Raw genomic sequence first — 72,089 nt, forward strand, 5'->3', positions numbered from 1 at the left:
CCCTTCATGATGCACTTTCATACTTCTCAGTGTTATAATTATAACTGTACTCTTACACTTATTTTAGGGTTATATTATATTCAGCTGGTCTTATTTTCATTTTTGTCAGATCTATCTTATATATATTTTTTTCATCCCCAATACCCATGTGCAATATAGGCATTTAGCGTACTTCACGCCTATGTAGGCTTTTACTAAAATTGCACAAGATGCCCACTATTGTGCCCATCTCCAATATGGCCGCAGTAAACTAGAAGTGAGCGGCGCATGCGCGAGGTTTCACTTTGCGCTCGCGCGATATTTTGCGCGGGCGCAGGTCGTCGACTCACTGCGGATCTCCCAGGCGTGATGACGTGGTGGACGCACCACGTCATCTGCACGCAGGGACATGCGCGGTGAGATCCAACATGGCGGCGGCCCAATGAAACTCGTGGACCGCACCCGCAGGTACTAAACCATTTGTTTGTTTAATGTCTATTGGTCCATGGAGCATATAAATATAATGTTTGTCTGCTATACCATGCATTCCCTGAGGAAACGTAAAGCGAAACGACGTTGGGGTGGCGGTCTCCATCGGTAAGGGTTCTCCCAGTTCACACTGACCCTGTGCTGCATTTTACCCACCAGTGCTTTGGGATTTCAGCATATGGGTGTTCTGCTTTGGCTGATAGTCAGCCTGATGCACCTTGTCCCTGGCTTGCTCTCCACTGATATTGGCTTGGTGATGCAGCACCGTGTCTAGTATGTGAGTACATATCTTTTTTGTCTGTGCGTGACCCTAGAATAGTGTTGTAGTGGTACCCTCTATTGTTCTGTCCATATCCAGGTGTGTTAGTGCTATTTACCTTTCAGCTAGTATATTTATACAGCATTTTGGCCTACTATTCATACCTGCCAGGACAGGTTTACTGTGGTTGTCCCTCACTGTTTTCTTGTCCTATACGCCGAGTTGAGATGCCTGTTTGTCCACCTGTACCTGTTCCTATTTTAAAAGGTTTTAAGATTTTTTGTGTCTTTTTGTAACACCTTAATAAAGTTTATACACTTTTGCATTTATATTATTGTCTTAGTGCTTCTTGATAGGTTATTCAGTAATACAGGTAAAGAGTACAGAACATGTAATACCTCCCTGTACTGTAGGGGGCACTACCAGACACCAGTCAGTGCATACACTTCAGTAATACAGGTAAAGAGTACAGAACATGTAATACCTCCCTGTACTGTAGGGGGCGCTACCAGACACCAGTCAGTGCATACACTTCAGTAATACAGGTAAAGAGTACAGAACATGTAATACCTCCCTGTACTGTAGGGGGTGCTACCAGACACCAGTCACTGCATTCACTTCAGTAATACAGGTAAAGAGTACAGAACATGTAATACCTCCCTGTACTGTAGGGGGCGCTACCAGACACCAGTCAGTGCATATACTTCAGTAATACAGGTAAAGAGTACAGAACATGTAATACCTCCCTGTACTGTAGGGGGCGCTACCAGACACCAGTCACTGCATTCACTTCAGTAATACAGGTAAAGAGTACAGAACATTTAATACCTCCCTGTACTGTAGGGGGCGCTACCAGACACCAGTCAGTGCATACACTTCAGTAATACAGGTATAGAGTACAGAACATGCAATACCTCCCTGTACTGTAGGGGGCACTACCAGACACCAGTCAGTGCATACACTTCAGTAATACAGGTATAGAGTACAGAACATGTAATACCTCCCTGTACTGTAGGGGCGCTACCAGACCCCAGTCAGTGCATACACTTCAGTAATACAGGTAGAGTAGTACAGAACATGTAATACCTCCCTGTACTGTAGGGGGCGCTACCAGACACCAGTCAGTGCATACACTTCAGTAATACAGGTAAAGAGTAGTACAGAACATGTAATACCTCCCTGTACTGTAGGGGGCGCTACCAGACACCGGTCAGTGCATGCATTTCAGCAATACAGGGGTTTTACCAGTGAAATATCCATTCTGTTTGGTCGGTTCTTCCAACCATTGACACGTTTCGCAGATTCCATAGCATTGTATGTTGAGTCTGGTTTCAAGTTACAATGGTCCAGAAAAGACCATTGTATGTCGAAACTATTGTATGTTGAGGGATCACCAATGTTTTGGAGATGTATAAGCTAAAAAAGGCACAGGAAATTTGGTCAGAATTGATGGCAATATGAATGCAGTAATGTATCAACAAATACTGGCGGACAATTTGCACTCGTCATCCAGGAAGCGAAGTATCGGACGTACGTAGATTCCACCATGACAATGATCCAAAACACAAGGCCAAGTCCACTTGTCATTGGCTACAGCAAAATAAAGTGATGGTTCTGGAGTGGTTATCTCGTGACGTCACGACTCCACCCCGTGTGATGTCAAGCCCCGCCCCCTCAATGCAAGTCTATGGGAGGGGGCGTGACAGCCGTCACGCCCCCTCCCATAGACTTGCATTGAGGGGGCGGGGTGTGACGTCACACAGGGGCGGAGTCGTGACGTCACGATCTTCCGTCCCTGTGGTCGGGAGCCAGAGCCTCCAGCGCTTCCGGATCCAGTTACAGGTGGGTGCTGTATGCTATATTGCGGTGGTTCCCAGCAGCGGGATCCCTGTAATCCGACATCTTATCCCCTATTCTTTGGATAGGGGATAAGATCTCTAGGGGCGGCGTACCCCTTTAAGAACTGGGGTATGTAAACTTTTGGTCATTTGGGTAGTTTGTGTAGTGATTATGATTTAAAAAGAGTAAACACAGTTGTTTGACAATAAATGGCTTCAGCCGACCACTGACCGTGAGTGAAAGAAACGTTTTAGTGTTATCATTCATATTCTCTGAACAATGGTTAAGAAATCATAAATTCTGCAAGGGTATGTAAACTTATGAGCCCAACTGTATGATCATGGGGGGGGGGCGCACATATTTGTAAATACTGTTATAAGCAGAAAAATCTCTGGTGAACATTCCCTAGAGTCAGTGCCCGGAGTGACCCCGAAAGAAGGAAACTATAAAGGGGGGATCATCTCCTCTCCTCTGTGTTCTCTTCTGGGGTCAGGTGACCATCAAAAACTGCAGCAAAACTTCATGTGTGTTTCCAACCTAATAATATTTTATACATTTCCCATAATCCATTTTTATCCCAACAGAAAATCCCAGTAAGAATTCTGAGGGAAACTTCATGTTATCCCTGAATGATAAAGGAGAAGATGAAGATATGATGGAGCGCTCCTCAGGAGAAGACCTCCTTACCCCTAATGTCCATCCAGATCTATCCTGTAATAATCTACCTGATCATGAGGAACCTTCACCTGACCAACCACACATTGTTACCACAAGGACAGAGCAGGATCATGGGAAAGGTTTATATTGTGAGGAATGTGGAAGAGAATTTTCAAAAAGATCATCTCTTCTTAAACACCAAAAAAGTCACACAAGAAAGCTGTATGTGTGTTCTGAATGTGGGAAATGCTATAAAAGGCAATCAGCTTTTATTTTACATGAGAGAATCCATACAGGGGAGAAGCCATATTCATGTTCAGAATGTGGGAAATGTTTTAAACGAAAATCATGTCTTTCAGAACATGAGAGAACTCACAAAGGAGTGAATTCATGTTCACAATGTGGGAAATGTTTTATGCAAAAATCGCAACTTTCTAGACACGAGAAAAGTCACAGAGGAGAGAAGCCATATTCATGTTCAGAATGTGGGAAATGTTTTATGAGTAAGTCAGAGCTTGTTATACATGAAAGAATTTACACAGGAGAGAAGCCATATTCATGTTCAGAATGTGGGAAATGTTTTGTGAGTAAGTCACCTCTTGTTATACATGAGAGAATTCACACAGGAGAGAAGCCATATTTATGTTCAGAATGTGGGAAATGTTTTAAAAGTAAGACAGAGCTTGTTGTACATAAAAGAATTCACACAGGAGAGAAGCCATATTCATGTTCTGAATGTGGGAAATGTTTTAAAAGTAAGACAGAGCTTATTAAACATGAGAAAATCCACACCATAGAGAAGCCATATTCATGTTCTGAATGTGGGAAAGATTATAAAACTAAAGGAAGTCTTATTAAACATGAGAGATTTCACACAGGAGAGAAGCTATTTTCCTGTTCAGAATGTGGTAAATGTTGTATAAGTAAGTCAACTCTTGATATACATGAGAGAATTCACACTGGAGAGAAGCCATATTCATGTTCAGAATGTGGGAAATGTTTTATGAGTAAGTCAGCTCTTGTTAAACATGAGATATTTCACAAAGGAAAGAATCCATTTTCATGTTTAGAATGTGGGAAATGTTTTAGGAGTAAGTCAGTTCTTGGTATACATGAGAGAATTCACACAGGAGAGAAGCCATATTCATGTTCAGAATGTGGGAAATGTTTTAAAAGTAAGTCAGAGCTTTTTGTGCATAAGAGAATTCACACTGGAGTGAAGCCATATTCATGTTCAGAATGTGGGAAATGTTATTTAAGCAAATCAAACCTTGTTATACATGAGAGAATTCACACAGGAGAGAGGCCATATTCATGTTCTGAATGTGGGAAATTTTTTAAAAGTAGCACAGAGCTTGTTACACATGAGAGAATTCACACTGGAGAGAAGCCATATTCATGTTCAGAATGTGGAAAATGTTTTAAAACTAAATCACAACTTTCTGTACATGAGAGAAGTCACACTGGAGACTGATAGATGAAATAATAAATGATAAAAATATAATATGGGGAATGGAAATCTGAGATCTCAGGTGACAGTAAAATGTGATGTTTCTAAGTTCTGTTGTGAGAATTAACCCTCGAATAAACTTCATAATGAAACCTAAGCAGAAGCTAAAGCCAACCTCATCTCTTGGTCATCAGCACCTGGGGTCATGTGACCTTTGTAGGTAAATAACGGTAATGAGAAGTAATATGTAATGCTATTGTGTATCATTTAGTAGTGACTTGTAGCTCTACACTACAGTATGATTGGATGATTTCTATGGATGATAATGATTGGTGATTACTATGTATTACCTCGGCCTCATTTCCATTAGAAATATTACTGATTGTATCTCATGTGTCACTTCTGTCCTATCAGGATCAGGACACTTCTGTGTTGTCACCAATAACCCTTAGGCTCGGGTCACACACAGGATTCTGGTCATATTTATCATTGTTTTTCCCTCAGACTGAGCTGCCTGTGCTCCATACAGAAGGTGCTGTCATGGCAGGCCGCCCTACTTGTCAGTGTTTAATGTTAAAAAGTTTTTCTGCTGGTCTTATTTTTTAACTTTTTGTATGTTGCAGGTCCTTTTCTGCCTATTTACCCTCAGACAGAGTTGGCCCTCTTTAATCACCAATTGTTTAAAGGGTTACTCTTCTCCACAGCATCCGGAACATTGAGTTCCTGAACGCTGTGTGCGGGCTTCCGTGTTCGCGCCCGACCCCTCGTGACGTCACGCCCCGTCATGTGACGTCACGTCTCGCCCCCTCAATGCAAGTCTATGGGAGGGGGCGTGATGGCCGTCACGCCCCTCCCATAGACTTGCATTGAGGGTGCGGGACGTGACGTCACATGACGGGATGTGATGTCACGAGGGGGCAGGCGTGAGCACGGAAGCCCGCACACAGCGTTCAGGAACTCAATGTTCCGGACGTTGTGGAGAAGAGTAACCCTTTAACCTGGCGTGCCCCAAGTTGGAATAACAGAGAGCTGTGGCGTCTGGTAAAACACATGCACCAGACTTCCGGTTCCGGACGACAGCCAGGAAGGGCACTCGCCTCATTCCAGGGATCCCGGAGCGTGCAGGGAGCACAGGGGGACTGAGATCGCCGTAAGGATGGCAGCGGCAGACACAAATTCAGGCGGTCCTGCACTGCCTTCCTGAAGGGGCCGCCATCTTCTTCAAGCCTACAGAGCACAGCTGAGGCTGCTTTTGGATTACCCGCCTGCCCGCTCTCACTTGTAAAAGGAGGAGACAGCGACAAGGGACAGTGGCAACAGCCCTATATCAGGCAGCCTCGGGAGTAATAAGGGGCTGCCTTTTGCCATATTCCGCTCCAGCCATGCCACATAGAGGAATTGGCATCTTCTATACAAGAAGGGTCATGTAATACCCCAGCGCTCATCTCCCCCACGGCCTCAGTAGAGAGGCTTCCTCTTAATACCCCCTCTGCCAATAACCACAGCCCATCTCTGCCAGTGACCACTGTCTGCATCTTGACCTACTTATGGACTGCTACCTCACTAAAGGATCCCAACATGGGGGCTCCCCTCAGTGCCTGCACCTCTCTAAGATCCACTTTCTGTCTCAGTTACTTCTAAGGGCACACAGCCCCAACCTGTGGCTATGGATGTTGCAAGTAGCCAGCCGCTGTTTACCCCTGAGGAAGGTGCCCCTGGAGCCCTTCATCTCCCTCCCTTGGTGGGTGCATCGGAGGTCTCTTCTTCCCCCATGGATCTTCAGACCCTGGCTGCAACCTTAGTCAAGCTAATTTCCCTTACTATACAGTCAAACCTTGAAAGCACCATATGCTCGACGCTAACTCAACTGCAAACAGATTTAGGTGCTCAATCGGGTCACCTGGATGAATTGGAACAGCGCATTATCGCTCTGGAAGATGAAAATAGCGGTCTCGATACTAGACTACGCCAAACTGAAACAGATCTCTGCTATGTTAGGGAGAAAATGGAAGACCTAGAGAACAGATCATGCCGCAACAATTTATGTATAGTGGGGTTCTGTGAATCTCTCCTTCCCTCTGACCTACAGGACTATTGTGAAAGTGATTTGTCCAAGTCACTAGGGCTTGCGCTTAAATTCAGAGTGTAGAGAGCTCATCGAGTGGGCCGGGATCAGTTAGCCCCCTCTCAGTCTTGGCAGGCTGAAGATTCCCGCCCTCGGCAAGTCATATTCAAATTGCTGGACTATAATGATAAAGTGGGGCTTCTGAGGGCCTACAGGAAGCGCTCATCCCCACTTACTTTCCATGATAAGAAGGTATTGCTGTTTGAGGCCTTCTTCACAGATGTCTCCAAGCGTCAAAAGGCCTATGGTAAAATCTGCTCTGAACTGTTCAAAGCCAAACTATGTTTTCAACTCTAGTATCTGGCCACCTTGAAGGTATTCTGATGAGATGGCTCCTTCTCTTACCAAACCCCGGCCATGGTGGAGGCCGCCCTACCAGAGCTCTTGAGGGAACCTGCCCGCCTCTCCCGCTGTTCCTCTCATCACTCTTCATCTCCCAAAAACCGGGGTGACCCATCTTGTCACTCCTCTAGACGCAGAAACAGCCGCACAAGATCTCTGAGAGACACCAGGAAGCGTTGCGAATCAGCAAGGAGGCGTAGCAGAAGCAGCCGTCCTCCTCTCCAGACTGCGTATCATTTATGTACTTGTCTCATACTGCCTTTATAGCATGGGGGATAAGCCGCTCTCAGGGGTTCTAGACTTATGGAGGCCCTTATGGCCGCTTTCTTTTTTATTGTCCTTGGGAATCGCTTTATATTGTGCAGTAAGGGGTTCCAGCTGTTAGTTGTTCTATGTTAAATAAATATGATGACTCTTGTTCTTATACACTGGTGGTTATATTCCATTGTGCCTCTTTTGTCCCTCAATAAGGTTGATCCAGTTTTAATCTACTTGCTCGGGGTAGAGGTAGGTGCTTTTCCCCCACCACGTTTCCTTGGGGTTTCCATAAGGCTCCTCCTCCTGTCTCTACTTATTCAGTTCTTTCTCTTGTTTGTCTCCCCCTGGAGGCCCCTCTCTCTTTATTCCTAGCCTAGTTGAGTTGGCTGTATAAGGGGTCCGGGTCGGGAGTTCTGGCTGCCACATGCCTGAAAAATGTAAAGTCCTATTACCCATCACACGACCGTCCTTACTCTATCCTAGGGATCGGGCTGTCTGGGGATTTTTATGTTCCCGTTATTGTTCTCCTTCTGGTTGACTTTGTTTCTTTGTTTTGGTTCTCCTTCTCCCCCTTGTGATTCTCTCACAGTGCAATGTCCACTTGTGCTTTTGTCTCCTAGGAATGGTCAGTTCCATCCACTCTCTCCTTCTCCTACATGTTCTCCGCATGTCCTCCCAACTACCCTCTCTCCTGCGATTCCTACATGTCCATTGTCTGGTTTGGTTTTTCGCCCTATCGCCTAATGCCCAGGGGGATATTTGTTTGCAATGTGTGTGACATGGAATGTTTAGGGACTGCGCTTCCCAAAAGGGCTTGAAGATTCTGTGTTATCTGAAGCGCCTTCGTCCTGATATAGCCCTTTTACCGGAAACTCATTTAATGGAGCAGGATTTTCAGAGGATGCAGGTATACAAGGTGTTGGGCAGTCCAGCGGTGGAAGGCAAATCTAGAGTGGTAACATTGATTAATAAGTTGTTTGCGAACCACATCCTCTCGCATAACAGGGATGATGAAGGGCACCTCTCTCATATCCAATTGGTACATCAGGGTATTGCATATCATATTTATAATGTTTACCCTCCTAATGGTGATAACTCTTCCTTTCAATCTCTAGCAGATAAGGTTACTGGTTCTAGTGGACCACTGACCATCCTGGGAGGGGACTTAAATACGGTGGTCTACCCACAACTGGACCATAGGCGTTCAGTCCCCACATCCACCGCCCCACGTCAGAGGGGCAGAGTTCTCCCCCCTTACTTAAAGCAAACGGGACTGATAGATTCTTGGCGAAATTTTCATCCGGACGGGTGTGAGTACACGCACTTGTCACACGTACACAGCTCCTGGTCTCGCATTGACCATTTCCTGGTTAGTCCCTTACTGTGCTCCCGTGAACATACGGGACCTGGTCATTTCGGATTAATGAACCAATTGTTAAGAATAGAATTTCTAATACAATTATTCATTGGTGAATTTTTGAGTGCATGTACTCACTGCCAATGTTTTTCTATTTAGGTGTGTATTGAAAGCGCAACTGTCATGGAAATTATACCCCCCAGACTAATAACATGATAGTATAGATGATGATACGTGTAATGCAGCTGTACTTTTGGCTGCTGTTTATCCCTCTTTATCAGCAGGAAAATAGTTTTATCGTGCGGTCAGCAACAGACTGATAGGCGTGGCTGAGGATCATAAAGCCCCACCTCCACCACGCCTACCCCCTGTAAGTGAGTGCTGGACCACTGTATGATTGACACACAGGTCCCCACCCCCCGATGTCCATGATATGAAATACAGTGCCCCTACTCCTCTTCTTTCTTCTCATGGTGCCGGAGACGCGCTGCTTCTGCTTTAAATATAGGCAGAGAGCTCGCTCCCTGCCTCTAGCACTGCGCAGGCGCACTGAGCTGGCGGCAGACAACGGGAGCGAGCTCTCTGCCTGTAGTGAGAGCAGAAGCAGCACGTCTCTGGCACCATGAGAAGAAAGAAGAGGAGTACGGGCACTGTATTTCATATAACATAAAGGTGCACATTATATGTATAGGCTCAGTGGAGTCATGCCGGCCCGCACATCATGGACATCGGGGGGTGGGGACCTGTGTGTCAATCACACAGTGGTCCAGCGCTCACTTACAGGGGGTAGGCATGGCGGAGGTGGGGCATTACAATCCCCAGCCACGCCTATCTGTCTGTTGCTGACCGCACGATAAAACTATTTTGCTGCTGATAAAGAGTGATAAACAGCAGCCAAAAGTACAGCTGCATTACACGTATCATCATCTATACTATCATGTTATTAGTCTGGGGGGTATAATTTCCATGACAGTTGCGCTTTAAATAGAGAATTACGGGAGATAGAATTAACCTTAGTACTGGTGTTCTTCACAATTTGCAGAGGATAACCCCCTATCTAAAAACCTTTTTTTTTTCCATTTCATCAGCTTGTTTCTGGTATATCTCTTAATCCTGAGCATCTGGCTAAATGGAATGGTGTCTTTTGTTTGGGGAGGATGGGATGAATTGTAGTGTTGGACAGCATTTCTAGCAATAGCCTTTCTGAAACCTGATGTTTAAAGATTCCCCTCTACTACCTAAATTTAAACGTCCAGGAATTCAAGACTCTGATCTCCAAATTCAGAAGTGAATCTAATATTGACATCACTTATATCATTCAAATAAGTAATTAATTCCTGGAACAGACAAAAAAAATGTCATCCATATATCTCAAAAATTATTTGATGTGACTCACAAAGGGGTTAAATGGAGAAAACACAAAATTCCTCTAAAAAATCCCTAAAAAAAACATTTGCATAAGAGCATGAAATGGGCGTGCCCATAGCTGTACCATTTTGTTGAGATTTGTTGCCCGAATCTAAAACTGTTATAAGTGAGAATGAACTTGATGGACTCTATGATATCTATGAAATCCTGGGATTTGTTAGTGCACTCCAGAAACGTCATCATTGCCTGTACAACCGCATCATAAGGGATGCGGGTGTACAGGCTCTCGACGTCTATGGAGGCCAGCCTGTATTCTAGGTGCCAGTGGAAATCTTCCAGGGCAGTAATAAAATCCCCGGTGTCCCTTAGAAATGTTGGAATGATCTTTAACAAAGGGGACACCAACCACTCAACATTTTTTTGAAAGAAATTCGGTGGGGGCTCTGATGCATGCTACGATGGGTCTCCCTGGTGGGGGGATGCTGTTTCTTGTGTATTTTTGGCAGCATGTACCATCTCGGCTTACGAGGGTTTTTTGGTAATAATTTTTTGGCTGATAGTTTTTTTTCAGTGAATTTTCTGAGTAGGATTTTCAATCCATCTAAGACCTTCCTAAATATAAATTTTTACACTGTGAGCAGTGCAGGTCTTAGAATAAAGTCCTAGAGGTGGTGGCCGGATGATGGGACCCAATAAAAGGACAAGAAGAAGAATGCCGGCAATGGGAGAAGAAGAGAAGAATGAAAGGAAAAGAGAGAAAAGTGGAAAAGGCAACAGGAAGAGGAAGAAACCTCACGAATCCAACACCACCAACTACCCCCTACAGGAAGGAAGAAGGAAGGGTCTGGATGAGGTTATGTAGAGAGGGCAAAATCTCAAGCCAGGGACCCCACAGGAGATGGTGTTTCTTAATGACGTCCCTACTAAGACCCAAGAAAGAGACCACTGAGCATGCCGGAGGGGAATCCGTGCTGATTATAATAGGGGTCAGGGGAATAAAGGTCTGAACAGGTCAGGTAGGTAGTACCCACGTGGGCTATGGATGCCATGATTGGCGGCAGTGTAGATAGGAAATGTCTCTTATGTGGTCTGCCATCTCTCCCACAATCTGTGTTAACCTTTTGAAGCCATAGAAAGATTAAATGGAAATTGGGAATGTTGATCATGTCCCTGAAGCCTTACGGCCACTCTCAGGCCCCTCTGGTCTTCCTGTCTGTAGACACATTGTAGTACACACCTTATATGTCCAATACTGACATGAAACATCCGAGGTACAGAAGGTTTACTGTGGAGTTTATAGTTTCCAGTTAAAATTTTATGTTTTTGTTTAGTTCCTTTAAATCTATGATCATCCTGAAGTCTAAATTTGAGATAAAAACAAAAAGTTACCAACAAAATGTTATTTCCTGTAGTCTGTAGGCAGCACAATAACAAATGGGTTAAAGCCCCCTGGATACATCACACAGAGTCAGGATAATAGAATTAATCAATAAAGCCTCTGTCACGATGCCGGCTGGCAGGTAGTGGATCCTCTGTGCCAGAGAGGGATTGGCGAGGACCGCGCTAGTGGACCGGTTCTAAGTCACTACTGGTTTTCACCAGAGCCCGCCGCAAAGCGGGATGGTCTTGCTGCGGCGGTAGTGACCAGGTCGTATCCACTAGCAACGGCTCACCTCTCTGACTGCTGATGATAGGCGAGGTACAAGGGAGTAGACAGAAGCAAGGTCGGACGTAGCAGAAGGTCGGGGGCAGGCGGCAAGGTTCGTAGTCAGGGTGGATAGCAGAAGTTCTGGTACACAGGCTTTAGACACACAAAACGCTTTCACTAGGCACAAGGGCAACAAGATCCGGCAAGGGAGTGCATGGGAGGAGGTCAGATATAGTCAGGGACCAGGTGGAAGCCAATTAAGCTAATTGGGCCAGGCACCAATCATTGGTGCACTGGCCCTTTAAGTCTCAGGGAGCTGGCGCGCGCGCGCCCTAGAGAGCGGAGCCGCGCGCGCCAGCACATGACAGCAGGGGACGGGAACGGGTAAGTGACCTGGGATGCGATTCGCGAGCGGGCGCGTCCCGCTGTGCGAATCGCATCCCCAACGGCCGTGACAGTGCAGCGCTCCCGGTCAGCGGGACTGACCGGGGAGCTGCAGGGAGAAAGACGCCGTGAGCGCTCCGGGGAGGAGCGGGGACCCGGAGCGCTAGGCGTAACAGTACCCCCCCCCTTAGGTCTCCCCTTTTTTTTGTCCGGTGACTGCCTCCCCTGGGATGAGGACACCGGGAAGGAATGGATGGTTTCCTCAATGGCAGGCAGTACAGCAGGAGTGGGAATGGGGAGGGAGGGCAGAGGGCGAGGCCTGGCACGGGGCAGTGTGACACCAGGACGAGGGCCAAGAGGAGGCACCGAGGCTTGCCTGAGTGGACTGGGAGGGGGGGAGAGGCATTTTCTGTGGCAGGCAGAGTCCCTAACGACCTTAGGGGGACCGGATACAGGAGGAACCACAGGGTCACGGCAGGGAGTACTGGGAACCGGTTTAAGGCAGTCCTTGGAACAAGAGGGACCCCAACTCTTGATCTCCCCAGTGGACCAGTCCAGGGTTGGGGAATGGTGTAGAAGCCAGGGTAGTCCAAGGAGAATTTCGGAAGTGCAATTGGGAAGGACCAAAAATTCAATTTTCTCGTGATGAGGTCCGATGCACATTAGGAGGGGCTCCGTGCGGTAACGCACGGTGCAATCCAACCTGGCTCCGTTGACCGCGGAAATGTGGAGTGGCTTGACAAGACGGGTCACCGGAATGCGGAATTTATTCACCAAGGACTCCCGAATAAAATTCCCAGAGGCACCAGAGTCCAGGCAGGCCACGGCTGAGAGGGAAGAGCTGGCTGAAGTAGAAATCCGTACAGGCACCGTGAGACGTGGAGAAGCCGACTTAGCATCAAGAGACGCCACACCCACGAGAGCTGGGTGCGAGCGTGCGTTTCCCAGACGTGGAGGACGGATAGGGCAATCCACCAAAAAATGTTCGGTACTGGCACAGTACAGACAAAGATTCTCTTCCTTACGGCGATTCCTCTCTTCCAGGGTCAGGCGAGACCGATCCACTTGCATGGCTTCCTCGGCGGGAGGCCTAGGCGCAGATTGCAGTGGAGACTGTGGGAGAGGTGTCCAGAGATCTAAGTCTTTTTCCTGGCGGAGCTCTTGATGTCTCTCAGAAAAACGCATGTCAATGCGAGTGGCTAGATGAATGAGTTCATGCAGGTTAGCAGGAGTTTCTCGTGCGGCCAGAACATCTTTAATGTTGCTGGATAGGCCTTTTTTAAAGGTCGCGCAGAGGGCCTCATTATTCCAGGATAGTTCAGAAGCAAGGGTACGGAATTGTATGGCGTACTCGCCAACGGAAGAATTACCCTGGACCAGGTTCAGCAGGGCAGTCTCAGCAGAAGAGGCTCGGGCAGGTTCCTCAAAGACACTTCGAATTTCCGAGAAGAAGGAGTGTACAGAGGCAGTGACGGGGTCATTGCGGTCCCAGAGCGGTGTGGCCCATGACAGGGCTTTTCCAGACAGAAGGCTGACTACGAAAGCCACCTTAGACCTTTCAGTAGGAAACTGGTCCGACATCATCTCCATGTGCAGGGAACATTGCGAAAGAAAGCCACGGCAAAACTTAGAGTCCCCATTAAATTTGTCCGGCAAGGACAGGCGGAGGCTAGGAGTGGCCACTCGCTGCGGAAGGGGTGCAGGAGCTGGCGGAGGAGATGATTGCTGCTGAAGTTGCGACTGAAGTTGGTGCACAATGGTGGACATTTCCGACAGCTGGTGGGTTAGATGGGCGATCTGTCGGGATTGCTGGGCGACCACCGTGGTGATATCAGAGATATAAGGCAGAGGGACCTCAGCGGGATCCATGGCCGGATCTACTGTCACGATGCCGGCTGGCAGGTAGTGGATCCTCTGTGCCAGAGAGGGATTGGCGAGGACCGCGCTAGTGGACCGGTTCTAAGTCACTACTGGTTTTCACCAGAGCCCGCCGCAAAGCGGGATGGTCTTGCTGCGGCGGTAGTGACCAGGTCGTATCCACTAGCAACGGCTCACCTCTCTGACTGCTGATGATAGGCGAGGTACAAGGGAGTAGACAGAAGCAAGGTCGGACGTAGCAGAAGGTCGGGGGCAGGCGGCAAGGTTCGTAGTCAGGGTGGATAGCAGAAGTTCTGGTACACAGGCTTTAGACACACAAAACGCTTTCACTAGGCACAAGGGCAACAAGATCCGGCAAGGGAGTGCATGGGAGGAGGTCAGATATAGTCAGGGACCAGGTGGAAGCCAATTAAGCTAATTGGGCCAGGCACCAATCATTGGTGCACTGGCCCTTTAAGTCTCAGGGAGCTGGCGCGCGCGCGCCCTAGAGAGCGGAGCCGCGCGCGCCAGCACATGACAGCAGGGGACGGGAACGGGTAAGTGACCTGGGATGCGATTCGCGAGCGGGCGCGTCCCGCTGTGCGAATCGCATCCCCAACGGCCGTGACAGTGCAGCGCTCCCGGTCAGCGGGACTGACCGGGGAGCTGCAGGGAGAAAGACGCCGTGAGCGCTCCGGGGAGGAGCGGGGACCCGGAGCGCTAGGCGTAACAGCCTCTAAGTTTTCCCCTATAAAGCCAATCACCAAACAAGAAGACAGTGGATTTTTTATGTAGCAATAGAAGCTATCACAGGTGGGGAGCTTGTGCTGCCTACGAACTACAGGAAATGAAAATGTAAATTTTTGTTTTCCTGTTCACTCTACGGTAATATAATAATAAATGGCACCTGAAAAGCAGTACCTTAAGATGGTGGGACAGATAACGCCAATGAGAAGACTTTGAGCCTCTGTTGTTAGTGTCTAGCCTGAAATGTGACAGTAAATTACTTTACAGAATTCATCCAATGGAACATTCTCTGGCTTAGCCTAGAAGATGGTGCTGGAACAAACCTTTAAAGGGGTACTCCCATGGAAAACTTTTGTTTTTAAATCAACTGGTGCCAGAAAGTTAAACAAATTTCTAAATTACTTCTATTAAAAATTCTTAATCCTTCCAGTACTTTTTAGGGGCTGTATACTACAGGGGAAATGCTGTTCTTTTTGGATTTCTATTATGCCACGACCATTGCGCTCTGCGGACCTCTGCTGTCCATTTTCTGAACCGTCCAGAGCAGGAGAAAATCCCCCTAGCAAACATATGCTGCTCTGGACAGTTCCTAAAATGGACAGCAGAGGTCATCAGAGAGCACTGTGGTCGGGACATAATAAAAATCCAAAAAGAAAAGCATTTCCTCTGTAGTTTACAGCCCCCCCCCCCAAAAAAAAAGAACACCCATTTTGGAAACTACACCCCTCAAGGAATGTAACAAGGGGTGCAGTGAGCATTTACACTGACGTTTGACTGATTTTTGGAACAGTGGGCTGGGAATATGAAATATTAGATTTCTTATTTTCTTGGACCACTGTTCCAAACATCTGTCAGACACCTGTGGGGTGTAAATACTCACTGCACCTCCCTTTTGTCTAGGACAGCACTGATCACCTTTATTTTCAAGGCCTCTGGGTCACCAGAGACTTAAATGGGCCAGAAAAGCTGTGATTCACCAATCAGAATTGAGGGTCTCTCAGGACCCCCATGGCCGATATGCCGGGGTGGCTGCTATTAGATAACAGCATCCTTGCCACCTCATTGACTCCCTCCTGCATTGATGAGTATTTTATTTTTACCAATGTAGGTTCTGTCCCATCTGGGGCCATTTTGTGGGAGGCTCGTGAGGCTGTAGTTCGCGGGCACTGCATTTCTCTGATACTCTGGCTCAGACTAGGGAGCTTACAGCAGAAATAGGGAGGCTAGAGGCTCTGTTAGTGGCTGCCCCTTCTCTCTCGGTGCTGCGGAGGCTGGTGACGGCTAGGGCCCGTTTAGGGGACTTGGACCTTCGAAAAGTGGAGTGCAATAAAGTGCACACTATGTTGGTGAAAACGCTCCGTGAGTGGGCCATTGTCCAGTCGCCCTCAGCATTGAGAGGCACGATGGGTTGTCTCCGCTATCACCCCAATGATGTTTCTAAGATTTTTCATGACTATTACTCCAAATTGTACTCCCTTCCCTCTGGATCCGGCTGAGCCTACCCATGCATTGCAGTCTTTCCTTTTCTGTCCGCTACCCTCTTTGACGGCTGCGGAGCGGGAATCTTTAAATGCTCCAATCACTTTTAAAGGAAAACTCACATATTTTCTCCCACACTATCCACAGGTATTGGTGGATAGTGTGGGAGACGCTGATTAAAACGAGCCCTACCTTGGTCTGATCCGCGCCGCCGTTCGCCCGCAATTGTAGTTTTAATCTCTGTGTATATCCTGCTGTAACTGGCAAAGGCGGGGCTTCTGCGGGCTAACGAACACTGACGTCAGCGCCGCTCATGAATATTCGGCACTGACGTCTGTGTCCGTTAGTCCACAGAAGCCCCGCCTTTGCCAGTTACAGCAGGATATACACAGAGATTAAAACTACAATTGCGGGCGAACGGCGGCGCGGAACAGACCAAGGTAGGGCTCGTTTTAATCAGCGTCTCCCGCACTATCCACCAATACCTGTGGATAGTGCGGGAGAAAATATGTGACAGTTTTCCTTTAAGGAATTGGAGGACATACTTAATGGGGTACTCTGCCCCTAGACATCTTATCCCCTATCCAAAGGATCGGGGAAAAGATGTCTGATAGCGGGGGTCGGGGCGTGACGTCACACGGGGGTCGAGGCGTGACGTCACGATCTTCCGTCCCCGTGGTCGTGAGGCATTAAGCTGAGAACCTCCAGCGCTTCCGGAAGCAGTTTCAGGTATGCTGCATGCTATATTGTGGGGGTCCCCAGCGGCAGGACCCCCGCTATCAGACATCTTATCCCCTATCTTTTGGATAGGGGATAAGATGTCTATGTGCGGAGTACCCCTTTAAGTTGCTGCCATCGGGGTTCTCGCCTGGACCTTAGGGTTTTACCTATTTATATTATAAAACTTTTGCCCTCCCCCTCCCCAATTGATTGCTAAATTGATCCCCTTGTTTAATATCTTCATGGATGGGTCTGGCATCCCGCAAACTTTCCTTCATTCCTATATTACTCTTAACCTGGATATGATCCTCATGTTGCGCTAGCTATAGGCCTATTGCTCTCCTCAACTCTGATTTGAGGCCGGAAGAAGTGCATTTTTACACGAAACTTACCGGTTTGTAGCCTTTGAGCCTCCCGTCTCCCTCCTATGGTCTCTTCAAGATGTGGTCTTAGAACGCGGTGAGTTTGCTGGACTTCTCTATTATTGCTGTATTTAGGGACTGTTCCTTTTCCAAGCACCACCGTGTTACCATTATATTTCATATAGACTGTGGCTTACCGGACTCACCATGCTTTTCATGGTTGCACATTAAGGTATATCGTTGTCAGGTGCCTCCACATCTCTTTTCTTGTTTATTCCTCTGATTTAAAAGTGTTCACCAGACTTCTATACGTCTAAAGGAGAGAGTATAGGAAGGCCTGTAGAGACTCAAGGGTTAATGGTGTCCGCTAGACGGATATAACAAAGTGAGACCGACCAAATAGAGATATGCCGGGCAGTGGTGCTAGGATAAAGACAAAGATAGACTAGAATACAGTGTGTATCAAAGAAAATAAAGTATATCTGCACTCACCACCGGGATCGGCTATCGGCGCTCCTACATAGAGTTATCCACGGGACCGAGACTGCAGAGACGTTGTTAGCGCTCAGAGGCTATAACCGGTTATTTCGCGCATTCGCGCTTCATCCGGCCTTGAGGCCGGATGAAGCGCGAATGCGCGAAATAACCGGTATAGCCTCTGAGCGCTAACAACGTCTCTGCAGTCTCGGTCCCGTGGATAACTCTACGTAGGAGCGCCGATAGCCGATCCCGGTGGTGAGTGTGGTTCACCAGACTTCTGGCGACACGGCTTTGTTCTTATTTCACTTCCGTTGTGCATAAGGACCCGGTGGGTTTTATCCCCCATCGTCAGGGTGGAGACAACACAAGAAGAGTAGTGGACTTATAGACATTGTCAATCGGAACAGGCCCTTTTCCTTAGTTTAGATGCTGAAAAGGCTTTTGATAGACTGGGATGGCCCTTTTTCTTTGCCACTCTCTCAAAATTTGTGATTTCAGGACGTTTCCTCTCTGCCCTGTCTGGTTTATACTCTAGTCCCACTGTTCCGTTAAACTGCCCTGTTACGTCCCCTACTTTCCCTCTCCGCAATGGGACCCATCAGGGGTGTCTGCTTTCCCCCTTGGTTTTTGCCCTCTGTATTGAGCCTCTGGCCACTATGATTTGAGAGAATGCAGTTGTGGTGTCGGTTGAGGGTAATGTGCAGTTAACCTTTTCGTGACGCCAGGGCACCGTTAGCCTATACACGGACCGAGGTTGAGACAGCTTCTCCTGTGCCAGGCATGGGGCAATAAATACTCCAACGCAAGGTTCCGGATAACTTGCTTTACTAAGGCAGGATAGATGGTAAATCCTTTACAGCTCAGATTGGTGCAAAAGGAGGTGCAGGGTAAACCTTGGAAGCCTACTGCCTTGCTGGGACTTGTAGTTGCTTGTGCTGTGCTGTATGGTGACTGACTTTCTGAATGGCAACCCACGCTGACTTTGGTGCTGCAGACTGACTCAATGACTGACTGACTTGGATCCCCAGGACTTAGTGCTTACCGCTAGGCTTTGATGTTCACTTGAACGCAGGGGATATTCTTTAGACGATGCGGGGGTTGCAGGATTAGACTTGTAGATTGAGGCCTCCGCAGAACACCTCACACTCTCTTCAGACTTCCTCCAGGCTGTACCTCAGGCAGGTGTAGCTAGCTGTGTGATCAGGAAAGAACTGCAACTAAACTGGCTAACTCCTCCCCCCCCCCTACACTACACATGGGGCAATTTGGAGGATTCCCATTGGGGCAGACAGGTCACATGCTTTACTCATGCACACAGGTTTTAAGGTAACAGTAACATAGAACATTCCAGAACATTAACCATAGCATAACATTACATTATAAGGAGTCCTGAGTAGTGTGGGACCAAGATGGAGACACAACGTAGTACTTTTGAGAATACTGATAGTATCACAGATAACGGACTTCCACTTAAAGTGTTATTTAAAGAGGTATTCCGGCGCTAAGACATCTTATCTCCTATCCAAAGGTTGGAGTGGGATATGGTGGGACTAACGGTTACCACCATCTGTATGCACGCTGCTTGTGCCACTGGAGTTGGGACTGTTGTTGCCCATTGGGTCGGCCCAACCTCTGCAACAGCAGGAGTAGGCAGGGGCACATCTGTTTTAGACTCTGTTGCTCCTCGACTCGCTGCATACTTGGGAGCGTTGAGCGCCATATTGGGTAGTAGAGGCTCCCTTTTCAATTCTCCCTTCGCCTTAGGAGATAACAGGCGAAATGGGTAAGAGTCCCAATCCCAATTCTTGAGACGAGTCACAGCTGCCCATTCCCCTCTGGCACAGGAGTGTACTCCACAACCTCCCCGCTCTCTAGGGAGTGAACATGAGGTGGAAGATAGTCCCACTTGACCTCCCTGCGTTTGACTAGTACAGTGCCACTGTGGTAGCAGTCCATCAAGGTGCCATATTCCCTGTTTTTATCAAATTTTACGATGGCTCGTCGCCTGACCATGGGTGGCTCTCTGGGTCTGGGGTGGTCTAGCATCAAGATGTAAAGATGCTCGAGGTGTTTAGTGTGCCTCTGTTGCACTTGTCGCACTTCATAGGGTAACTCTTTATTGTGGAGCTCCTGACTCCTTTGTTCCCTCAGCTCCTGTACGATGGCTGCCATTCGGGACTCTCATTCAGCCCTCTCTGGCAAGGCTACAGGGATTGGGGGGTTCTCCTTTCTGGGTAGGGGCAGGGTGACTTGGGACATGGTACGGGCCTTGGGACCTGGGGCGCTAACTCAGGGCTGGAGGGCATGGACAGGGTAGAGAAATCGGCTTCCATCGGGGTACTCATGCTTGACTCCTCGGTGGCGATCTTGGCCCAGGATCCCCAGGTCCGGTGGTGTGGAGACAACCGCATTGGTGATTCCCCTCTGGATGATGGTGGAGTCCCTCGGGCATTCCGCTGACTGGAGTCACTGGCCAGCTACCATCTCTCTCGGAGAGTGGAACATGTAGACACCGCTCCTCCACAGGCAGCTACTGGAGATGATCCACCAACTCTTTCAACACTTTCGACATCACTAGCGCTACACGCCATTCTGGAACTCTCGGACACTCGTGATTCAGCCATCTTGCTGCTCGCACTTGCTTCCAGTGATCTGAAGAGGTCAGTCTGGGCTTATTTTGCGCTCTTTTCATGGACTCCATTAACTCTTGCAGGAGCGGCACCAACTGTATGACGCAGCATAGCTTCTGCATGTACTTTACACATGGCGAACTCAGACTTGGTACTTTCACAGTGCGTCTTAGGCTGGTTTCACTCAGCCGTTTGCCCCCGTTCCGTTTAAAAAAATAAAATAAAAACGCATTAAAAAAACGGATATAAATGGCTGATCAAACAGGTATCCGTTTTGAACCGTTTTTAATAAAAAAAAAAAAAATTTAAGGATGAAAAATCAGCCACCTACAGACTCCTGCAGCCAGGACTACTACTACTCCCATCATGGAACAGACTTGTTTCCATGGTGGGAGTAGTAGTTCCTAGCTGCAGGAGTCTGCCGGTGGCTGGGGGGACTACATTAGTGCTTGTACTACTACCCCCATCATGCAACATACTCTGTTCCATGATAGGGGTAGTAGTACAGGGGCTGTGGGACTGATCGCACCAGGTCTCACTTCTGAGACCCGATCCGATCAGAAGTTCTTAAGCAGGGGATCGGGCGGGATGGTCCGCAACTCTGCGATGTACGATGTATTTTACTTTCATTTTTAAATTCCCCGCAGGGAGCTCTGAATGGCCGGTACTGAGGCTAATCATGGCTCCCGGGAACGTTTTTAAAATGGACAATGTATATTAAAAGCGCTGTGGGGGGCAAGATATATAGCACTATATTTATCTAGCCCCCCAGCGCATTTATAAAGATATAACCCCCGCCAGCGCAAAAATATATACCCCCACAGTATGTATATGTGACCCTCCGCCGGCGCATTTATAATGTAACCCCTGCAGGCGCATTTATAATTATATACCCCCGCTGGCGCAATTATCAATATATACCCCCCGCCGGCACAATAATCAATATATACCCCCTGCCGGCGCATTTGTCATAATGCAGCGCTATCTGTGAAAAGCATTTTACGCGCAGAGCATTGCACCAGCCGCCACCGGCGCGATGCTGCTGATAGAATACTATTCATACATAGTGCTGCAGGGGCATAATATATAGAAGTGCTGTGGGGGGCAGATAATACTATATATGTGGCACCCCACAGCACTTCTATATATTATGCCCCTGAATAGTATTCTATCAGCAGCATCGCGCCGGTGGCGGCTGGTGCGATGCTCTGCGCGTAAAATGCTTTATACAGATAGCGCTGCATTATGACAAATGCGCCAGCGGGGGGTTACATAAATGCACCGGCGGGGGGGTCTATATTGATAATTGCGCTGGCGTGGGGTATATAATTATAAATGCGCCTCCGGGGGTTACATTATAAATGCGTCGGGGGGGGGGGTCACGTATATATACTGCAGGGGTATATATTTTTGCGCTGGCGGGGGTTATATCTTTATAAATGCGTTGGGGGCTAGATATATAGGTGTACACGGCCTGACGAAGCGCCAGTGGGCGTGATACAGTCTGTGGCCGGCGTCTGAGACTTCCCCCGTACCATCTACCGCCTCCCCGCTATGGAAGACCGCGACTGAAGTGGGCTTTTCCTGCCTTTGGATACAGGTCACGGACGTGAGTGCTCCGTTTCTTTTTTCTTTTTGCTACATTAAACAGGCGGATCTTATTATTCCAAAAAACTGTGGAAATGAGGATTTAAATGATACCACGAAAAAAAAGAGGAGAGAAAGATGATGAAATCAATCATAATAATAATAAAAATCTAAATAAATTTAAGTCCAACTTTATAAGTAACTATAATTGTGGAGCAACTGAGGTTAGAAATATCCTGAAACGCAATTGGTCCATTATTTGTAGCGATCCCGTCGTAAAAGATATTGTACCTGTGACCCCTGGAGTGACATTCAGGCGGTCTAGAAATGTACAAACTTTAGTAGCCCCCGACAGGTAAAAAAATGGTATTGATATGATCCAAATATTTCCTGACTTAAAGGGGTTATCCAGGAAAAAACTTTATATATATATATATATATATATATATATATATATATATATATATATATATATATATATGTATCAACTGGCTCCAGAAAGTTAAACAGATTTGTAAATTACTTCTATTAAAAAATCTTAATCCTTTCAGTACTTATGAGCTTCTGAAGTTAAGGTTGTTCTTTTCTGTCTAAGTGCTCTCTGATGATACGTGTCTCGGGAACTGCCCAGTTTAGAAGCAAATCCTCATAGCAATCCTCTTCTAAACTGGGCGGTTCCCGAGACACGTGTAATCAGAGAGCACAGAAAAGAACAACCTTAACTTCAGAAGCTCATAAGTACTGAAAGGATTAAGATTTTTTAATAGAAGTAATTTACAAATCTGTTTAACTTTCTGGAGCCAGTTGATATATATATAAAAAAGTTTTTTCCTGGAATACCCCTTTAATGAAGCAATAGAAAATGTTCGGTTATCACTTGTAGGATTATATATCTATATGAATTTTTTATTAATTTTTTATATTATATATTATTAATTATTTGGATTTCTTACTGTATACATTATATATTTTGTTGGTATAAGTTCTTATATATTTTTATACACGTTTTGTAATATTTTTAATTTTAGTTTTTGCATCTTGGTAATTATATCAATTGTCGGTTGTAGATGTCAACTACACATTGCGATTTGCCACGGGGTTCGCATTACTGCGACCGCTTGTTACAACTTGCAATGTGGGTTAGAATAGGCCCACAAGGGGTTAATATCCTTGGTCCTTTGTGCTATTAAATAAGGGGTTAATTCTTACCTTTTATAAGCATGTTGTTGTACCTTCCTTGTCATGCGTGAAGAAGCTGCGCATGCGCATCGAAACACGTTGCCTCTCGGTCATTAAAGTCCTTTTGTATCCTCCACGCCTTGTCTTGGTCGGTCAGCGCCGTGTGAGACGGATTCTTTCCCTGAAGCGATTTCTCCCAACAGCGTAGTGTCCAGAACATGGAGGCGCTACCAGGAGCCTTGCAAAATTACCTCCAGCAGGCCACAAATGTGCACGTGTCCACTCAAACGTTCAACAGACTCCATGAGGGGGGTATGAGGGCCCGGCGTCCACAGGTGGGGGTTGTGCTTACAGCCCAACACCAAGCAGGACGTTTGTCATTTGCCAGAGAACACCAAGATTGGCAAATTGGCCATTGGTGCCCTGTGCTCTTCACAGATGAAAGCAGGTTCACACTGAGCACATGTGACAGACGTGACAGAATCTGGAGATGCTGTGGAGAACGTTCTGCTGCCTGCAACATCCTCCAGCATGACCGGTTTGGTGGTGGGTCAGTAATGGAGTGGGGTGGCATTTTTTCAGGGGGCTGCACACCCTTCCATGTGCTTGCCAGAGGTAGCCTGACTGCCATTAGGTACCGAGATGAGATCCTCAGATCCCTTGTGAGACCATATGCTGGTGCGGTTGGGTTCCTCCTAATACAAGACAATGCTAGACCTCATGTTTCTGGAGTGTGTCAGCAGTTCCTACAAGAGGAAGGCATTGATGCTATGGACTGGCCGCCCGTTCCCCTGAATCCCATTGAGCACATCTGGTACGTCTCGCTCCATCCACCAACATTGCCACGTTGCACCACAGACTGTCTGCGCATGCTGGGATTTGTAGTTTTGCAACATCTGGAGGGCCACACTTTTGTGACCACTGGTCTGCTGCCTGCCCCTAGCTTTTTATGGGTAGCAGTTTATTTATTTATTTTGCACTTTTTTGGGGGGCGTATGTGGTCCGTGCCACCAGTGACTGTTCTGATCTGTGTGGCCGCACCGTACCCCGTGTGCCGACAGCGCTGATTGCTGATCATTTATTTATTACTGATCAGCACTTTTTTGCGGTACAGGGATTTTTTTTTGTTTTTCTTTTTTTGGGGGGGGGACTTTGCAGTCCGGCCACACAGCGCAGAACAGTCTCTGGTGGCACGGACCACAAACACCTACAAAAAAAAAAAAAAACCTGCACCCCATAAAAGTGCTGATCAGTAACAATTCACTGATCAGCAATCAGCACAGTCTGCACACAGGGTACGGTCTGGCCACACAGGGCAGAACAGTCGCTGTTGGCACGGACCGCAAAAACTCCACAAAAAGTGGGGGAAAAAAGCCGACAGTAAACATCAAAATCACTACACTATACTACACATTGAAATAAAGTGAAAACACTACGGTTTGAACACGTACCCCCCCCCCCCCCCCATAAAATATAAATACCCCAAAGGTGTTTCGGTCTCAGAGGCATACGCCATCCACTTGACTCCGACACCGAGACCACCAATGTGAAAGAGGAGAAAGACCCCACATTTTTTCCTACTTCCCCTCGTCATCATCCAGTGATGATGAGCCCCCAGAAGGCGGCGCCGCAGGGCAATGCCAGTAAATGTCCCCCATACTAGTGACCCTGTCCCCTATCCAATTCCCCATCTCCCCACATAGGTGATGCTGCCTGGACCCCAGTCCGGACGGTTTCGAGCCACTGATTTCGGAGTTTGTTGACCGCCCAGGAATCCAAATTGACCCCACAGTCCTCACTGAAATAGACTTTACGCTTTTTTTAGTGAGGACTTTGTCAATTTGATGGCGGCTCAAGCAAACCTTTGCGGCCCAGCACCCCGATGCTTTCTTATGCACACGGCAGAATTTCTGCTACAGATATTTCTGCAGCGGAAATCCCAATCCTGGAGTCCGCAGTAAGCATAGACATGTCTATTCTTTCTGCGGAGTCCACACAGAAATGCATTGCCGTCTATGAGACAGTGCACTTCCCAGCACTTATAGTGTCGGCATGTTCTTCCAGTGCTCCGCTGTCGATGGAAAGTTTGCATGTGAACATTCCACCGGATGAACCTAGCCTCAGCTGCCCTTATGCAAATCAATAATTCAGGCCTCAAAGGCGCATGGCGCTCTCTCACTCCAGAGCCCTGTAGAATTTCAAGGCAACAGTTTAGGGCCACATATGGGGTATTTCTGTACTCGGGAGAAATTGTGTTACAAATTTTGGGCTTTTTCCCTTTTACCACCTCTGAAAAGGAAAAGATTGGGGCTACACCAGCATGTTTGTTTGAAAAAAAAATTTTTACACTAACATGCTGGGTTTTTCCTTAATTTTTCATTTTAGCACAAGGTCTGACAGATTTTTGGAACAGTGGTCCGTGAAAATTTAAAATGTAATTTTTCATTTGTACAGCCAACTGTTCCAAAGATCTGTCAAACGCCAGTGGGGTGTAAATGCTCACTGAACCCCTTATTGCATTCCTTGAGGGGTGTCATTTCCAAAATGGGGTCACATGTGGGGGGGTCCACTGTTCTGGCAGCACGAGGGGCTTTGTAAAAACATATGACCCCCAACTTGAATTCCAACCAAATTCTCTCTCCAAAAGCTCAATGGCGCTCCTTCTCTTCTGAGCATTGTAGTTTGCCCGCAGAGCACTTGACGTCGACACATGGGGTATTTCCATACTCAGAAGAAATGGAGTTAAACATTTTTGGGGGCTTTTTATCCTATTACCCCTTGTGAAAATGAACAATTTGGGGTAACACCAGCATTTTAGTGAAAAAAATCCAACTTTTCATTTTCATGTCCAACTTTAATGAAAATTTGTCATCACCTGTGGGGTGTTAAGGCTCACTATACCCCTTGTTACATTCCTTGAGGAGTGTATTTTTCCAAATAGTATGCCATGTGGGATGTTTTTTTGATGTTCTGCCACCATGGGGGCTTCCTAAATGCAACATGCCCCCTAAAAACCATTTCAGCAAAATTCTCTCTCCAAAAGCCAAATTTTGCTGGGGTTACAACTTCTTCACCTATTACACCTTGTGAAAATGAAAAATTTGGGGTAACACAAGCATTTTAGTAAAAAAAAAATCAAATTTTTCATTTTCATGTCCAACTTCAATGAAAATTCATCAAATACCTGTGGGGCGTTAGGGCTCACTGTATGCCTTGTTACGTTTTCTTTGTGTGATATATATATATATATTTTTCTTTTCTGACACCATTTGCTGTCCTGGCTTCCTAAATGCAACATTCCCCCCCCCCCCCCCCCCCCCACAAAAAAATAACCATTTAATCAAGATTCTCTCTCAAATCCCAAAGTTGCTCCTGCAGGGGACTCTGCCTAACAGGGCAGGACAGTATGGGGCCACATCTTGTATGTACTGGGACACCACTAATGCTCACAAGCAGAAACGGCTGCAATGGGCAGAAAAAATTATGAAGAATTTTCCAACAGTCCTATTCAATGATAAGTGCCTTGCAACCCTGGATGGTCCAGATGGATAGAGTAGTGTATGGTTGGTGGACGGCCAGTCTGTTCCAACAAGGCTGTGACGTCAGCAAGGTGGTGGTGGAGTCATGTTTTGGGCCGGAATCATGGGAAGAGAGATGGTCGGCCCCTTTAGGGTCCCCGAAGGTGTAAAGATGATCTCTGCAAAGTATGTGGAGTTTCTGACTGACCACTTTCTTCCCAGGTACAGAAGGAAGAACTATAATGGGGATAAAAGGAGAGAAAGTCATGGTGTGGCCTCCATCCTCCCCTGACCTCAATCCTATTGGGAACCTTTGGAGCATCCTCAAGCAAAAGATCTATGAGGGTGGGAGGCAGTTTACATCCAAACAGCAGCTCTGGGAGGCTATTCTGACATCTTGCAAACAAATTCAAGCAGAAACTGTCCAAAAACTCACAAGTTCAATGGATACAAGACTTGTGAAGCTGCTATCAAATAAGGGGTCCTGTTAAAATGTTTAAAAAGTTAAAATGTTGTTAAAAAGTTTGATTGAAATAGCTTTTGATTTCAATAAATATGCTGCAAACACAACTAATGACAATTTTAGGTTCTATACAACCTATAAAATGTTTTGAAACTTACTGTGCGTAATAATTTGGAACAGGGTGTAAATCGATTTCCCGGATTAACCTTGCCTTCGCCTGGGTGGATCTTCTGCCAGCGGTAAAAGATATTCTGTATACTAGTAGAGGGATCTCAGACCATTCTGCCATTCTCCTTACCCTTAATTTAGGTCCATGTTCCTCATCCGGACTCTGAGACATTGGGATGGCGCTTGGCGATTACTGGGCCTATAACGCTAGTCATCCAGATACCCTCGTGCAGTGGGATGCCTATAAGGCTGTGATTAGGGGGCATTTATTGTGGGAGTAGCGGGGCAGAGGTTGGTACATGGAGAGGACCTTGCAGTCAGAGATCAGTGTTCTAGAGGTGGTGGTTGTCCGTGACCCTGCCCCCACTCAATCTTGGGCTAAGACACAGAGGATCTTGTTGTTTTTGCAGTAGGCAAAGGTCTGGAAGAAATAGGTTGAACAGGAAGCAGCTCTATTTGAATTTAGGAACAAGAATGGGAAATTGTTAGCATACTTTGCGAAGGCGAGTCGCCCGGTGGCCTTGATTCCCTGCATACAGGGTGAGGGTGGGTCTCTGATCCTGTGGCCATTAATAAGGTGTTTAGGGATTTCTGTAGCAACCTCTACTCCTCTAAGTCTCCCTCAGTCCCTGACGAGCTTCTGCCCTTCCTTGAGAGTCTGCTGCTTACTCCCCTGACCCTGTCCTCCGCCTTAGATGCTTCTTTCTTGGCCAGGAAGTTGCCCAGGCCATTCTAGATTTGTTACCGGGGAAGACCCCTGGCTTGGATGGGATGGTGGAAGACTGGAACAGGATGAATAGTTGTAGTTGTTAACTATTCTGTTGAAACTGTATTGTATATCTGCCAAAGCAGGCGCTTTCTCAATGGGGAAGCCCTGATCGTAGTCCTTCTCAAGCCTGGTAAGGATCCAACTCTACCGGACCCCATCTTACTGCTCAATGTAGATTTTAAAATTATGGCCAAAATTTCGGCTAAACGACTTAATGGGGTCATTACTTCCATCGTTCATCCTGACCAGACTGGGTTCATGTCGGGCAGGGCTATGGATATTAATGTCCGGCGGCTCCAGCTCAATATCACTGGAGCTGGAGGTGATGCTTCTCCGGGCTTTGTCACTACCCTTGATGTTTAGAAGACTTTTGATTCTGTGGAGTGGCTGTATCTTTGGAATTTACTGTGTTTCCTCCATTTCGGTCCCGGATTCCGCTCCTGGGCCCGCCTCCTGTATAATCGGCTTAGGGCTCAGATTTGCATGAATCCTAATGTATCAGATGCGTTCACCCTGGGTAGGGGGACGCGTCAGAGATGCCCATTGTCTGCTCTCCTGCTCGCCCTTGCAGTTGAACCCTTGGCTGCAGCTGTTCGGGCCTCTTCATTTATTCGTGGTATATGCAGGGGTTCCTTGGTGGAGGTTTCTATGTACACTGATGATACCCTGGTCTATCTGGCAGATGTTGAGGGTTCTCTGAGTTCGCTCTTTGTCTCATTTTCAGGCAAAAGGGTCAAGTGGGCCAAGTCATCCTTGATACCCCTCTCTGACAGTCAACCCTTCCCCCCTCCCTCCCAGTTAGCTTGCTAGTGGTAAACAGGTTCCGCTACTTGGGGGTGAAGGTTTCCGCCACCTTGGCCCCTTTAATTTGGTGCCCCTTCTGACCAGTACTGAAGTCTTGCTTCGGTCCTGGTCTTCCTTCCCTTTGTCCTTGGTGGGCAGGATGAACATATTTAAAATGATCTCTCTACCCAACTTTCTCTACCTGTTTCACCTTTCCCCGACTGTCCCTCCTGAATAAATGGCATTCTGAGAACCTTTTACTAGCAGGTAAACCTCCTAAACTCGGCCAGGCTCTTTTTTAGGCACCAAAGCAGCAGGGTGGGTTGGTGGCTCCAAATATACATAACTATTTCCTTCTCAGCTGGTGTATACAGCCTGGTGGATGGACCTGGATCTGTTCCTACGGCTCTGGCTGAGGCACTTATGGGCTTGTACGATACCCTTACTAGCACGTTATACAGGTACTCACCCTCCTCTTCCTTCTCGTGTTCTGTTAAAACTGTGGCTGTGGTTTGGTCTATGGTGTCAGGGCCCATTTGCACTTGTTTATATGAAATGGGAGCAGGATGTGCCTACTTTGTCTAATGATCAGTGGACGGAGGTAGAACGGACTTACTGTGCTACGGTAGTCAGTGCTAGGGACCTGTTGGTTCAGTCTGGCTTTATTCTACTTTATTATACCCTGTGAAGGTAAACGTATCGGTGTCTCTCCATTGGACGTCTGCTCTCGGTGTCTGTCGTTTCTCCATCCGGTATGGAGCTATCCGTGCGTTGCCCCATATTGGAGAGAGGTGATGCAGTTCCTGGCGGACCACTTAGATTTCCCATTTCTATTGACTCCTGAGGTCTGTTTGTTGGGTGTCATTAATGGGGTGGAGTGGGGCTCCCATAGGCGTATTCTGATTGGCTTCCTCCTGTTTTGTGCTGGTAAGGTGATTGTTAGGGCTTTGAAGGATAATAATGCCCCTCCTATATAACACTGGATTAATCTGCTCAATAAGTATGTCCCGCTGTATCAGACCTTATACCCTAGTCAGAAGTGCCCTCAGACATGTGACAAGGTTCGGATGCCCTGGTTGGTCATAGAGGCTCTGACAGATTCTCCTGGGCAGGTGCCTTAGCTTGTCTAGTCTTGTTATTCTTCAGTGGTGCTGGATGGGGGTAGTTTTGTGGGTGAATGGTGTGTATCTGTTTGTCTGTCTGGATGTTGTTGGGCCGGTTTTATCCTGGGGGTTGTACAGTTGCCTCTTTGGTGATCCGCTGCCCCTCTTTCTGCCCTGTTATATGTAACTCATGTTACTGCTGTTACTGCAAATTTTCCCTCCGCTGATGAGGCCAATTGTGGCAGGCATTTCATCTTTAAACAAAAGAATTTGTTCTTGGGTTGACACAATGCTGTACTCTTGGATACCCTCGATTCCAGGGTATCTCAAGATACTAAACATGTTGTTAAAGGGGTACTCTGGCGCTAAGACATCTTATCCCCAATCCAAAGGATAGGGGATAAGATGCCTGATCGCAGGGGTCCCGCCGCTGGGGACCCCCTGTGATCTTTCACTCAGCACCCCGTTACCATCAGCCCCTGAGCATGTTTACTGTCAAGCCCCCTCCCATAGGCTTGCATTGAGGGGGCGGAGCCGTGACGTCACAATACTTTGGTCCTGTGATCGTCAGTCGTCAGACCCAGAGTGAACATGCTCCGGGGACTGATTGTAACAGGGTGCTGCGTGAAAGATCAAGGGGGTCCCCAGCGGCGGGACCCCCGCGATTAGGCATCTTATCCCCTATCCTAGGGGATAAGATGTCTTAGCGCCGGAGTACCCCTTTAATATTGTGGACAAGGTACAATGGCAGGAAACCTATTGTTGGATTACAGCAGATATTTCCTATCTTTACTCTGCCCAATATTGGTTGTTGAATTTCTTTTGAGCCATAACTTTTCTATGTTTACGTTTTTTTTTTTTAATACAGGTAACCAGAGCTTCTATAGGGGCGAAATTCTCCCCCTCTCTCGCCAAAATATTTATGTGTTGGTGGGAGAGGGGGGCACTTTTCTCCCCCCATAATCCCTTTAGTTGTACTTTGGTCTGGTATGGTTGCTACATAGATGACCTAATTTTTATATGGGTTGGATGTGGCGACCATACCAGACTTCACAGAGTACCTTAAAGGGGTACTCCAGCACTTAGACATCTTATCCCCTATCCAAAGGATAGGGGATAAGATGCCTGATCGTGGGGTCCCGCAACTGGGGACCCCCGTGATCTTGCACGCAGCACCCCGTTACAATCAGTTCCCGGAGCATGCTCGCTCTGGGTCTGATTACTGGCGATCACAGGGCCGGAGCATTGTGACATCGCGGCTCCGCCCCCATGTGACATCACACTCCGCCCCCTCAATGCAAGCCTATGGGAGGGGATGTGACAGCATTGTCACTTCTCAGCCCCCATGTAACGTCACGCTCCGCCCCCTCAATGCAAGCCTATGGGAGGGGGCGTGACAGCTGTCAGCTGATGACTGGCAATCATGGGGCCGGAGCATTGTGATGTCACAGCTCCGCCCCAATGTGACATCACGCTCTGCCCCCTAAATGCAAGCCTATGGGAGGGGGCATGACAGATGTCACGCCCCCTCCCATAGGTTGCATTGAGGGGGCGGAGCATGACGTCACACGAGGGCTGAACTGTGACGTCACAATGCTCCGGCCCCATGATCACCAGTAATCAGACCCGGAGCTAACATACTCCGGGGTCTCATTGTAATGGGGTGCTGCGTGCAAGATCACAGGGGTCCCCAGCGGCGGGACCCCCGCGATCAGGCATCTTATCCGCTATCCTTTGGATAGGGGATAAGATGTCTTAGCACCGGAGTACCCCTTTAATACCAATTTGTGCAACCTTTCTTTTATGGTGACACGTACGGGGAATGAGGTAGATTTTCTGGTCCTACATATGAGGGGATACATACCTCTACTAACAGGAAAAGCACTGCAGTAAATTCAATTTTACATGCAACATAATGTCACCCCCCCACATGTGGTCCCGAGCCTCCCAGTGGGAGAGATGGTCCGCATCCATAGGAATTATTCAGGAAAAAAGATAACTTTTCACGAGAGGCGGAGCAAACTGCAACTTGGGTTACATAATAGGGGCTATGCACTGTGGGATGTAGATCGGGGCAGGAGAAAAGCCTCTAATAAGATACGATCTGAACTTATCCAGATGGAGAATAGTGCCAGGAAGGATAGAGAGAAGTCTACTATGCCCATCACATTTGTCGCCACGTATAGTGAGGAATTTAAGGAGATCTGTGCAATCGTACACAAGTATACGCCTCTTATCACATCAGACCCAACGTATACGGAAGCACTAAAAAATGGTTATAGGTGCAGTTCAAGAAGGACCCCCACCATCGGTCAGAAATTGTCCCCCAGATTGTTTGTAGAGGGACTAAAAACTAAACCCACTTGGTTGAGATATCAAGGGTCATATCGCTGCGGACATAGCACATGCATATGCTGTGGGGTGATGAAATCATCAATCTATATAGAGTCATTTTAGGTGTATTTTCTTGCGCAAAATCTTGCGCAAGGATATTTCCTGCGCTCTTTTTGTGCGTCTTTTTTGGTGGGTCTTTTTCTAAAGATGTCACCCTTCAGGTGTACCGTAGAGCTGTTTTTCCTGTAGACATGAATTTATTAACTGCGTTTTGTTTTTTTGGGCGCAAAAAAGGACGCAAGTGTCATTTTCTTGCGCAAATATACACCAGCTTCGAGCACACGTACAAGTCTGCCTTATATTTTTTTCAAGAGCTGAGATGGGCTGGATTCTATTACTGCACATGATTCACAGAGACCCGTGCAAAAGTTTAGTAAATTTTGCGCAGGTAAATGACAAATACTCGCAGCAGAAAGGGATAAAAAAAAGCTCTACTATACACTGATGTTGATGAATCCCCCCCCCCCCCCATGTCAATTGTAACACGTCATATGTCATCTATGTTTTAGCCTGTAGGGATTGTCATCTTCAATATGTGGGTTGTACCACAAATCCTCTTAAAGGGGTACTCCGGTACTAAGACATGTTATCCCCTATCCAAAGGATAGGGGATAAGATGCCTGATCATGGGGGTCCCACCGCTGGGGACCCCCGTGATCTTGCACACAGCACCCCGTTACCATCAGTCCCCAGAGCATGGTCGCTCCGGGTCTGATGACTGGCGATCACGGGGCCGGAGCGTTGTGACGTCACGGCTCCACCCCGTGTAACATCACGCTCCGCCTCCTCAATGCAAGCCTATGGGAGGGGGCGAGCTGTCATGCCCCCTCCCATAGGCTTGAATTGAGGGGGTGGAGCGTGATGTCACAATACTCCGGCCCTGTGATCGGCAGTCATCAGCTGACAGCTGTCACGCCCCCTCCCATAGCTTGCATTGAGGGGGCGGAGCGTGACGTAACGTGGGGCAGGGCAGTGACGTCACAACGCTCCGGCCCCATGATCGCCAGTCATCAGACCTGGAGTGAACATGCTCCGGGGACTGATTGTAACGGGGTGCTGCATGCAAGATCACGGGGGGCCCCAGCGACAGGACCCCCATGATCAGGCATCTTATCCTCTATCCTTTGGATAGGGGATAAGATGTCTTAGCACCGGAGTACCCCTTTAAGGTCCGTATACATGAACACCTATCAGATATGGCTCATTTTCATTCAAGAAATGTCTCCATGATCTCCAAACATTGTGCGGAGCGCCATGGAGGACATTTCTTCCCTTATGTTACAGGGTTTGGAACGCGTCACTTTTCCCTTGAGGGGGGGGGGGGAGACGGACATGAAACAAAAATTGTTGGATTGAAGAATGTTCTGGATCCTGAAATTAGGAAGCCGGGTCCCTAATGGCTTGAATAATCATACATTATTGATGTCCATATTACATCGGTGTTATGGAGTGGGATTGTTATCCGTGAATAGAATTTTTAGTAAATACTTGTTCACACATCTCCGTAGTTTTTACTTCATATCTGATCGTTTGATTCCTATATGCCTGTATCTTAACCCCTTCCATGACGTGTGCATACGTCCTGCGCGGCCTCCCGAGATAGAACGCGGGGCCACACACTGACCCAGCGTCATATCGCGTTGGTCCCGGTGGCCATCAACGGCCAGAACCCGTGGCTAATACTGGACATCACCGATCGAGGTGATCCCCGGTATTAACCCTTCAGACACGGCAATCAAAGTTGATCGCCGCGTCTAAAGTGAAAGTAAACATTGCCGGTTAACTCAGTGGAGCTGTTCAGGACCGCCGTGATGAAATCGCGGAGACCCGAACAGCTTGTAGGACAGCAGGAGGGTCCCTACCTGCCTCCTTGCTGTCCGATCGCCGAATGACTGCTCCGTGCCTGAGATCCAGGCAGGAGCAGTCAAGCGGCAATGACACTGATCAGTGCCCGGCTATTGCCTGGCAGTGATCAGTGTAGATCAATGTGTGCAGTAGTATAGTCCCCTATGGGAGCTATAACACTGCAAAAGAAAAGTGTGAAAATAAAGTGTTAAAGGGGTATTCCAGGAATTTTTTTTTATTTGACTATACTACAGGGGCTGTAAAGTTAGTGTAGTCCATAATATAGTGTCTGTACCTGTGTGTGACGGTTTTCTCACAATTCTTCTGTGATTTTCACCCCAATATTTATTTTTTAACAGCATACAAAATGACTGTTGTCTCAGATTTTTCCCAGCTTGCAATGCGGCCGAGACCTGACATCACTAGTCAGCTGATGACAGGGAGCCTGTCTGATTCAATGGGTGGAGCGATCGCTTGGTGGAAGAGAGATCAATCTGCAACTAATGAAACAACTGTAGGCACCCTGATTGAAAATCACAGGTCTTTTGAATGGATGCAGCTAATTTATGTTTCAATGGGTGGGGGTAGGGCTGATGTGTGGGAGGGAGGAAAATGGAATTATGGGATTTTTAGGCAAAAGGAAACTCTAACAGGAAATACCAGTTGACAAACAGCTAGCCACAGTGTTATGGTAATCTCACAACATAGCCATTTAGCCACAATACAAGCGCAGATCCTTCCTAAGCATGTCCATTACTGTCTGCCAGGTACCTACTAAAATCACCTTATGGTGGAGAACCCCTTTAATAAAGATCATTTAACCCCTTCCATAATAAAAGTCAGAATCACCCCTCTTTTCCGATACAAAAAAAAAATTAAAACTGGTGTGGTGCTGTGCGGTGTCCGTTGCTGCCGTGGCGCCGTGTCTGCAGGGAGGTGCGACCCAGAGACTGGTTTGAGTGGCATTGGGGCCGCTCTGCCAGTGGGTTGTTCCCCCTGTGGGCACTGGTGCTGCGGCGGTGGTGGTCGCCACCCAGTGCTACGCCATTTTATGCTAGGGACGTTAGGGACCCACTCTGGATAGGTGGCCTTGTCGTGGCGAGTGGGCTTCTACCTTTTGATCAAAATGTATAATAACAACCTGTTAGTTTTTGAATTTATGCTGAGAAGCAAATAGATCAAAATGCAATATGTTGATGTGCGACCATGTCTGTTTTCTACTTGAATTAAAAAAATAAATAAATAAAACAGTGTAAATAAAAATAAAAATATGTGGTATCGTCGTGTGCGGAAATGTCCGAACTTTAAAAATATATCATCAATTAAACCGCACGATCAATGGCGTAAGCGCAAAACAATTCCAAAATCCAAAATAGCGTATTTTTGGTCACTTTTTATACTATAAAAAAGTTTATAAAAAGTGATCAAAAAGTCCAATCAAAACAAATATGATACCGATAAAAACATCAGATCACAGCGCAAAAAATGAGCCCTCATACTGGGCCATATGCGGAAAAATAAAAGTTATAGGGGTCAGAAGATGACATTTTTAAACGTATATATTTTCCTGCATGAAGTTATGATTTTTTTCCAGAAGTGCGACAAAATCACCTATATAAGTCGGGGATCATTATAATCGTATGGACCTACAGAATAAAGAGAAGGGGTCATTTTTCCAGAAAAATTTACTGCGTAGAAACGGAAGCCCCCAAAAGTTACAAAATGGCATTTCATCTTCAATTTTGTCGCACAATGATTTTTTTTCTGTTTCGCTGTGGATTTTAGGGTACAATGACTAATGTCAATACAAAGTAGAATTGGTGGCGCAAAAACTAAGCCATTATATGGATTTTTAGGTGCAAAATTGAAAGAGTTATGATTTTTAGAAGGCAAGGAGGAAAAAACGAAAATGCAAAAATGGAAAAACCCTGCGTCATTAAGAGGTTAACGGGTGTATTATACTAGGTTATTGTTCACACTTATATTAGTCCTTGCGATATTTACATGTTGTTTTTTCTTTCCACATTATGACATACAGTGACCCCCCCGACCTACGATGGCCCCGACATACGATCATTTCCACATACGGTCACTCTCAGAGACCATCACATGGTGAAGGCAGCATCAACATCCGATGCTTTTGTATGTCGGGGCCATCGCATAAACGGCTATCCTCCAGCACAGACTGCTTCAGCTGCCACCGGATAGCAGTTTACGGTGCCCCGTGTGCTCCGCTGACGATCACTTACCTGTCCTCGGGGCTCCGGCGCGTCCTCTTCGGGATCCCCTGCATCGTCGGCGCTCTCCATCGTCGTCATCACGTCGTCCCGTCATCCAATAGGAGCGGCGTGCGTAGCGACGTGATGGCGGCGACGGAGAGCGAGGATGCCGGGGAAGCAGAGGCCTTGCCGGAGCGTCGGGGACACCTCGGGGACAGCGATGGACGGCGACATCCAGGGCAGCGGTGACGAGCGGTGACGGTCCGGAGCGGCGGGGACAGGTGAGTACAACTTCCTCTACCAGTGGTCTTCAACCTGCGGACCTCAAGATGTTGCAAAACTACAACTCCCAGCATGCCCGGACAGCCGTTGGCTGTCCGGGCATGCTGGGTGTTGTAGTTTTGCATCATCTGGAGGTCCGCAGGTTGTAGACCACTGTCCTATACTTTACATTGCACGGATCCCTCAACATACGATGGTTTCAACAAACGATGGTCCATTTGGAACGGATTACCATCGTATTTTGAGGGACCACTGTATATAGTATATACCATATGTATTGTGATGTTTTAGTGATATGTTGTATTTATATTCTATCGTCTGTGGTTTTAACAAAATTTTATGTTTATCCTTTGATCTGGGATGTAAAGGGTTTAGGCTACCGGAACTCGGCAGGTGTTGAGTGACGTCAGCCTCCCCTCCCGGCCTATAAGGTTCTCATTTTAAACTTGTTTTTGTATGAGTAAGGTCCGGTGATCGGACCAAAACGCGTCACCGTTCCCGATGTCCCCGATGTTTTCGGGGCCGAAAACGTCACACTGCCGCTCAGCTTATCGCCGGCCGAGTCGGGTCTTCGCTGCGGCCGGTGATCGGCTGAGTGCAGAATGACTCGCCGGCAACCAGAAAGAGGATAGCGGCGGATGCCGGAGCCGGTTACCGGAGAAGCGAAGGAAGGTATGTACCCGTTTTTTTTTACTGCTGGTAGTATGGATGATAATTTTCCTATTCCGGAGTACTCCTTTAATAAAGTCTGACGTTCCTGAGAACATTCCGTGCTGGAAGTCTTCTTCTTCTATGGCTGGTGAAATCCGCACCTTTCCTTGCATCGGCTGGACGTTTGGGCGAGCTGGCGGACTACTTCTCTTGCATACTGCTGTTTTGTGTCCCAATGGCGGCTTTCCTGCGCCATGTTGTTCCCTTTACTTTGTAGCTTGGGCTTCGCTGTTGTGGCCGCCTGGAGTCTTGTTATATGAGTTTTTTTCTCTTTTATTGAAAAATGAAAAATAAATACTTTAAAAAATAAAAATAAAATAAGATATAAAACTATCAGAATTTACAGATTTTAGTCCCAGAAAAAAAAAATGGAATAAAAGTGATCAAAAAAGGTACAAAAACTATAGATCACCGTGCAATAAATGACCCTAATACAGCCTCAAATAAGAAATAACGTTATAGTGGTCATCATAAACATGAATATGGCTTCTCTCCTGTGTGAATTCTCTCATGTACAACAAGGGTTAATTTGTGAAAAACATTTTCCACATTCTGAACATGAAAATGGCTTCTCTCCTGTGTGAATTCTCTCACGTCCCAGAAGACGGAACAAACAGAATATGAGAGAAAATGTTTCTTCCTCAGATGACAGAGACAGGAGCCTGTATGATGGGGACAGAGCCCGGTCATATATATATATATATATATATATATATATATAACAGCAATACCCCCCCCCCCTGCCAGGGCCCCCACAAACCCCTGTCTCCCCAGCAGCACTCCGCACCCCTGTCTGGAGAAACACCAGGAATGTCCCTTCTCCATCTCCACAAGGACTCACAGGGACAACCTCTTGTTATAGGGACCGGTTCACACACAGGATTTTACTTATTGGTGACAACACAGAAGTGTCCTGATCCTGATAGGACAGAAGTGACACATGAGATACAATCAGTAATATTTCTAATGGAAATGAGGCCGAGGTAATACATAGTAATCACCAATCATTATCATCCATAGAAATCATCCAATCATACTGTAGTGTAGAGCTACAAGTCACTACTAAATGATACACAATAGCATTACATATTACTTCTCATTACCGTTATTTACCTACAAAGGTCACATGACCCCAGGTGCTGATGACCAAGAGATGATGTTGGCTTTAGCTTCTGCTTAGGTTTCATTATGAAGTTTATTCGAGGGTTAATTCTCACAACAGAACTTAGAAACATCACATTTTACTGTTACCTGAGATCTCATATTTCCATTCCCCATATTATTAGATTTTTATCATTTATTATTTCATCTATCAGTCTCCAGTGTGACTTCTCTCATGTCTGTGATTTATATATATATATATATATATATATATATATATATATATATGAAACAACATTTACCACATTCTCAATATTGATAGAGCTTCTCCCTTGTGTGAATTCTCTCATGTGTAATAAGATTTCTTCTTCATGTAAAACATTTCCTGAACACAAATATGGCTTATCTCCTGTGTGAATTCTCTCATGTATAACAAGATCTGATTTCCTTATTAAACATTTCCCACATTCTGAACATGAACACAGCTATTCGCCTGTGTGACTTCTCTCATGCTTAACAAGACTTGGTTTACTTCTAAAACATTTACCACATTCTGAACATGAATACAGCTTCTCTCCTGTGTGACTTCTCTCATGCTTAACAAGATTTGATTTACATGTAAAACATTTCCCACATTCAGAACAAGAATATGGCTTCTCGCCTGTGTGAATTCTCTCATGCAATACTAGAACTGATTTTTGTTTAAAACATTTTCCACATTCTGTACAGGAGTACGGCTTCTCTCCTGTGTGAATTCTCTTATGTATAACAAGCTCTGATTTACTTTTAAAACATTTCCCACATTCTGTACATGAATAAGGCTTTTTTCCTGTGTGCCTTCTCTCATGCAATACTAGAACTGATTTTTGTGTAAAACATTTTCCACATTCTGTACATGAATATGGCTTCTCTCCTGCATGAATTCTTTCATGTCTCCTAAGATCTGATTTACTTATAAAACATTTCCTACACTTTGAACATGAATAAGGCTTCTTTCCTGTGTGCCTTCTCTCATGCAACACTAAAACTGATTTTTGTGTAAAACATCTCCCACATTCTGAACATGAATATGGCTTTTCTCCCATGTGATTTCTCTTATGTAAACGAAGATATGTTATACTTCTAAAACATTTTCCACATTCTGAACATGAATATGGCTTCTCTCCTGTGTGTATTCTCTCATGTTTAACAAGCTCTGATTTTCTTTCAAAACTTTTCCCACATTCTGAACATGAATATGGCTTCTCTCCCGTGTGTATTCTCTCATGTTTAACAAGCTCCGATTTACTTTTAAAACAATTTCCACATTCTGAACATGAATATGGCATTTCTCCTGTGTGCATTCTCTTATGTTTAACAAGCTCTGGCTTACTTTTAAAACATTTTCTACATTCTGAACATGAAAATGGCTTCTCTCCTGTATGGATTCTCTCATGTATAATAAGAGCTGATCGACATTTACATGATTGCCCACATTCTGAACACACATACAGCTTCTTTTCTTTATGACTTTTTCTGTGTCTAACAAGATCTGATCTTCTTGTAAATTCTCTTCCACATTCCTCACACTTTAAACTTTTCCCATGTTCCTGAGCTGATTGACATTTACAGAATTCCCCACATTCTGAACATGAAAATGGCTTCGCTCCTGTGTGTATTCTCTCATGTTTAACAAGCTCTGGCTTACTTTTAAAACATTTTCCACATTCTGAACATGAAAATGGCTTCTCTCCTGTATGGATTCTCTCATGTATACTAAGAGCTGATTGACATTTACATGATTGCCCACATTCTGAACACATATACTGCTTCTTTTCTATACTTTTTGTATGACTTTTTCCGTGTCTAACAAGTTCTCTGGTTCTTTTAAATTGTTTTCCACATTCATCACATTGAATCCTTTTCTTCACTCTCTGGTCCGTCCTTGATGTAACAATGTATGGTTGGTCATTAGGGGTAAAGAGGTCTACGCCCGAGGAGCGCGCCATCATATCTTCATATTCTCCTTTGTCATTCAGGAATAAGAAGTTTTCCTCAGAATTATCACTGGGATTTTCTGTTGGGATAAAAATGGATTATGGGAAATGTATAAAATATTATTAGGTTGGAAACACACATGAAGTTTTGCTGCAGTTTTTGATGGTCATAACACAGGGGATCACTGGGGCCTGAAGGGTTAATGTAAAGCCTCCCCTAAAGAAACCTCTGAATTTCCTCTGTAATATTCCATACCTGGGCTAACACCTCCTGGAATTATTACACACCCGGGGTAACACCTCCTGGAATTATTACACACCCGGGGTAACACCTCCTGGAATTATTACACACCCGGGGGTAACACCTCCTAGAATTATTACACACCCGGGGTAACACCTCCTGGAAATATTACACAAGCGGGGTAACACCTCCTGGAATTATTACATTCCTGGGGTAACACCTCCTGGAATTATTACACACCTGGGGGAACACCTCCTGGAATTATTACATACCTGGGGTAACACCTCCTGGAATTATTACATACCTGGGGTAACACCTCCTGGAATTATTACATACCTGGGGTAACACCTCCTGGAATTATTACATACCTGGGGTAGCACCTCCTGGAATTATTACATACCTGGGGTAGCACCTCCTGGAATTATTACATACCTGGGGTAACACCTCCTGGAATTATTACATACCTGGGACAACACCTCCTGGAATTATTACATACCTGGGGTAACACCTCCTGGAATTATTACATACCTGGGGTAACACCTCCTGGAATTATTACATACCTGGGGTAGCACCTCCTGGAATTTCCTCCTTCACTTCCCTCATACACGGGTGATCGGCCCAAAAATCCGTCTCCTCTTCTGGTTCATCTTTAACCTTAACCTTAATATCCATCAGATTTTCAGCCTAAACAAACAAGAAATAAAATGTTAAAAAGAACTTTACCTCAATCACTTTCTGGTCATATTTTGGAAATACTTTAGCGTCATCTACCTGATGGTTCTCTGGAACATTTCCCTCTGGACAGTCCTGGGAATACAGAGGGCGGGGACACCTCTCGAGTGGATTTCTATCAATGACTCCATCTGTAGAGAACACACAGTGATGAATAGATTATTCCATGTGATGATCAGATGATGGGTGTAGTAGTATCTAGGAGACCCTCCACCAATAAAAGTCTCCCCCTCCTTACACTGCTGATCGGCCCCGAAATCCTTCTCTTCTGGTTCAGTTTTAACCTCAACCTTAATATCCATCAGATCTTCACCCTAAAGAGATAGGAAGAAAATAAAAGTTGATTTTGGGGTCAATCACTTTATGGACATATTATGGAGAGACTATAAGGACCCCCCTATAGAGATATAGGATCAGCCTCATCTACCTGATGCTTCTCTGGGACATTTCCCTCTGGACAGTCCTGGGAATACAGAGGGCGGGGACACCTCTCGGGTGGATTTCTATCAATGACTCCATCTGTAGGGAACACACAGGGAATGAATACATCAGCTCCTGTATATCCATCTATATATATCATACACTTCTCACCTCTAGGTTAGTTATCAGGCATCAATAACAATATTCTGCCCCTCCCCCACTTTCTGATAAAACATCAGATAATCCAGTCAGACCCGCAGTGAAATCCCAGGCCCGGAGCTGCTGGTCCCTACAGAGACTCGGCTGTCACTCCTTCCTCAGGGGAATCCATTGTCAGCAGGTGGAGGAGACACAGACATTTCGGTAATAAATGGGTCATCTGGGGTAGAAATCTGGTCTCTAATCCCTTATTACAGGATTCTATATGTCCACAGAGGGAACGCACAGTTGCGGCTTCGTCTTCTATTAAACTTTCTGTAGTAAGAAAACGACTGCTCCAAAGTCTCCTCCACCAGGGACCATGTGGGATAAGGCTCTATGTCTATATAAGGCAAACACTGTGTAGAGGCCATCTCACCTCTCGGAAACTCTGGACGGATCGGCCCGGACGAGTTGCGTGGAAACAAAGGAAGAGGTGATCCAGCAGAGTTCAAGCAAGTCCAGTCTTTATTGAAGATTAAAAGCAGTACACCAAACGTGGATGGGAACAATGGCTGGACGCATTTCGAACGGTAATCCCATAACCAACAACGACCTGTTTTTATAGACAACTAGGATCCAATGGAAAAGGTGCAAACACATGTGCAATTAATACAAATATTAAAACCATGTAACATCCCACTTCCAAGGCAAGTGAACTATTGTGGACAAGATCCATGCCATCCGGGATTATTCAGAATAGTAGTAATCTATTCCAAATGAACGTAAGAAAAGCCGCAGTCTAAGCATAACATAAGACCCTGTTCACACACTCCGCTTTGACATTTGTAAATAAACCTACACAATTACTATAACAAGTGCAATAATTCCACTGACTGTCAAAATGACATAAAAAAAAGTTATAGCTCCATTGACTTTGAGTATGACCAACGAGACAAAGTGAAATCAGAGACTGACAGTAATGAGATCAGATCCTAATAATGCAAAAAATTATTATTTTCTGATATTGACTCCAGTCGGTTCAATTGTATTCAAAGTAATAAAGGCAAGAAGAAAGCGTTGATAGGATTACCAAAATAATAAAACTTTATTAAAGAGCAATAAAATAGCTTAAAATTCTGCAAGAGAGGTGTTCCTGAGACCAGGAATAAAGAGACTAAGCCAGTATAATACTGGAACATAGGTAAAGGCTCACTAAAAATTGGAATATTATTAGTTTACATAGTAACGGTGCAAGTGCACACAATAATTACATACATAGTGATAAAACAGCATAATATTGAACATTATAAATACCCAGTGGCTGGAGGAGTAGTGAATCGTGGGCCCTTACTACCCGACGTTTCGCCAAGGGACTGGCTTCTTCCGGGGCGTCACGCCCCGGAAGAAGCCAGTCCCTTGGCGAAACGTCGGTAGAAGCCAGTAGAAGCGTCGGTAGAAGCCAATCCCTTGGCGAAACGTCGGTTAGTAAGGGCCTACGATTCACTACTCCTCCAGCCACTGGGTATTTATAATGTGCAATATTATGCTGTTTTATCACTATGTAATTATTGTGTGCACTTGCACCGTTACTACGTAAACTAATACTATTCCAATTTTTAGTGAGCCTTTACCTATGTTCCAGTATTATACTGTGTTAGTCTCTTTATTCCTGGTCTCAGGAACACCTCTCTTGCTGTATTTTACGCGATTTTATTGCTCTTTAATAAATCCTTTCAACGCTTTCTTCTTGCCTTTATTATTCATGGTTGGCGTGGGATTTGTTACGTGATTATTGTATTCAAAGTAAATTGCCAGAAGGCTTCACGTTTGAGAAGTCTTCTGCTCAGATCTCCTCCCCGCTCATCGGCAAAAACTTTTCAATCGCGTATGCGTTAAAACGCATCATGTGAACCATGATGTATGTTGGCAAAATGAGAAGATACCGATGAGCGTTTACGTCTAGGAGGAGTTGTTTATGTTGTTGAGATGCTCCAAAATTCTTGTTTTAAACTTGCGCTTAGTGCATCCCACATACCCTAATGCACAGATTGAGCGCTCAACGATGTAAACAACATTAGTGGAACAACCGGCTGGAGTCAACATCAGAAAATAATTATTATTTTCGCATTATTAGGATCTGATCTCATTACTGTCAGTCTCCGATTTCACTTTGTCTAGTTGGTCATACTCAAAGTCAATGGAGCTATAACATTTTTATGTCATTTTATTTGACAGTCATTGGAATCATTGCACTTGTTATAGTAATTGTGTAGGTTTATTTACAACTGTCAAAGCGGAGTGTGTGAACAGGGTCTTATGTCATGCTTAGACTGCGGCTTTTCTTACGTTCATTTGGAATAGATTACTGCCAGTCTGAATAATCCCGGATGGCATGGATCTCGTCCACAACAGTGCTAGTTCACTTGCTTTGGAAGTGGGATGTTACATGGTTTTAATGTTTGTATTAAAAGGAGTACCCCGGAGCGCTGGTACTTAAAAAAAAAAAGTTTACCTCATCTGATAGCTCTTTCAAATTTGGCCCAGCCATCCTCTTGTAATTGCCACCTGTAGCAGTAAGCAGCCATGTCATAAAGACTACATTTCCCATGACTCCCTGCGCCAGCTTCCTGTTAGCTGCTGCTCTCTCCCCCTCCTCTCCCCCCCCCCCCCAGGAAATTATAATAAATTATAATAAAGTGACGCCCACAGCTCCTTCCCTTGTGGTTATCACCTCCCATTATCCCCCTCCCAGCTCATCAGCCCTCTCCATGTGCCCACTAGCCCACTGATCCATGTGCCCACTAGCCCACTGATCCATGTGCCCACTAGCCCACTGATCCACCCATCCATGTGCCCACTAGCCCACTGATCAATGTGCCCACTGATCCACCCATCCATGTGCCCACTAGCCCACTGATCAATGTGCCCACTGATCCACCCATCCATGTGCCCACTAGCCCACTGATCAATGTGCCCACTGATCCACCCATCCATGTGCCCACTAGCCCACGAGCTGAGAAGTTTGTGACAAATCGAATTTACTGTAAGTTCGCTCATCTCTAGGAAACACTGCACTAGTGGTGTCACAAGAAAGCCGCAGCACTACGCAAATAGCGTAGGGCTAACGTAGGCAGCGATAGGAGCCTAGTGTTAGCCCTACGCTATTTGCGTAGTACTGCGCAGGCGCAGAATAAATTAACTTTGGGGGAGTAGCCGACTCCGGGCGGGGAGGCCGGCGCAACCCGCAGTGACTCATGGGAGCGATGAGTCACCGGGCGAAGATGGCGGGGGATCAAGAAGAAATACAGGTTCGAGCGTCATCAAAAGGCCCAGCTTCCGGCCGGAGAGAAAGGCGAGGAGAAGACCGGGAAGAAGACCATATGGAAAACGTGAGTATATTAGAATGTTATATAACTTTGCCTCATGGTCCAATTCCCCCATAAAAGGTTAGCTCCGGAGTACTCCTTTAATTGCACATGTGTTTGCACCTTTTCCATTGGAGTTGTTGGTAGTTGTTGGTAGTTGTTGGTTATCGGTGACAAAGGACGCGTCCAGACATTGTTCCCATCCATCCACGTTTGGTGTACTGCTTTTAATCTTCAGTAAAGACTGGGCTTGCTTGAACTCCGCTTCATCAACGCTTCCTTTGTTTCCAGTTTGCACGCACCCGGTCCGGGCAGATCCGTGCAGAGTTTCCGGGAGGTGAGCTGGCCACTACACTCTGTTCGCCTTGGTTTTTGGACTGAGCTCGTGCTCCCTCCTGTTCAGCATTATTTTGATATTCATACATCTTATTCGCAGTCACGGATTGGATGGCGATTGGATTGTAACCCACAAGGCAAGTCTGAGAGGTCAATATTGCTCGGAATGTCTCAAGATCCAAGAAATCGCACTCAGAAAGCCGCACTATTGTTTTCCATTGACACAGCCACAAGTTTGCAATGATGTGAACTTGAAGGTCCTACTGCACAACTTGGAGTCACTATTAAGCCAAGAAACTCATTTATGGTGGGACCAAACCATGCTCACAAATTATCTGCAAAAGGGAATTATACCCCATAGATTACGTATAACAATTGCACCTACAATTGTGTTTACTAGGGATCGACCGATATCAAATTTTTTTAGGGGCGACACCGATAATCTGTCACCCTTCAGGCTGATTAGCCGATAACTTATAAGTTTCAACCCCCCCCCCCCCCCCCCAGCGGGGCAGAAGCCGCTGCAGATCAATGATTTAAAGCGGGCGCTTTAAATAAATGAACTGCAGCGGCTTTAGCCGGGCCAGAGACCCCTGCCTGTCCTGTGGTCCTGAGTCTAACCACCACAGTTGACCCATCGCTCCCCCCCCCCATCCTCTGCCCACATACCGCCGCCGCCGCCCCCCCCATTCTCTGCCCCCATATCGCTGCCGCCCCCCCCCATCCTCTGCCCCCATCCCGCCGCCGCCCCCATCCCCAGTGTTATAATTACCTGTTCCCGGGGGTCCGCAATCCTTCTGGCTCCGTCGGCGTCCTGCGTTGTCACTGTGCGCACTGACGGTGACGTCGCGTTGGGGACATCACTCGTCATTAGGCAGCGCACAGCAATAGCGCAGGAGCCAGAAGGATCGCAGACCCTGGGAACAGGTAACTATAACACCGGGGATGGGGGGAGGAGATGGGGCAGCGGCGGTATGTGGGCAGAGGATGGGGTTGGGGGCAGCGTCAGTATGCGGGCAGAGGATGGGGGGAGGAAATGGGGCAGCGGCGGCGACGGTCGTCTCTGGCCAGGGCATTATCGGCAAGGTAATTGCCGATAACGTCCAAAATCGTGATTATCGGCCAAACCGATAATCGGTCGATCCCTAGTGTTTAGTGAAGACTTTATGAGTGGAATGAGATATTGAGCGATTGTTCTCTCTTATGGGACTGATGTGAAATATGAGAATAATAAGTGGGACGCTATGCGAGCCGACATAGAAAAACTAAAAAAGAGATTACACAGTATAATGCACTACCTGAATTTGATCTTCTTATGCAACAAATGAATGATAATATTGATCGCTTGGAGAATCATATCATGCAAACCAATAAGATCAAATTATTACGGGACACCAATGACTATAAACTGAAACAGGTTTACGAGTGGGGCAGGTGGGAATGGGGAGATAAACTCCGCTCCATTTTGAAGAAACAACAAGGAGTTAAAATGCCCAAACCCAAGCAAAAAGTAAAGTTTAGCTCTTCGGAGCTCGAGTCTGAAAGTAGTGACAACTCGGAACCAGAGTTGACCATTGCTGTTGTTGCTACTACTGCTACACCCAAAAAAAAAACCTGCTTACTACCGCAAACCCCGCAGGAAGAAGCCACAACGGGCCACAAAAAATATCGAAGGGGCGGTAGGAAACATCCCAGAAAACGGTGGGACCAGTCGTCAACTCAGGAATCGGGATCACGCAAGGAGTCATGAATCTATCGTCTAGCACCATGTCCATTGGCGAAATCAAGGTTTTGTTTAAGGGTCTCAATTCTGCAAACACGTTTAATGTTTTCAATTCAATGTGTCAGGCTAAGAAGTTTGTTAGAAATCTCACTATTAAAAAGCATTTCTATAGTGTTATGAGTGAAGACAATGAATGCACAAAACAACCTACGACCAACAAATTCAAAGGCATGAACCTTCACGAACAATTGTCATTGTTGGCATTCCAGGAACTTGAGTCCTCCAACACGGACATTGTTCGTGATGTTCACACTAATATGGTACACTGTAATTCCAATCATTTTTTTTTTTTACCCAGTACAATCTACATCTGATCATATGGAAATTTTCCAAGAACATGTAATGCGGGACTTTGTTGTTCTGGGTAACCAAATTTACTCAGACCAATGCAAACGATGTAATCTAACAGGTGGTGAACCTTTGGCAGTAGAATCCCTGAATAATGATAAAAATGTTTGATAAGGGCGGTATTGTAACAGTCATGGACACGATACATACACCAAATGTCTAAAATGTTGGAGGACAGCTCCACATATAGGAAACTGGTTGGTGACCCCAATTCTGAGTTTTCCAGAGCACTAACTAAATTATTATTATGTGAAGGTGTAGCATTAGGAGCCATTACGGAAAACCAGAAGGAATTTCTATGGGTTACACATCCTATCACGCCAATCCTATATGGCCTACCCAAGACGCATAAAGGTATTTCACCTCCACCTATGCGTCCAATAGTATCCTCAAGGGGATCACTACTCTAAAGAATTTCGTCTTGGTTCGACCTAATGTCACAACCCTTGGTTCAACGGGTCCACGGTTTTCTGAGGGACACCAAGGATGCATTGGCACAACTGGATGGCGTGCCATGGGATACTGGAAACAGCTGGGTGGCATGCGATGTCGCCTTGCTGTATACCAGCATCCCATGGGATGTTGCACTAGTTGCTCTGGAATTCCATTTACACAAACATAGCCAGTATTCCCCAGATTTGTGTGAATTTATTTTGCAGGCGACTTAGTTTCTGATGTCCCATAACTACTTTGCATTGAATGGTGTTTATTTTTACAGACAAGTGGCGTCTCTATGGAGCCCAGACACACTCCGTCGCTTGCAAACCTCCCCATGTCATATTGGGATTCTCTCTATGTATTTTCGGACTCCAACCCCTTTGCAGCTTACATCCAATGGTACGGAAGATACATCGATGTTGTGCTCCTTGTTTGGCGCTCCGATGTATCTTCCATACCAGACCTTATGCATTATTTCAACAGGAATAGTTTTCATTTGAAATTCGCCTCTGAGGTTTACAGGGATTCTTTATCGCTTCTAGATGTGACCCTCGTGGGAATAGCTGGTGGTACTGTTCAGTCCCATTATAGAAACCCATTATGGGAAACACATTGTTACGGGCTGACAGTAACCATCCCAGGGATACCACCAGGGCCATTCCAATTGGCGAGTTAACAAGATTAAAAAGGAACAATACCACGCTCACTATGTATGAGACACAAAAATCTGATCATGAGTAAACTGCAAGAAAGAAGGTACTCCAATAGGATATTGGATGCAGCTGACAAAAGTTTACACTACACACACTAATCTTTTACACTGATCCCTGCAAAGCCATAGCTTTGCATTGATCAGTGTTATAGGCAGTCGATTGCTCAAGCCTGGATTTCAGGCTTGGAGCAATCAATCGCCGATCGGACGCGACGGAGGGAGGTAAGGGGACCTCCGCTTGCGTGCTAGTTGATCGGGACATCGCGATGGTCCCGATCAGCCAGACTGAGCTGCCAGAAAGCTTTCACTTAGGGTTAATAGCGCACGACACAACGATTGGTGCCACACGCTATTAGCCCAGGGTCCCGGCTATCATTAGCCGCCGGGACCAACCCGGTATGACGGTCACTGTGTGACCCCGCATTATATACCGGGACCAGGCCTGTATACCTGTACGCCCTGCGGCCTTAAGAGGTTAAAGCAGGGGTCTCAAACTCCCAGCCCGCGGAACAAAATTTTGTGGCCCGCACCAGGGATCTGGAATTTTTAATCACCCGACACATGCAGTTCTGGGTGCCGGGCAGGTGATTTTTTTCAGGTATTTAGCCCTGCTTCAGGCAAGCAGGGCTAAATGCCTGAAGACTTCACACACACTTCAGCAAACACTGCTACATGGGACCCAGTGCACATATGACGGGGCAACCAGTCTTGCCCCGTCACTAAACTGCTACTTACATCTGCCTGCGGGGAGTTCCTGCCAGAGGTGCGCGCAGTGAGTGACGTCATCACAAACACCAGGCTGGGATGCCGACGTCCAGCGCAGCGTGTGCGATGATGTTGGCAGATGTAAGTAGTGCAGTCCAGGTGGGGAAACTGTGCTAAGGCTACCTAATGTGGGGAAACTGTGCTAAGGCCACCTAATGTGGGGAAACTGTGCTAAGGCTACCTAATGTGGGGAAACTGTGCTAAAGCTACCTAATGTGGGGAAACTGTGCTGCGCCACCTAATGTGGGGAAACTGTGCTAAGGCTACCTAATGTGGGGAAACTGTGCTAAGGCTACCTAATGTGGGGAAACTGTGCTGCGCCACCTAATGTGGGGAAACTGTGCTGCGCCACCTAATGTGGGGAAACTGTGCTGCGCCACCTAATGTGGGGAATCTACACTACACTACCTAATGTGGGGAATCTACACTACCTAATGTGGGGAATCTATACTACACTACCTAATGTGGGGAATCTATACTACACTACCTAATGTGGGGAATCTATACTACACTACCTAATGTGGGGAATCTATACTACACTACCTAATGTGGGGAATCTATACTACACTACCTAATGTGGGGAATCTATACTACACTACCTAATGTGGGGAATCTATACTACACTACCTAATGTGGGGAATCTATACTACACTACCTAATGTGGGGAATCTATACTACACTACCTAATGTGGGGAATCTATACTACACTACCTAATGTAGGGAATCTGTGCTAAGGCTACCTAATGTGGGGAAACTGCTGCCTACCTAATGGGTTTCCCTTCTCTACCCCCACCCCTTCCCAGCAGTAGCACCACCATCATCCGTCAGCTCCTGCTATTACCACACGGGGGTAGGGGGGAATGGAGGGGGGGGTGTTGCAGGAGGATGATGGGGGTCCTACTGCTGGTAGGGGGTGTTGCTGGTGGATGATGAGAGGCGCATGATGGGGGCATTATATGTGAGGGGGGCATGCGGCCCAGCCTCACCCAGCCACTACCTCCAGTGGCCCCCAGATAATTTGATACCCCTGCCTTAAAGGAACCACTGGGTGTTCTTTTCCATTTAATCCGCCCCTTTATCAATCTATATAGAATGTAAAGGGTTAACAGCAGCCTCCAAACTATGATCTGACAACACAATATAATACGGGGCCCTGACTAGACCCCACGTCCATGGCGGACATTACTACAAACCATCTCATACAATCAGCGTCAGATTCATCTCAGAGGACAATGACCCCCATCATTCCTGTACATGATCCTCCTAATGTTTTATCCTAGAACATTCCCCGGCCGTCACATGATCACATGACACACTCCCTACAGGACTTTATTCTTCTGTGGTTTATAGTTTCTTCTCCATAAAGTCAATGTGTCGCCTAGAATGCTCTGTGCATAGGTCATTCTACAGGGAGGGGGAGGCTGAGCTCCTATTGTCATCTATATCTACAGGGAGAGGGAGGCTGAACGCCTATTGTCTTCTATAAATGCAGGGAGAGTGAGGCTGAGGTCCCTATGACTTCCTTATATAAAGGGAGAAGGAGACTGAGGTCCTATTGTCTTCTCTACCTATTGGGGTCACCTCTCACAGTAATAATGTACAGATCACTTCCCAGCAGTCTCCTCCTTATCATCAAGGACAGAACAGGAATTCTCTGCAAGATTTCTGGATTATTTTATAATATTGATAATAAATCCATTATTACATACCTGGGACAACACCTCCTGGAATTATTACATACCTGGGACAACACCTCCTGGAATTATTACATACCTGGGACAACACCTCCTGGAATTATTACATACCTGGGGTAACACCTCCTGGAATTATTACACACCTGGGACAACACCTCCTGGAATAATTACACACCTGGGACAACACCTCCTGAAATTATTACATACCTGGGACAACACCTCCTAGAATTATTACATACCTGGGACAACACCTCCTAGAATTATTACATACCTGGGACAACACCTCCTAGAATTATTACATACCTGGGACAACACCTCCTGGAATTATTACATACCTGGGACAACACCTCCTAGAATTATTACATACCTGGGATAACACCTCCTGGAATTATTACATACCTGGGACAACACCTCCTAGAATTATTACATACCTGGGACAACACCTCCTGGAATTATTACATACCTGGGACAACACCTCCTGGAATTATTACATACCTGGGACAACACCTCCTGGAATTTCCTCCATATGTCTCTTACCTTGTGATGTGAGGGGCCGGTGATCCTCCATCATGACTATGTCCTGGTACAGATCCTTGTGTCCTCCAACTCCTCCACTGAATAATAGACAGCGATGTCCTAATGGGGTCAGTTCTGGAGACCTCACCTACAAAAAGACATCGATAACATAGAGCGGCGCCAAAGATGGGGGACAACAATGGTGGAAATGTAGATGGAGACAACAATGGTGGAAATGTAGATGGGGGACAACACTGGTGGAAATGTAGATGGAGACAACAATGGTGGAAATGTAGATGGGGGACAACAATGGTGGAAATGTAGATGGGGGACAACAATGGTGGAAATGTAGATGGGGGACAACAATGGTGGAAATGTAGATGGGGGACAACAATGGTGGAAATGTAGATGGGGACAACAATGGTGGAAATGTAGATGGGGACAACAATGGTGGAAATGTAGATGGGGGGACAACAATGGTGGAAATGTAGATGGAGACAACAATGGTGGAAATGTAGATGGGGGACAACACTGGTGGAAATGTAGATGGAGACAACAATGGTGGAAATGTAGATGGGGGACAACACTGGTGGAAATGTAGATGGAGACAACAATGGTGGAAATGTAGATGGGGGACAACAATGGTGGAAATGTAGATGGGGGACAACAATGGTGGAAATGTAGATGGGGGACAACAATGGTGGAAATGTAGATGGGGGACAACAATGGTGGAAATGTAGATGGGGACAACAATGGTGGAAATGTAGATGGGGACAACAATGGTGGAAATGTAGATGGGGGGAACAACAATGGTGGAAATGTAGATGGGGGGACAACAATGGTGGAAATGTAGATGGGGACAACAATGGTGGAAATGTAGATGGGGACAACAATAGTGGAAATGTAGATGGGACAACAATGGTGGAAATGTAGATGGGGGGACAACAATGGTGGAAATGTAGATGGAGACAACAATGGTGGAAATGTAGATGGGGGACAACAATGGTGGAAATGTAGATGGGGACAACAATGGTGGAAATGTAGATGGGGGACAACAATGGTGGAAATGTAGATGGAGACAACAATGGTGGAAATGTAGATGGGGGACAACAATGGTGGAAATGTAGATGGGGGACAACAATGGTGGAAATGTAGATGGGGGACAACAATGGTTGCAATGTAGATGGGGACAACAATGGTGGAAATGTAGATGGGGGACAACAATGGTGGAAATGTAGATGGGGGACAACAATGGTGGAAATGTAGACGGGGACAACAATGGTGGAAATGTAGACGGGGGACAACAATGGTGGAAATGTAGATGGGGACAACAATGGTGGAAATGTAGATGGGGACAACAATGGTGGAAATGTAGACGGGGGGGGACAACAATGGTGGAAATGTAGACGGGGGGACAACAATGGTGGAAATGTAGACGGGGACAACAATGGTGGAAATGTAGACGGGGGGACAACAATGGTGGAAATGTAGATGGGGGCCAACAATGGTGGAAATGTAGATGGGGACCAACAATGGTGGAAATGTAGATGGGGACCAACAATGGTGGAAATGTAGATGGGGACAACAATGGTGGAAATGTAGATGGGGGGACAACAATGGTGGAAATGTAGATGGGGACAACAATGGAGGAAATGTAGATGGGGGACAACAATGGTGGAAATGGAGATGGGGGACAACAATGGTGGAAATGTAGATGGGGGACAACAATGGAGGAAACGTAGATGGGGCCAACAATGGTGGAAATGTAGATGGGGGCCAACAATGGTGGAAATGTAGATGGGGACAACAATGGTGGAAATGTAGATGGGGGGGACAACAATGGTGGAAATGTAGATGGGGACAACAATGGTGGAAATGGAGTTGTCTTTCAGAGACCAGTTCAGAAATGCGCGGCTTTACCTTGGCAAGTGCCACTCTCAACAATGGCAGTGTTCCCCCCACATTAGGTTGGCAGTGTTCCCCCACATTAGGTTGGCAGTGTTCCCCCACATTAGGTTGGCAGTGTTCCCCCCACATTAGGCGGGCAGTATATAAAGCTGGGTGGCGGGCGGTATATAAAGCCGGGTGGCGGGCAGTATATAAAGCTGGGTGGCAGGCGGTATATAAAGCTGGGTGGCGGGCAGTATATAAAGCTGGGTGGCGTGCGGTATATAAAGCCGGGTGGCGGGCAATATATAAAGTGTGAACTATTACATTGTGACAGGAGGAACAAGAGAGGAACAACACAATGTAACAAACCCTCTGCATAGAAACTCACCTCACACCACGTCTCCTCTTCACTGAGCTCCTCCCCTTCTGGTCACATGTCCTCTACAACTGCTGAGCTCTGCCCACTCCTGTCACATGACCATCCCCACAGGTCCTTGATCCACAATCTCCTCTATCCTGCTGAGCTCCGCCCCCGCAGGTACTGGTCACATGACTGTGACATCATCACAGGTCCTACACCTCCAGCATCTAGATCAGTGGTTCTTAACCTTGTTTCAGGTCCTGAACCCCCCCAGCTTCATATGCGCATTCACCGAACCCCCCTTAATTGGAAAAATAGCATGATTTTTTCAAATTCAAAACATAGGAGGTATATATTTATACATAGGAGGTATATACTTATACATAGGAGGTATATATTTATACATAGGAGGTATATACTTATACATAAGAGGTATATACTTATACATAGGAGGTATATACTTATACATAGGAGGTATATATTTATACATAGGAGGTATATACATATACATAGGAGGTATATACTTATACATAGGAGGTATATACATAGGAGGTATATACTTATACATAGGAGGTATATATTTATACATAGGAGGTATATACATATACATAGGAGGTATATATTTATACATAGGAGGTATATACATAGGAGGTATATACTTATACATAGGAGGTATATACTTATACATAGGAGGTATATACTTATACATAGGAGGTATATACTTATACATAGGAGGTATATACATAGGAGGTATATACTTATACATAGGAGGTATATACTTATACATAGGAGGTATATACATAGGAGGTATATACTTATACATAGGAGGTATATATTTATACATAGGAGGTATATACATATACATAGGAGGTATATATTTATACATAGGAGGTATATATTTATACATAGGAGGTATATATTTATACATAGGAGGTATATACTTATACATAGGAGGTATATACTTATACATAGGAGGTATATACATAGGAGGTATATACTTATACATAGGAGGTATATACTTATACATAGGAGGTATATACATAGGAGGTATATACTTATACATAGGAGGTATATACTTATACATAGGAGGTATATATTTATACATAGGAGGTATATACTTATACATAGGAGGTATATATTTATACATAGGAGGTATATACTTATACATAGGAGGTATATATTTATACATAGGAGGTATATACTTATACATAGGAGGTATATACTTATACATAGGAGGTATATACATAGGAGGTATATACTTATACATAGGAGGTATATACTTATACATAGGAGGTATATACATAGGAGGTATATATTTATACATAGGAGGTATATACTTATACATAGGAGGTATATACTTATACATAGGAGGTATATACTTATACATAGGAGGTATATATTTATACATAGGAGGTATATATTTATACATAGGAGGTATATACTTATACATAGGAGGTATATACTTATACATAGGAGGTATATACTTATACATAGGAGGTATATATTTATACATAGGAGGTATATACTTATACATAGGAGGTATATATTTATACATAGGAGGTATATATTTATACATAGGAGGTATATACTTATACATAGGAGGTATATATTTATACATAGGAGGTATATATTTATACATAGGAGGTATATATATATTTATACATAGGAGGTATATACATAGGAGGTATATATTTATACATAGGAGGTTATATATTTATACATAGGAGGTATATATTTATACATAGAAGGTATATACTTATACATAGGAGGTATATACTTATACATAGGAGGTATATACTTATACATAGGAGGTATATACTTATACATAGGAGGTGTATACTTATACATAGGAGGTATATACTTATACATAGGAGGTATATACTTATACATAGGAGGTATATACATAGGAGGTATATACATAGGAGGTATATACTTATACATAGGAGGTATATATTTATACATAGGAGGTATATACTTATACATAGGAGGTGTATACTTATACATAGGAGGTATATACTTATACATAGGAGGTATATACTTATACATAGGAGGTATATACATAGGAGGTATATACATAGGAGGTATATACTTATACATAGGAGGTATATATTTATACTTAGGAGGTATATACTTATACATAGGAGGTATATATTTATACATAGGAGGTATATACTTATACATAGGAGGTATATATTTATACATAGGAGGTATATACTTATACATAGGAGGTATATATTTATACATAGGAGGTATATATTTATACATAGGAGGTATATACATAGGAGGTATATATTTATACATAGGAGGTATATACTTATACATAGGAGGTATATATTTATACATAGGAGGTATATATTTATACATAGGAGGTATATATTTATACATAGGAGGTATATACTTATACATAGGAGGTATATATTTATACATAGGAGGTATATATTTATACATAGGAGGTATATATTTATACATAGGAGGTATATATTTATACATAGGGGGTATATATTTATACATAGGAGGTATATACTTATACATAGGAGGTATATATTTATACATAGGAGGTATATACTTATACATAGGAGGTATATACTTATACATAGGAGGTATATACTTATACATAGGAGGTATATACTTATACATAGGAGGTATATACTTATACATAGGAGGTATATACTTATACATAGGAGGTATATACTTATACATAGGAGGTAGATACATATACATAGGAGGTATATACTTATACATAGGAGGTATATACTTATACATAGGAGGTATATACTTATACATAGGAGGTATATATATATACATAGGAGGTATATACTTATACATAGGCGGTATATATTTAAGTATATACTTATACATAGGAGGTATATATTTATACATAGGAGGTATATATTTATACATAGGCGGTATATATTTATACATAGGCGGTATATACTTATACATAGGAGGTATATACTTATACATAGGAGGTATATACTTATACATAGGAGGTATATACTTATACATAGGAGGTATATACTTATACATAGGAGGTATATACTTATACATAGGAGGTACATACTTAGGAGGTACATACATAGGAGGTACATACATAGGAGGTATATACTTATACATAGGAGGTACATACTTAGGAGGTACATACATAGGAGGTACATACATAGGAGGTATATACATAGGAGGTATATACTTATACATAGGAGGTATATATTTATACATAGGAGGTATATATTTATACATAGGAGGTATATATTTATACATAGGAGGTATATACTTATACATAGGAGGTACATACATAAGTATATATTTATACATAGGGGCACAAAATGAACAAAACCATTAAGAACAAAGAACAAAACCATGAAAACAGGATTTTCACACAAAAAAATAATGAATATTTCCTGCAGATCAGTGACTTCTGTGTTGTCTTTCAGAGACCAGTTCAGAAATGCGCGGCTTTACCTTGGCAAGTGCCACTCTCAACAATGGCAGTGTCCCCCCACATTAGGCAGGCAGTGTTCCCCCACATTAGGTTGGCAGTGTTCCCCCACATTAGGTTGGCAGTGTTCCCCCCACATTAGGCAGGCAGTGTTCCCCCCACATTAGGCAGGCAGTGTTCCCCCACATTAGGCTGGCAGTGTTCCCCCCACATTAGGCAGGCAGTGTTTCCCCCACATTAGGCAGGCAGAGTTCCCCCATCATTAGGCAGGCAATGTTCCCCCACATTAGGCAGGCAGTGTTTCCCCCACATTAGGCAGGCAGAGTTCCCACATCATTAGGCAGGCAGTGTTCCCCCACATTAGGCAGGCAGTGTTCCCCCACATTAGGCAGGCAGTGTTTCCCCCACATTAGGTTGGCAGTGTTCCCCCACATTAGGCAGGCAGTGTTCCTCCACATTAGGCAGGCAGTGTTTCCCCCACATTAGTCATAGAAAAAGTAGAAAAAAAAAACAGGGATATGCGCCCCTAGTGAAGGATGTTTATAGGTGAGATGAAAACAGGTTAAGTTGTAACACTCACCTATTTTCGTTGTGCTGAGAGCACAACTTCTGTGATAGCCTTAGGTGATGTCTCAGGTCTGCAGCCACGGTCCTCTGGAGCAAAGGTGATGTCCCAGCAGTGTAAATAACAAGAAAAAGGCAAAGTTGGGCCGTTGGTGGCGCTTCCTACATTCCCCCGGAGCTCCGCAACAGCTGATCGGTTGGCCAGGCTGTATACTTACTCGTAAGTATACAGCCTGGCCGACCGATCAGCTGTTGCGGAGCTCCGGGGGAATGTAGGAAGCGCCACCAACGGCCCAACTTTGCCTTTTTCTTGTTATCCCCACATTAGTCAGGCAGTGTTCCCCCCCACATTAGGCAGGCAGTGTTCCCCCACATTAGGCAGGCAGTGTTCCCCCACATTAGGCAGGCAGTGTTCCCCCACATTAGGCAGGCAGTGTTCCCCCCACAGTAGGCAGGCAGTGCTCCCCCACATTAGTCAGGCAGTGTTCCCCCCACATTAGTCAGGCAGTGTTCCCCCCACATTAGTCAGGCAGTGTTCCCCCCACATTAGGCAGGCAGTGTTCCCCCCACAGTAGGCAGGCAGTCTTCCCCCACATTAGGCAGGCAGTCTTCCCCCACATTAGGCTGGCAGTGTTCCCCCACAGTAGGCAGGCAGTCTTCCCCCACATTAGGCAGGCAGTGTTCCCCCCACAGTAGGCAGGCAGTGCTCCCCCACATTAGTCAGGCAGTGTTCCCCCCACATTAGTCAGGCAGTGTTCCCCCCACATTAGTCAGGCAGTGTTCCCCCCACATTAGGCAGGCAGTGTTCCCCCCACAGTAGGCAGGCAGTCTTCCCCCACATTAGGCAGGCAGTCTTCCCCCACATTAGGCTGGCAGTGTTCCCCCACAGTAGGCAGGCAGTGTTCCCCCACATTAGGCAGGCAGTGTTCCCCCACATTAGGCAGGCAGTGTTCCCCCACAGTAGGCAGGCAGTGTTCCCCCACATTAGGCAGGCAGTGTTCCCCCACATTAGGCAGGCAGTGTTCCCCCACATTAGGCAGGCAGTGTTCCCCAACATTAGGCAGGCAGAGTTCCGCCACATTAGGCAGGCAGTGTTCCCCCACATTAGGCAGGCAGCGCTCCCCCACATTAGGCAGGCAGCGTTCCCCCACATTAGGCAGACAGCGTTCCCCCACATTAGGCAGGCAGTGTTCCCCCACATTAGGCAGGCAGAGTTCCCCCACATTAGGCAGGCAGAGTTCCCCCACATTAGGCTGGCAGTGTTCCCCCACATTAGGCAGGCAGTGTTCCCCCACATTAGGCAGGTAGCGTTCCCCCACATTAGGCAGGCAGCGTTCCCCCACATTAGGCAGACAGCGTTCCCCCACATTAGGCAGGCAGTGTTCCCCCACATTAGGCTGGCAGAGTTCCCCCACATTAGGCTGGCAGTGTTCCCCCACATTAGGCAGGCAGTGTTCCCCCACATTAGGCAGGCAGCATTCGCCCACATTAGGCAGGCAGTGTTCCCCAACATTAGGCAGGCAGAGTTCCGCCACATTAGGCAGGCAGTGTTCCCCCACATTAGGCAGGCAGTGCTCCCCCCACATTAGGCAGGCAGCGTTCCCCCACATTAGGCAGGCAGCGTTCCCCCACATTAGGCAGGCAGCATTCCCCCACATTAGGCAGGCAGTGTTCCCCAACATTAGGCAGGCAGAGTTCCGCCACATTAGGCAGGCAGTGTTCCCCCACATTAGGCAGGCAGTGCTCCCCCCACATTAGGCAGGCAGCGTTCCCCCACATTAGGCAGGCAGCGTTCCCCCACATTAGGCAGGCAGTGTTCCCCCACATTAGGCAGGCAGAGTTCCCCCACATTAGGCTGGCAGTGTTCCCCCACATTAGGCAGGCAGTGTTCCCCCACATTAGGCAGGCAGTGTTCCCCCACATTAGGCAGGCAGAGTTCCCCCACATTAGGCAGGCAGAGTTCCCCCACATTAGGCTGGCAGCGTTCCCCCACATTAGGCAGGCAGCGTTCCCCCACATTAGGCAGGCAGAGTTCCCCCACATTAGGCTGGCAGCGTTCCCCCACATTAGGCAGGCAGTGTACCTCACATTAGGCAGGCAGTGTTTCCCCCACATTAGGAAGGCAGTGTCCCCCCACATTAGTCAGGCAGTGTTCCCCCCCACATTAGGCAGGCAGTGTTCCCCCACATTAGGCAGGCAGTGTTCCCCCACATTAGGCAGGCAGTGTTCCCCCCACAGTAGGCAGGCAGTGCTCCCCCACATTAGTCAGGCAGTGTTCCCCCCACATTAGTCAGGCAGTGTTCCCCCTTACATTAGTCAGGCAGTGTTCCCCCCACATTAGGCAGGCAGTGTTCCCCCCACAGTAGGCAGGCAGTCTTCCCCCACATTAGGCAGGCAGTCTTCCCCCACATTAGGCTGGCAGTGTTCCCCCACAGTAGGCAGGCAGTGTTCCCCCACATTAGGCAGGCAGTGTTCCCCCACATTAGGCAGGCAGTGTTCCCCCACAGTAGGCAGGCAGTGTTCCCCCACATTAGGCAGGCAGTGTTACCCCACATTAGGCAGGCAGTGTTCCCCCACATTAGGCAGGCAGAGTTCCCCCACATTAGGCAGGCAGTGTTCCCCCACATTAGGCAGGCAGTGTTCCCCAACATTAGGCAGGCAGAGTTCCGCCACATTAGGCAGGCAGTGTTCCCCCACATTAGGCAGGCAGCGCTCCCCCACATTAGGCAGGCAGTGTTCCCCCACATTAGGCAGACAGTGTTCCCCCACATTAGGCAGGCAGTGTTCCCCCACATTAGGCAGGCAGAGTTCCCCCACATTAGGCAGGCAGAGTTCCCCCACATTAGGCTGGCAGTGTTCCCCCACATTAGGCAGGCAGTGTTCCCCCACATTAGGCAGGCAGCGCTCCCCCACATTAGGCAGGCAGCGTTCCCCCACATTAGGCAGACAGTGTTCCCCCACATTAGGCAGGCAGTGTTCCCCCACATTAGGCAGGCAGAGTTCCCCCACATTAGGCTGGCAGTGTTCCCCCACATTAGGCAGGCAGCGTTCCCCCACATTAGGCAGGCAGCGTTCCCCCACATTAGGCAGGCAGTGTTCCCCAACATTAGGCAGGCAGAGTTCCGCCACATTAGGCAGGCAGTGTTCCCCCACATTAGGCAGGCAGTGCTCCCCCCACATTAGGCAGGCAGCGTTCCCCCACATTAGGCAGGCAGTGTTCCCCCACATTAGGCAGGCAGTGTTCCCCCACATTAGGCAGGCAGAGTTCCCCCACATTAGGCTGGCAGTGTTCCCCCACATTAGGCAGGCAGTGTTCCCCCACATTAGGCAGGCAGTGTTCCCCCACATTAGGCAGGCAGAGTTCCCCCACATTAGGCAGGCAGAGTTCCCCCACATTAGGCAGGCAGCGTTCCCCCACATTAGGCAGGCAGAGTTCCCCCACATTAGGCTGGCAGCGTTCCCCCACATTAGGCAGGCAGTGTACCTCACATTAGGCAGGCAGTGTTTCCCCCACATTAGGCAGGCAGTGTCCCCCCACATTAGGCAGGCAGTGTACCCCCACATTAGGCAGGCAGAGTTCCCCCACATTAGGCAGGCAGTGTACCCCCACATTAGGCAGGCAGAGTTCCCCCACATTAGGCAGGCAGAGTTCCCCCACATTAGGAAGGCAGTGTTCCCCCACATTATGTAGGCCAGTGGTCTTCAACCTGCAGACTTCCAGATGTTGCAAAACTACAACTCCCAGCATGCCTGGACAGCCAACGTCTAAGCAATATTTTTCATGATAAAAAGTGACCAAAAATACACTATTTTGGACTTTGGAATTTTTTTGCGCGTACGCCATTGATCGTGCGGTTTAATTAACGATATATTTTTATAATTCGGACATTTCAGGGTGCCTCCAGCTGCTGCAAAACTACCACTCCCAGCATGCCCTGAAAGCTGATGACTGTATGGTCATGCTGGGAGCTGTATAAAGTATTATAAGACCTCAGATCAGACTTGCCCATCCGGAGGATCAGAGCAGCAACGAGTGCGCGCGCTGCCTCAGGACAGGGTAACGGGGAGGGTGGGGCCACGTGCGAGGCCAGTCGAGCTGGCCAATGCGCGCAGCCCCAGCTATCAGCGTGCTCGCTCTCGCCTGTTTGATTGACAGGTGGGAGCTATAACACTGCACACACTGATCTCTTATACTGATCATTGTTATCCCATAGGGACGTATAACACTGCACACACTGATCTCTTATACTGATCATTGTTATCCCATAGGGACCTATAACACTGCACACACTGATCTCTTATACTGATCATTGTTATCCCATAGGAGGCTATAACACTGCACACACTGATCTCTTATACTGATCATTGTTATCCCATAGGAGACCATAACACTGCACACACTGATCTCTTATACTGATCATTGTTATGCCATAGGAGACTATAACACTGCACACACTGATCTCTTATACTGATCATTGTTATCCCATAGGAGACTATAACACTGCACACACTGATCTCTTACACTGGTCATTGCTATCCCATAGGGGACTATAACACTTGTGGCAGTGTGGCAAGGAAAGGGTGTATTTCCCTTGCTAACTCTGGAGAATCCACCTGTGTCCTGATTAATGAGGTATCAGGAAGGGGAAGTGTGTATAAAAGGAAAGGGAACAGAATATTTGGGGTCTCCCTGGGATACAGTATGTTGGCTGTAGGGGGAGACACACGGACCCTGTTTAGGTAACACACAGAAGGTGCTGTGAGTGGTCCAAGAAGTGGTGTGAACTGTGAGTAACAGGAGACACATGTTATACTGGCTGAGCTCACCAGATAGTAGTCAGGGCATGCTGATATGTGTAGTCAGTGACCAGACAGTCTAGGACTTTATTTTGTTCCTGTTTATGTTTTGTTTTATCTGCAACCTGTGGAAATAAAGCTGCGAGGAGCCCGACATGTATGAGGAACTGTGGTCTGTGGTGTTATTGTGAGGAACTGTGGTCTGTGGTGTTATTGTGAGGAACGTGTCCTGTGGTAGTGACCAGGACGATCCCAGAGCTAATCCCCAACACGGTTCGTCACATTTTGGTGGAGGATGCGGGCACGCTGTTGCTAAGGGCAACCAACGGGCGAGTTGGAGAGGAGCCGTTGCTAGGAGCAACCCCCTGCAAGATTGCAAGTCGGAGGAGCCCAGCAGAGGAGTTCAAGCACAGGATGGTGTCTGTGGAGGAGCGTTGCTAGGGGCAACGGATCGAGATTTTTTTCTGGAAAAAGGACATCGGCAGGCCGGTGCTGGGGGCAACAGACGTGGGCCACAACCGGTGGTCGCCAGGATGAAGCCGAGGTCCCGTGAGTTGTTGGTGGATGGACTTGGATTGTTGCCAGACTGTATCTCGGATTATGCCAGAAATAATTCCCTTTTTGAAGTCGCGCCCGGAGCCCGGTAAGACTGTTCTAATTACCTTTGATACATGTTTTGGGACAGTGAACCATATGATGGAGGTATGTGCGGAATTTACAGTGGAAATTGTAGTGGGCAGAGACTTTCTGTATTTCTGGCAGCTGTGGGATGAGGACAGTGCACCTGAGAGATCGCACCCAAAGGTTCCGGAAGTAGTGAGGACTGGGGGGTCTCTACTGGACTGTGTGAATGGGGCTGTATATTGGGAACCCTACTGGACTGTGTGAATGGTGCTGTATATTGGGAACCCTACTGGACTGTGTGAATGGGGCTGTATATTGGGAACCCTACTGGACTGTGTGAATGGGGCTGTATATTGGGAACCCTACTGGACTGTGTGAATGGGGCTGTATATTGGGAACCCTACTGGACTGTGTGAATGGGGCTGTATATTGTGAACCCTACTGGACTGTGTGAATGGGGCTGTATATTGGGAACCCTACTGGACTGTGTGAATGGTGCTGTATATTGGGAACCCTACTGGACTGTGTGAATGGGGCTGTATATTGGGATCCCTACTGGACTGTGTGAATGGGGCTGTATATTGGGAACCCTACTGGACTGTGTGAATGGGGCTGTATATTGGGAACCCTACTGGACTGTGTGAATGGGGCTGTATATTGGGAACCCTACTGGACTGTGTGAATGGGGCTGTATATTGGGATCCCTACTGGACTGTGTGAATGGGGCTGTATATTGGGAACCCTACTGGACTGTGTGAATGGGGCTGTATATTGGGATCCCTACTGGACTGTGTGAATGGGGCTGTATATTGGGATCCCTACTGGACTGTGTGAATGGGGCTGTATATTGGGATCCCTACTGGACTGTGTGAATGGGGCTGTATATTGGGAACCCTACTGGACTGTGTGAATGGGGCTGTATATTGGGAACCCTACTGGACTGTGTGAATGGGGCTGTATATTGGGATCCCTACTGGACTGTGTGAATGGGGCTGTATATTGGGATCCCTACTGGACTGTGTGAATGGGGCTGTATATTGGGAACCCTACTGGACTGTGTGAATGGGGCTGTATATTGGGAACCCTACTGGACTGTGTGAATGGGGCTGTATATTGTGAACCCTACTGGACTGTGTGAATGGGGCTGTATATTGGGAACCCTACTGGACTGTGTGAATGGTGCTGTATATTGGGAACCCTACTGGACTGTGTGAATGGTGCTGTATATTGGGAATCCTACTGGACTGTGTGAATGGGGCTGTATATTGGGGTCTCTACTGGACTGTGTGAATGGGGCTGTATATTGGGGTCTCTACTGGACTGTGTGAATGGGGCTGTATATTGGGATCCCTACTGGACTGTGTGAATGGGGCTGTATATTGGGAACCCTACTGGACTGTGTGAATGGGGCTGTATATTGGGATCCCTACTGGACTGTGTGAATGGGGCTGTATATTGGGATCCCTACTGGACTGTGTGAATGGGGCTGTATATTGGGAACCCTACTGGACTGTGTGAATGGGGCTGTATATTGGGAACCCTACTGGACTGTGTGAATGGGGCTGTATATTGGGAACCCTACTGGACTGTGTGAATGGGGCTGTATATTGGGAACCCTACTGGACTGTGTGAATGGGGCTGTATATTGGGAACCCTACTGGACTGTGTGAATGGGGCTGTATATTGGGAACCCTACTGGACTGTGTGAATGGGGCTGTATATTGGGAACCCTACTGGACTGTGTGAATGGGGCTGTATATTGGGAACCCTACTGGACTGTGTGAATGGGGCTGTATATTGGGAACCCTAATGGACTGTGTGAATGGGGCTGTATATTGGGAACCCTACTGGACTGTGTGAATGGGGCTGTATATTGGGAACCCTACTGGACTGTGTGAATGGGGCTGTATATTGGGAACCCTACTGGACTGTGTGAATGGGGCTGTATATTGGGAACCCTACTGGACTGTGTGAATGGGGCTGTATATTGGGAACCCTACTGGACTGTGTGAATGGTGCTGTATATTGGGAACCCTACTGGACTGTGTGAATGGGGCTGTATATTGGGGTCTCTACTGGACTGTGTGAATGGGGCTGTATATTGGGGTCTCTACTGGACTGTGTGAATGGGGCTGTATATTGGGATCCCTACTGGACTGTGTGAATGGGGCTGTATATTGGGAACCCTACTGGACTGTGTGAATGGGGCTGTATATTGGGATCCCTACTGGACTGTGTGAATGGGGCTGTATATTGGGATCCCTACTGGACTGTGTGAATGGGGCTGTATATTGGGATCCCTACTGGACTGTGTGAATGGGGCTGTATATTGGGAACCCTACTGGACTGTGTGAATGGGGCTGTATATTGGGAACCCTACTGGACTGTGTGAATGGGGCTGTATATTGGGAACCCTACTGGACTGTGTGAATGGGGCTGTATATTGGGATCCCTACTGGACTGTGTGAATGGTGCTGTATATTGGGAACCCTACTGGACTGTGTGAATGGTGCTGTATATTGGGAACCCTACTGGACTGTGTGAATGGGGCTGTATATTGGGAACCCTACTGGACTGTGTGAATGGGGCTGTATATTGGGAACCCTACTGGACTGTGTGAATGGGGCTGTATATTGGGAACCCTACTGGACTGTGTGAATGGGGCTGTATATTGGGAACCCTACTGGACTGTGTGAATGGGGCTGTATATTGGGAACCCTACTGGACTGTGTGAATGGGGCTGTATATTGGGAACCCTACTGGACTGTGTGAATGGGGCTGTATATTGGGAACCCTAATGGACTGTGTGAATGGGGCTGTATATTGGGAACCCTACTGGACTGTGTGAATGGGGCTGTATATTGGGAACCCTACTGGACTGTGTGAATGGGGCTGTATATTGGGAACCCTACTGGACTGTGTGAATGGTGCTGTATATTGGGAACCCTACTGGACTGTGTGAATGGTGCTGTATATTGGGAACCCTACTGGACTGTGTGAATGGGGCTGTATATTGGGGTCTCTACTGGACTGTGTGAATGGGGCTGTATATTGGGGTCTCTACTGGACTGTGTGAATGGGGCTGTATATTGGGATCCCTACTGGACTGTGTGAATGGGGCTGTATATTGGGATCCCTACTGGACTGTGTGAATGGGGCTGTATATTGGGAACCCTACTGGACTGTGTGAATGGGGCTGTATATTGGGAACCCTACTGGACTGTGTGAATGGGGCTGTATATTGGGAACCCTACTGGACTGTGTGAATGGGGCTGTATATTGGGAACCCTACTGGACTGTGTGAATGGTGCTGTATATTGGGAACCCTACTGGACTGTGTGAATGGTGCTGTATATTGGGAACCCTACTGGACTGTGTGAATGGTGCTGTATATTGGGATCCCTACTGGACTGTGTGAATGGTGCTGTATATTGGGAACCCTACTGGACTGTGTGAATGGTGCTGTATATTGGGAACCCTACTGGACTGTGTGAATGGTGCTGTATATTGGGAACCCTACTGGACTGTGTGAATGGGGCTGTATATTGGGAACCCTACTGGACTGTGTGAATGGGGCTGTATATTGGGAACCCTACTGGACTGTGTGAATGGGGCTGTATATTGGGAACCCTACTGGACTGTGTGAATGGGGCTGTATATTGGGAACCCTACTGGACTGTGTGAATGGGGCTGTATATTGTGAACCCTACTGGACTGTGTGAATGGGGCTGTATATTGGGAACCCTACTGGACTGTGTGAATGGGGCTGTATATTGGGATCCCTACTGGACTGTGTGAATGGTGCTGTATATTGGGATCCCAACTGGACTGTGTGAATGGTGCTGTATATTGGGATCCCATGCAGGCTGATAATGTTTTTCTTATAACACTTATGTTAATGTGTTCTGATGTAAAGAGTTCTATTCCCACCTCTCGCAGGACAAAAGAAAAGCTGTGTGAGCTGGAAATAGAAGGTAAAAAGATGAGGGTTCTGTTAGATCCAAAATGTGTAATAAGTAAAGACCAGCGGCAGAAAGCCGGACCCCGCTATAGTGTCTACACAAGCCGGACCCCGCTATAGTGTCTACACAGGCCGGACCCCGCTATAGTGTCTACACAGGCCGGACCCCGCTATAGTGTCTACACAGGCCGGACCCCGCTATAGTGTCCACACAGGCCGGACCCCGCTATAGTGTCCACACAGGCCGGACCCCGCTATAGTGTCCACACAGGCCGGACCCCGCTATAGTGTCCACACAGGCCGGACCCCGCTATAGTGTCCACACAGGCCGGACCCCGCTATAGTGTCCACACAGGCCGGACCCCGCTATAGTGTCCACACAGGCCGGACCCCGCTATAGTGTCCACACAGGCCGGACCCCGCTATAGTGTCCACACAGGCCGGACCCCGCTATAGTGTCCACACAGGCCGGACCCCGCTATAGTGTCCACACAGGCCGGACCCCGCTATAGTGTCCACACAGGCCGGACCCCGCTATAGTGTCCACACAGGCCGGACCCCGCTATAGTGTCCACACAGGCCGGACCCCGCTATAGTGTCCACACAGGCCGGACCCCGCTATAGTGTCCACACAGGCCGGACCCCGCTATAGTGTCCACACAGGCCGGACCCCGCTATAGTGTCCACACAGGCCGGACCCCGCTATAGTGTCCACACAGGCCGGACCCCGCTATAGTGTCCACACAGGCCGGACCCCGCGATAGTGTCCACACAGGCCGGACCCCGCTATAGTGTCCACACAGGCCGGACCCCGCTATAGTGTCCACACAGGCCGGACCCCGCTATAGTGTCCACACAGGCCGGACCCCGCTATAGTGTCCACACAGGCCGGACCCCGCTAGTGTCCACACAGGCCGGACCCCGCTACAGTGTCCACACAGGCCGGACCCCGCTACAGTGTCTATACAGGCCGGACCCCGCTACAGTGTCTATACAGGCCGGACCCCGCTACAGTGTCTATACAGGCCGGACCCCGCTACAGTGTCTATACAGGCCGGACCCCGCTACAGTGTCTATACAGGCCGGACCCCGCTACAGTGTCTATACAGGCCGGACCCCGCTACAGTGTCTATACAGGCCGGACCCCGCTACAGTGTCTATACAGGCCGGACCCCGCTACAGTGTCTATACAGGCCGGACCCCGCTACAGTGTCTATACAGGCCGGACCCCGCTACAGTGTCTATACAGGCCGGACCCCGCTACAGTGTCTATACAGGCCGGACCCCGCTACAGTGTCTATACAGGCCGGACCCCGCTACAGTGTCTATACAGGCCGGACCCCGCTACAGTGTCTATACAGGCCGGACCCCGCTATAGTGTCTATACAGGCCGGACCCCGCTATAGTGTCTATACAGGCCGGACCCCGCTATAGTGTCTACACAGGCCGAACCCCGCTATAGTGTCTACACAGGCCGGACCCCGCTATAGTGTCTACACAGGCCGGACCCCGCTACAGTGTCTACACAGGCCGGACCCCGCTACAGTGTCTATACAGGCCGGACCCCGCTACAGTGTCTATACAGGCCGGACCCCGCTACAGTGTCTATACAGGCCGGACCCCGCTACAGTGTCTATACAGGCCGGACCCCGCTACAGTGTCTATACAGGCCGGACCCCGCTACAGTGTCTATACAGGCCGGACCCCGCTACAGTGTCTATACAGGCCGGACCCCGCTATAGTGTCTATACAGGCCGGACCCCGCTATAGTGTCTATACAGGCCGGACCCCACTATAGTGTCTATACAGGCCGGTATTTGGGGTTATAAAACAGTTAATGTCTGTATTTCTACTCCCTATGGTACCATAAGTCACAAGGTTGTAATAGAGCCCTCCTTACAGTATGAAGTAGTGCTGGGGAAGGATTTTCCGTTTTTTCAGCAGTTGTGGGAAGATAGTCAGGTGACTAGAGCAGGAACACCTGATAGGCTCACAACACTTGGTTTACACCACATAGCAGGGGAGAGTAACTCTGCAGAGGATGAGGACGGGGAGTGTCGGCAGACCCTGGGTATGTGTCAGGTGGGAGTGTCGGCAGACCCTGGGTATGTGTCAGGTGGGGGTGTCGGCAGACCCTGGGTATGTGTCAGGTGGGGGTGTCGGCAGACCCTGGGTATGTGTCAGGTGGGGGTGTCGGCAGACCCTGGGTATGTGTCAGGTGGGGGTGTCGGCAGACCCTGGGTATGTGTCAGGTGGGGGTGTCGGCAGACCCTGGGTATGTGTCAGGTGGGGGTGTCGGCAGACCCTGGGTATGTGTCAGGTGGGGGTGTCGGCAGACCCTGGGTATGTGTCAGGTGGGGGTGTCGGCAGACCCTGGGTATGTGTCAGGTGGGGGTGTCGGCAGACCCTGGGTATGTGTCAGGTGGGGGTGTCGGCAGACCCTGGGTATGTGTCAGGTGGGGGTGTCGGCAGACCCTGGGTATGTGTCAGGTGGGGGTGTCGGCAGACCCTGGGTATGTGTCAGGTGGGGGTGTCGGCAGACCCTGGGTATGTGTCAGGTGGGGGTGTCGGCAGACCCTGGGTATGTGTCAGGTGGGAGTGTCGGCAGACCCTGGGTATGTGTCAGGTGGGAGTGTCGGCAGACCCTGGGTATGTGTCAGGTGGGAGTGTCGGCAGACCCTGGGTATGTGTCAGGTGGGAGTGTCGGCAGACCCTGGGTATGTGTCAGGTGGGAGTGTCGGCAGACCCTGGGTATGTGTCAGGTGGGAGTGTCGGCAGACCCTGGGTATGTGTCAGGTGGGAGTGTCGGCAGACCCTGGGTATGTGTCAGGTGGGAGTGTCGGCAGACCCTGGGTATGTGTCAGGTGGGAGTGTCGGCAGACCCTGGGTATGTGTCAGGTGGGAGTGTCGGCAGACCCTGGGTATGTGTCAGGTGGGAGTGTCGGCAGACCCTGGGTATGTGTCAGGTGGGAGTGTCGGCAGACCCTGGGTATGTGTCAGGTGGGAGTGTCGGCAGACCCTGGGTATGTGTCAGGTGGGAGTGTCGGCAGACCCTGGGTATGTGTCAGGTGGGAGTGTCGGCAGACCCTGGGTATGTGTCAGGTGGGAGTGTCGGCAGACCCTGGGTATGTGTCAGGTGGGAGTGTCGGCAGACCCTGGGTATGTGTCAGGTGGGAGTGTCGGCAGACCCTGGGTATGTGTCAGGTGGGAGTGTCGGCAGACCCTGGGTATGTGTCAGGTGGGAGTGTCGGCAGACCCTGGGTATGTGTCAGGTGGGAGTGTCGGCAGACCCTGGGTATGTGTCAGGTGGGAGTGTCGGCAGACCCTGGGTATGTGTCAGGTGGGAGTGTCGGCAGACCCTGGGTATGTGTCAGGTGGGAGTGTCGGCAGACCCTGGGTATGTGTCAGGTGGGAGTGTCGGCAGACCCTGGGTATGTGTCAGGTGGGAGTGTCGGCAGACCCTGGGTATGTGTCAGGTGGGAGTGTCGGCAGACCCTGGGTATGTGTCAGGTGGGAGTGTCGGCAGACCCTGGGTATGTGTCAGGTGGGAGTGTCGGCAGACCCTGGGTATGTGTCAGGTGGGAGTGTCGGCAGACCCTGGGTATATGCCAGGTGGGAGTGTCGGCAGACCCTGGGTATATGTCAGGTGGGAGTGTCGGCAGACCCTAGGTATATGTCAGGTGGGAGTGTGCCAGACCCTAGGTATATGTCAGGTGGGAGTGTCAGCAGACCCTAGGTATATCTCAGGTGGGAGTGTCAGCAGACCCTAGGTATATGTCAGGTGGGAGTGTCAGCAGACCCTAGGTATATGTCAGGTGGGAGTGTGCCAGACCACTAGGGGAGCTGAAGAACAGTCCGCGAGTCAAGTTAAAGAGGTGACTGGAAAAGAAGCTACAGAGATGGCTGTGGAAAAGCCAAAACTCCAGAAAAGAGTACCAGTGGAGCTGGGGGCTGCGCTTACGGTCCCAGACAGAGTCCTAAGTGAAGAAGATGTGGTGTCTGAACTAGAAAGAGGTCGTAACCAGGAAGGTCGACCCGCTGGACCAGATATTGTTGCAGACCCCGGAGCCCTAGTAGTTTTTTCCAGGCCATGGAGAGACTGTGACAAGACAAAAGAAAAGTCTGCCAAGGAGCCGAGAGACAGTTCAGAGGAACTGTTTGGGAATCACCCGGACTCCCTGGTGCCCAGAGCCATTGAAGTTGTTGCTAGGGGCAACAAACTTACCGCCAAGGGATTGCCGGTCCGACGGGAGTGTTTAGCGAGAGTCTCCAGAGTTGCCAACATGGTGGGAGAGGAAGAGTGCCAGGTGTCGGTGGTATCTGTTGTGGATGATAATAATGAGGCACAAGTGGCCGCAACCCCGAAAAAGGGGGAGACTTCATCTAGAGATGGAGAAGAGCTGGGGCGAGTGTCTGACAGAGGACCAGAGGATGTCT

General features: G+C 47.2%; 2 protein-coding genes across 3 annotated transcripts in view; one reads left to right on the plus strand and one right to left on the minus strand.

Moving 5' to 3' along the window:
• LOC130297933 (zinc finger protein 345-like) overlaps positions 1-4,830 on the plus strand; it is a 197,408-nt gene extending 192,578 nt beyond the window's left edge. For both annotated transcript variants that reach the window (XM_056550780.1, XM_056550781.1), the window contains one exon: positions 3,151-4,830. In XM_056550780.1, the coding sequence (XP_056406755.1) occupies positions 3,151-4,697 (1,547 nt within the window). In that variant the 3' untranslated portion in view covers positions 4,698-4,830. The remainder of the gene's footprint in view (positions 1-3,150) is intronic.
• Positions 4,831-38,295: 33,465 nt separating this feature from the next.
• Positions 38,296-54,364, minus strand: LOC130297934 (gastrula zinc finger protein XlCGF26.1-like). Its single transcript, XM_056550782.1, has 7 exons — positions 54,298-54,364; positions 52,041-52,167; positions 41,929-42,020; positions 41,740-41,815; positions 41,541-41,632; positions 41,330-41,453; positions 38,296-40,608 (listed from the first exon to the last, which is right to left on the minus strand). Exons 2-7 carry the CDS (start codon positions 52,072-52,074, stop codon positions 39,038-39,040), a joined length of 1,989 nt encoding a protein of 662 aa, XP_056406757.1. The 5' UTR covers positions 52,075-52,167; positions 54,298-54,364; the 3' UTR covers positions 38,296-39,037.
• Positions 54,365-72,089: the final 17,725 nt, after the last annotated feature.

This window comes from Hyla sarda (genome assembly GCF_029499605.1).
Source record: "Hyla sarda isolate aHylSar1 chromosome 1 unlocalized genomic scaffold, aHylSar1.hap1 SUPER_1_unloc_10, whole genome shotgun sequence".
Lineage (NCBI taxonomy): Eukaryota > Metazoa > Chordata > Amphibia > Anura > Hylidae > Hyla > Hyla sarda.

Coding starts and splice junctions, on each gene's coding strand:
- LOC130297934 (XM_056550782.1), bottom strand. CDS start 52,074: ATGATGGAGGATCACCGGCCCCTCACATCACAAG. Junction 42,021..52,040: donor CCGGCCCCTCACATCACAAG/GTAAGAGACATA, acceptor TGTTCCCTACAG/ATGGAGTCATTGATAGAAAT. Junction 41,454..41,540: donor ATGTTCCAGAGAACCATCAG/GTAGATGACGCT, acceptor TTGTTTGTTTAG/GCTGAAAATCTGATGGATAT.